General features: G+C 40.3%; 1 protein-coding gene and 1 long non-coding RNA gene across 4 annotated transcripts; both read right to left on the reverse strand.

The window, feature by feature from the left end:
• Positions 1–7,367: 7,367 nt before the first annotated feature.
• LOC104102506 (uncharacterized) lies at positions 7,368–18,768 on the reverse strand. The gene is made up of 4 exons (XR_687719.2): positions 18,672–18,768; positions 18,359–18,422; positions 18,147–18,272; positions 7,368–7,681 (listed from the first exon to the last, which is right to left on the reverse strand). It is a non-coding gene; the product is annotated as an uncharacterized lncRNA (long non-coding RNA).
• An 845-nt stretch (positions 18,769–19,613) lies between these two features.
• LOC104102507 (uncharacterized) lies at positions 19,614–49,292 on the reverse strand. Of its 3 annotated transcripts, XM_070175016.1 has the most exons (9): positions 49,081–49,292; positions 45,513–45,722; positions 45,128–45,195; positions 44,618–44,671; positions 22,501–22,748; positions 22,355–22,417; positions 21,718–21,786; positions 21,589–21,634; positions 19,614–19,914 (listed from the first exon to the last, which is right to left on the reverse strand). In XM_070175016.1, the coding sequence occupies exons 1-5, from the start codon at positions 49,112–49,114 to the stop codon at positions 22,581–22,583; spliced, it is 534 nt and encodes a 177-aa protein (XP_070031117.1). In that variant the 5' UTR covers positions 49,115–49,292; the 3' UTR covers positions 19,614–19,914; positions 21,589–21,634; positions 21,718–21,786; positions 22,355–22,417; positions 22,501–22,580. The 3 variants fall into 3 exon arrangements, with proteins under 3 accessions (XP_070031117.1, XP_070031118.1, XP_009617957.1); XM_070175017.1 differs by lacking the exon at positions 19,614–19,914 and having other exon boundaries at positions 45,513–45,727; XM_009619662.3 differs by lacking the exons at positions 19,614–19,914; positions 21,589–21,634; positions 21,718–21,786; positions 22,355–22,417; positions 22,501–22,748 and adding an exon at positions 42,774–42,888.
• Between the last annotated feature and the right edge of the window lie 22,797 nt (positions 49,293–72,089).

The raw sequence follows: 72,089 nt of genomic DNA on the forward strand, positions 1-72,089 counted from the left end.
AAAAAAACTAACTATACCCGATTCAAGTAAAAAACCCTTGGAAAAGAATTGCGGCACAGGAAAAAATCAAGGGGGAATCATTACACTATCTAAGAAAATACAATAAAATAAAATAAAATAAAAGACATATTTTTGGATTTTTCATTTGTTTTTTGTATTTTTGTTCGACTTTAACACTCAAGAAGACGGTCGAGGAAATCCATCGTCACGAAAAGTCCAATTTATTTTTAAAATAAAGATAAAAACACACAAGAAAATAAAATAAAAATACACACATATTTACATCCTCCACCCCACATTTAAATTGTGGCATGTCCCCATGACACACAAGTAAAAAACAAGAGGTAAAAAAAACTCCCCTGAATGTTTTTCTTTTCTGAGAACTGATGAACTCCACCCCTAATTCTGAATTCATTCCTCGTTTCTTCTTCTTTATAGATCTCATTAGGCCAAAGTACTTTGACAATATCTGCAAGACCCACTCTTTTCTTTCTTGCTTGGCCTCACTTTGAGCGGTGAATTGCTCTTTTAGGTTCCTGCATTCTTTTACAAGATCAATACATGTATCTTCCTGTAAATCCCCAAAACTAAAATCCACATAATCAATGTTAGAAATAGAAAATAAAGAAGAAAGCTCATGTGAATATTCCTCTGGTATGTCCAAGACCAATTGTTTCTCGTTCTCTTCTACTAAAGGTTGCAAGTATGGAAAGGTGGATGGAGGTTTGAACTCTTCTTTCATTGCTTCACAATCAACCAAAGCCTCATCTTCAATCATCTCAGTTGAATCAGAGTCCTCTTGTAAAGTGGAAAGCTCTCTATGTAGATGTTCATTCTCTTGGGTAGTCTCATTCTCACAGCGTATTTCCTCCATATATTGACTATCATAATGCAATGAGCTTTCTAAAAGTATACTTACTATTTGGCTCACTTGCGTTGTTAGGTTCTTAATGGCTTCAGCATTTGTACAATTCCTTCTTGATTTTGTATAAATCTTTCTTTGACACTATTCATTAACTTATACATAAGTTCTTCTAAACTACCATTCTCCTCTTGATGTAGTTGTCTCACTTCGCTTTCATTCCAGTCATAATAAGGGTATTCATCCAAACCAGAGTTAAGATTATGCTCATGTAAAACCCCATACCTGTACGGGCTAGAAATAAAGTGAGACTGCTCAAAAGATGAATCATAGGAAGAATACTTACCTGCTTGACAGTCAACCCATAGATGATTTCCACTATATTTAAAATAAATAGCACACTTGTGATAGTGTTCAGCTGTTAACTCTGTAACCGATTTCTTAGGGTGGTTGTGTTTCAATATTTTCTTCAAGCTTTCTCCTGAACACTTGTCAGGTGCTACAAAAAAAATCTTGAAGACAAGTTAACTAATAAAAAATAAAAAGAAAAGAAAAAAAATAAATTCCCGAATTAGCACAAAATATTATTTTGAACACTATTAATTGCCAATCCCCGACAACGGTGCCAAAATTTGACGAGCGCAAAACACAACACGAAAATTAATGCTGGCTAGTCAAAGATAGTATAGTAAAATTATCGTCTCCATAGGGAATGGATTTAAACAATGTTAAAATAACTTATGGTTCTGCTATTCAGGATGATCAACACTTGATTTGAGGTAATTACTAACTAAGATTAACTACTAAATTAAGATTAGAACTAATTGATATTGATCACAGAGAGTGAGAGTTGAACTAAATCGGATTGTAAGCAATATGAGAAATAAGGGTCACGATACGATAGGTGTAAGATAGCAATTCAGGATCTAACTCTGGTTTAATTCACTAATAATATTTTAATGATTCTCACGAATTCACTAGATGATTAGCTTAAATGTAAGATCAAGATTCCTATCTCGATTGAATCTGAACTCTACAAAATAAACTAATAAGAATCACTGTGAAGATGTGCAAGAACATGTTAATGGACTAGTCTTTAGGAAAATATCTCTCGAATATTCTCCTAACCTGGTTTAATTAATAATTCAAGAAGATCTTTCGATTACTTAGAAGAATCACTAAGTTAAATCAAATAAAATAATGCAAAGATAATCATCAAAATATTCCTCTTTTTATTAAATAAACTGGTGAACAAATTTGCAATCAATTCAAAACTCCACAACGTATTCACATAATTAAACCGGAGTTAAATCCACAAATAGCAATCAAAATACCATATCCATCAAACCATGTAGTAAACTACTCCATAACAATGGAGAAAGTCATATCAAATAAGTTTAAGAACGTAGAAAACATCAAAGAAAACTTTACGGTACAAACTCTTGTATTGCACCGATTGTTGGCAAGAGAATTGATGAAATCTTGTGTCTTCAAGCCGTAGTAGCTCTCCAAAATACTCCTAGGTCGAATCCCCCTCAAAAACGTATTTTTAGTATAATTATACCAAGTCGGAACGTGCTCGGACCAACTACCCTCTTTGAGCATAAGTAAGAAAACATGGAATCTTTTTACACTTCATGCGTTGCATAGTGCTACGTGCCCCTGCGTCGTATTAGTATAATTTACTCAGTTGCAAACTCTCTGAACTCAGTTGTCTGACAAACATTTGTACTAATGCGCCGCACCCTGCGTCACATTAGTACATTTTCTTGTCAGACCAAAAAAACTCTAAGTCTCTGAATTTTCACATTTCTGACGAACATTTGTACTAATGCGTCACACACTAGTATGCTTACTGTGTCGCATTAGTACATTTGTTCTAGCCCTTACGCTTTCTTCTAACATTCTTATGCAATGCCGGTCCACAAGCCCTGAATGTGATCCCGATTTAATTCTTTGGGCTTTTACTCAGACTTCAAAGCTCCAAATTATTCGATTTAGCTCCAATTTATCTTTTTAACTCGGAATCATTTCCCCAAAGGCATAAAACACGTAATAAGTGCAAATCACCATTATTTAAACTCAAACACATATAAAATACAGTAATTAGAGTGTAAACTACAGCTAAATTACGGGTTTTCTAGCCTACCATCAGAATGCTTTGAGTTGGAGGAGTTCTGCAATACGGGTTTCTAGCCTACTGTCCGTATCGATCATGTCCTATATATTCATTTCTTATCACTCATGCAGACATCATTCAATCATCAATAGATAAACTCGTATTTATAAACATACAAATTCGTGAGCTACTTGTTACAAGAACCAATCCTTATTCCTTATCCACTTTCTACATCATCCTTCGTATTCTATATTATTTAGCCATAAAGAACGTTGTAACTATTTTGAAATTTCACTTCTATCCTTATTTCACATCACGACTCGTTTCTGGGGATTTCATGATTCTTTCAAATTATAGCTATGTAATAATCTTAGCTTGTGAGGCTACTTGTTATACATATATATATAAATTCATCAATACGTAACAAAAGTTGAATTTACGCTCAATCAACTCATATTCTTATCGCTAAACTTATCATATTCTATAATTTATGACTCCATAGGTAACGTATATCGTCTCTTAACATCACCCTCATATATAATCAACCCTATTTAACTTGAGAGCAATGTAAGTGTCTTCGGGGAAGTTTTATGAACACAAACATATAAGTATTGGAAGTTGTGCCATTCTTTATGTATAAACATTCTTATTATTCTACAAACTATACATTATGTTACCTTGTTGAACTATTCGTATATGACTGACTATCCCTCATTATACAGACACTATATTGTTTATGATTCGTCAGACCATTCGTGCAGAATGTTTAATTAACATCTAGGCGTCTTGTTACATATAAAAGACAAGGACCTTTTAGAAGCCTCTATTTACTCCTTAAGAATACATGAAAGACTAACCAATATGGTCCATTTCAACATTCGTATGACTATACTCGTGGACGGACCTTAATCGTCAGTATAGTACGTATACAAAGCCTCGTACCCTTGAATTCCTTATAACGGCAACATAACTTACGGAATCATGCCGAATAAAAGAAAGGAAGACCTTACATAGCTCAAAATATCCCTTCCAATCCTCAATCTAACTTAACTTGCAGCTCCTGAGTCAACAAGCAATGAACAATACTTTCATCACAATACCAATGCCATAACGTATCGCATTTAAATGACACACTTTATTCTACGATAAGACGGACAACACCTTCCTTGTTTATATGGCTTCCCACAGATTACAAAAGCCCAACCAATATCAATAATACTCATATTAAGCCTCCCAAATAGTCCACCAATCAACAACATTACTAACAAGCCTTTCGATAGATATCTCACAAGTTCTAGATTCCACGACTTAGCCGCAACTTGGATAAGCTTAAATACATATAGAGTAAGTGGTTTATTACCTTAAAACGGATATAACAACTCCAATTTTTGCTTACTTCACCACGAAGTATCCTTCCAAGGCAGCCACAAGAACAAGGAAGCGAAACTAGCATGCACTTCGGGTTTCTCGGCACTAGAATCACTTTGGAAGACTTGAAATCACCTAGAGTTAATATGAAAACCTTGGGGGAGTATTTTATGAACATAAACCACTTAAATCAACCCCTTCCCCCCCCCCTCCCCCCACGAGCTGGAACCATAACAAAATCAGCAACCACAAGAAGAACAAGGAACTCACTAGCGCCACGGGATTCCCGACACTTGATTTGTGTTGTTTGTCCTTTGTTTGGGTCTTGGATCATGAGAGAACTTTGAGAGAAGGTTTTTAGGTGTTTAAGCTCTAAAGAGAGTGAAAAATAATGAGTAAAAATGGGCTGTAGGAATCATATATATATATATATATATATATATATATATATATATATATATATAAAGATATCTCAACCACCTAAGTGTGTTCCATTGGGAGAGGCTTGCGCAATCTCGCAAAAATACGAATATCTCTGTAGTACAACATCGTATCGATGAACGGTCCAATGAGTTAGAAATTAGACTCGTGGATATTCAATTTTGTATGTGTATCATCCTATAATTTCATGTATATCGGGAGAAAAGCTCTGCTATATTTGACCTAATTTTCAACGCATTTATGAACGTAACTTGTGATGACTTTCGTCGACTTTTGTTTCACAACTCACTTGACTTAAAAAATTAACACACGGCTATAATACAACTAAAATACCTCATAACATCATATTATTATCATGTTAAGCACCCTAGTCTCATCCCAAAAGTACGGGTTATAACGTTCCCAACTTGTCGACTTTCAACGAAACTTATTTTCTTCAATTCGTTTAACTTCTAAACCTTCTAAACCTTCCAAACCTCTTGGTACTTGCTGTTCATGATCTTAAATATTTGTAATGCCAAGGTAACATGAATAACTTACTTTATGTACTTCCAAAGATTATCTCATTTTTGAGCTTACATCAATTGACTTATGACATACTTTTACGTACGAAAACTTGGAGTGTAATATCATTCTCCCATTTGGAACATTCGCCCTTGAATGTTGACTGATGCGCTTATCAGTCTCATAACCTATAGCTCTTAAGAATACTTTAGTATTATCCTTTCCATCTAGGCAACTGTTTTGTGAACAAATCCAAAGGCCAGGGCATTCCCCCCTTTAGGCCACTTTCTCACACCATGACGTGTGGTCAAAATTCTTCCAATCTCGTAAATGTTGCTACCTTCTATCATGCAGCCTTTACGACTCTATCCTTATATGTGCGCCTATGCGACTCTTCTATATTTTGTTTTCTATCTTTTAGGCAATATCTAGGCCTCACTTTGTGAACATATACATAACTATGACAAACTGTCCCACTGGGCATCTATAGGTGTACTGAAGTTCTTCGGTTGGTACTTTGTCGAGCTTACGATTATTGTTATATCTGGTTTCATAGGCTCGGTTATCAGCGCTTATGACTTTACTACATCTAGGAAGGTCATACTATTCAATAACTCTTACTTCGATTTAGTATTACCGAGGTCTGCTACCCAACTCTAGGTTACACTCTCGTTGCTTATCCTATATGTATAAATCTTAGTCCTTTAATGCTTCTTCATTACTGTTCATCCAAAGAATGACATCCTAATCTCCTCTCATACATTTGAACCTTTATCCATCTATTGTTGATTCACCTTAATGTTTATCTATAATCTACCACTAATAACTTGAAACCTCTTACGTAATATATAACCACTAGGGCTCACGTTTCATCGGAAAATATCTGAAGTGATTTGTCTGATCCACCCAGGGATGATACTATACTTCAATAACCGTATTTCAAAGCATTCCAATGTGATTCATATTATGGGGGTATTCTAATCCCATGTAATTCATAAAATCCCTTTTCTTTAAATCATTACTCAATCAAAGGCCTAATATCCTCTTATCTATCATAATTACACCCTTATTCTACTATCAGGGCAGCATTTCATCTCTTCTAAATGCTCCTAGTCTTATACTTCTCCAAGTTCATTCAGGCTATACTGAGCTTCTATAACTTGCAGAAACCATCAGCTCTCTTGTTTTGATAGGCTTAATCCCAAGGCCTTACCTATTCTTGTCACCTTCTCACCCACCTTTTCTTATCCTTACTTCTGTCTACCTAAAACCTTGTTGCTCTACCATACTTTAGCTTGGGACCTACACATATCTATTTATACTACTTGCAACCTCCCTTTAACTTGCTATCACCATAAATTTCCTTATGTTTTTCTAGAACCATAAGCGAGACATCATGGTATCTCTAACTCTTCTTTACTCTCTTAACTAGACCTCTCGGTACCTAGAATTCATAGACTGGAAGATTTGCTACTGACAACACAACTATCATTTATGGATACTGAACCACGGTGCTTCTACCCCTCTATCTGGAGTGTGGACTATTCACAACCTTCTGAACTTGAGTATCTCGTACTTTCTTCACCTTTACCTTAGTTACCTTTTAATTTTACATCGCATCTTCTGTCGCTTTCATAAATTCCCTTCCATATAGGTGGAATTTATATCCACACCTTGAAGCTCTACTATAATATTTGCACCTCTAGTGCATACACAATCCGGCGGAAGCTTCATACTGACTTTTTATGACTCAGCTCTATGACACGATCTGGAAACGAAAGAAGAGTAACATTTCCTAAATGCCCTGTAGCCTCTCAATTATAAGTGTAGCGTGCAACACACCCATAAGTGAGACTCTACTAGAAATGGCTTTGTAGAATCCCTAGAACACGACCTACTCGGATACCACTTTGTCATGCCCCAACCTAGGGAGGTGTGGCTGGAACTCGGTATCGTACTGTCCCGAGAGAACCACTATGTAACTCATGGTCGTTCGACGGAAACAAAAACATACATAGGCCAACTTGGCTGAACTCATTATTTCTGTAACTATCATAGGCCAACATGGACACAACTCATAATGTATAACTGTAAGTGGGAAAATGGTGTATCAGCGATCCATCATACTCAAAACATAAATACACATGGGCAGTCCAGGCCTCTGACATACTGTACATAATGAACCTATGTCTACAAAGCCAATAAGAGTATTTGACATCAAAAGATGGTCAGGACAGGGCTCCAACCTACCCAAAAGTATACATACATAGGACAGTTTGATAACCTCTAGACTCAGCTGTACTCCAGATGAAATGGAGCTTTCGCCAATCCTCAGCTGGATATCAACTCCGTCTATGATAAGAGCCTGCCAAACTGGATACCTGAACCTGCATACATGAATTCGGTGCCCCAATGATGGGACATTAGTACAGAGAAAGTTACTAAGTATGTAAGGCAGATAACATATGAATAACTGAATTGAAACTGAACTGACATGTATATATGATATACTGAAAGTAATCTGAAGGGTCAATGAAATCCGGGAATCATACTTACCTCATTCTGACTCGTAACATATCTAAGTATTGAATGATCCAACTTACCTTCCAAAAGATGTAGACTGAAAAGGGAAGGCTCTGTTGGCCGAGAACATCTAATGTTACGACTATTGTATATACATCTAATTCGTGTCATGATATACCTGAACTTGTTCCCATATTCTACCTATACTAGAACCACCATATTATGGAACTTCATCTATAATATTCTTCTAGCCATCATACCTTATATATGTATACTTATCTCCGACATATCAAATATCTCTATGGCTACACTGAAACATAAAAGTGGTACTTACGCATTTCATAAGAGACCGTCTTTAAGGCTCACTCACAAACATATAATTAGTTTCTCGTACGCATAATATAGTAGAGTGTCTGTACGGCTCATAATACGGAGGTCTAACTATGCGTGCAACTGAGACCGTCCATAACCAACCTTCATTATGCACCTATGCGTTTATAGACCATCCATAGGGCTTCACTGTATACCTACGCGTTCATAGACCGTCCGTAGGGATCATGTCCTATACAGATTCATTTCATATGACTCATACAGACATCATTCAATCATCAATAGATAAACTCGTATTCATAAACATATAAGTTCATGAGTAACTCGTTACAATAACCAATCCTTATTCCTAATCCACTTTCTACGTCATCCTTCGTATTCTATATTATTTAGCCATAAAGAACGTTGTAACTATTTTGAAATTGTAGTTCTATCCTTATTTCACATCACGACTCGTTTCTGAGGATTACATGATTTTTTCTACTTATAGGTATGTAATATTCTTAGCTTGTGAGGCTACTCGTCATACATATATATATCTATTCATCAATACGTAACAAGAGTTACGGGATTTACGCTCTATCAACTTATATTCTTATTGCTAAAATTAGCATATTATATAATTTATGACTCCATAGGTAATGTATATCATCTCTTAACATCACCCTCATATATAATCAGCCTTATTTAACTTGAGGGCAACGTAACTATCTTTGTGGGTTTTTATCCGTTTCGTTAACACAAAAGTTTAAGTATTGGAAGTAGTTCCATTATTTGGGTCGAAACATTTTTATTATTCTGCAAACTTTATATTATGCTGCCTTGTTGAACTATTCGTATATAACTATCCCTCATTATACAGACATTATATTGTTTTTGATTCGTCAGACCATTCATACGTAATTTTTAATTAACATCTAGACGTCTTGTTACATATAAAAGACAAAGACCTTTTAGAAGCCTCTATTTACTCCTTAAGAATACATGAAACACCAACCAATACGGTCCATTTCAACATTCGTATGACTATACTCGTGGACGGACCTTAATCGTCAGTATAGTACGTATATAAAGCCTCGTACCCTTGAATTCCTTATAACGGCAACATATCTTACGGAATCATGCCAAATAAAAGAAAGGAAGACCTTACATACATCAAAATATCCCTTCCAATCCTCAAACTAACTTAACTTGCAGCTCATGTGTCTACAAGCAATGAACAATACTTTCATCACAATATGAATGCCATAACTTAGCGCATTTGAATGACACACTTTATTGTACGATAAAATAGAAAGCACCTCCCCTATTTATATGATTTCCCACAAGTTACAACAACTAAAAACAACCCAAACAACATCAACAATACCCATATTATACCTCCCAAATAGTCCACCAATCAACAACATTACTAACAAGCCTTTCGATAAATATCTCACAACTTCTAGCTTTCACGACTTAGCTGCAACTTGGATAAGATTAAATACATGTAGAGTAAGAGGTTCCTTACATTTAAACCAATAAAACAACTCCAGCTTTTGCTTACTTCACCACGAAGTATCCTTTCAATGCAGCCACAAGAACAAGGAAGCGAAACTATCAGGCACTTCGGGTTTCTCGGCACTAGAATCACTTTGGAAGAATTGAAATCATCTAGGGTTGATATTAAAACATTTGGGGAGTATTTTAGATAACTTACACCACTTAAAACAACTCCCGCACGATCTAGAACCACAACAAAATCAGCAACCACAAGAAGAACAAGAAATTCACTAGCACCACGGGATTCCCGATGCTTGATTGGTGTTGTTTGTCCTTTATTTGTATCTTGGATCATGAGAGATCTTTGAGAGAAGGTTTTTAGGTGTCTAGGCATTGAAGAGAGTGAAAGAGAATGAGTAAAAATGGGCTGTAGGTGTTACATATATATCAAGATATCTAAACCGCCTAGTGGGTCCCATTGGGAGCTGCTTGCGTAATCTCTCAAAAATATGAATATCTCTCTACTACGACATCGTATCGACGAACGGTTTAATGTATTATAAACTAGATTCATAGATCTTCAATTTTGTAGGTCGATTATCCCGTATTTCCATGTATATCGCGAGAAAAGCTCTGCTACATTTGACCTAATATTTAGCGTATTTATGAACGTAACTTGTGACGACTTTCGTCGACTTTTGTTTCACAACTCGCTTGACTTCAAAACTTAACACACAACTATCATAAAACTAAAATACCTCATAACATCATATCCTTATCATGTTAAGAACCCTATTCTCATCCCAAAAGTAAGGGTTATAACATTCTCAACTTGTCGATTTTCAACGAAACTTATTTTCTTCGATTCGCTTAACTTCTAAACCTTCCAACCCTTTTGGTACTTGTTATTCATGATATTAAATATTTGTAGGTAACATGACTAACTTACTTAATGTACTTCTAAAGATGATGTCATTTTTGAGCTTACATCAATTGATTTACGACGTACTTTTACGTAGGAAAACATGAGGTGTAACACAAACACAATAGCAAGGAGCTCCTTCTCGTAACGGTATAATTGACTTGGGCACTATTGATGGTCTTACCAGCATAGTAGACTGGATGAAAAACTTTGTTGATACGTTGCCCCAAAACAGCCCCAACTGCTATATCACTTGCATCACACATGAGCTCGAACGAGAAACTCCACTTTGGAGATGTAATGATAGGAGTAGCTGTCAACTTGAGCTTCAATTGTTCAAAAGATCTCATACAATCATCATTGAAATAGAACTTGGCATCCTTCTCGGGGAGTTTGCCCAAAGGATTCACCGCTTTAGAAAAGTCTTTGATAATCGCTGGTAGAATCCCGCATGGCCCAAGAAACTCTTCACACTCTTCACCGAGGTGGGGGTGGAAGCTTAGAAATAACTTCAATCCTTGCCTTATCCACTTCAATACCATTCTTTTAAATATTATGTCCAAGGACAATGCCTTCCTCAACCATGAAATGGCATTTCTCCTAATTGAGTACCAAATTTGTTTCCTCATATCTAGCCAACACCTTGTCTAAATTAGCAAGACAATCATCAAATGAACCCCCAACCACCAAAGGTCATCCATGAAGACCTCAAGGTAGTCTTCTACCACGTCCGTGAATATAGCCATCCAAAAGGTATCCGTTTGAAAGCAAAAATGTCATATGGACATGTAAAGGTGATTTTCTCTTGATCTTCTGGTGCAATAAGAATTTGGTTGTATCCTGAGTAACCGTCAAGAAAGAAATAGAAAGAACGAGTGGCCAACCTATCAAGCATTTGATCCATGAACAGAGAGGGAAATGATCTTTCCTTGTGACTTTGTTGAGCTTATGATAATCCATACAAACTCTCTAACCAGTGACCGTTCTTGTCGGAATTAACTCATTCTTATCATTGGTAACAACCATCATAAGCTGTATAGTGACTTGCAGGGTATTATTGGATCGATATGGGCAAAGATGCGAAGGAAGTTATTTGAAAATTTGACAAATGTCAAAGGTTTGCGCCAATGATCCATCAACCCGGAGAGCAACTTCACGCGGTCCTATCCCCATGGCCATTCATGAAATGGGGAATGGATATCGTCGGCCCTCTGCCATCGACCCCAGGTAAAGCCAAATTCATCTTATTTATGACTGACTATTTCTCTAAATGGGTTGAAGCACATGCGTTCGAAAAAGTAAGAGAGAAAGAAGTTATAGACTTTGTTTGGGATCATATCATATGCCGATTCGGGATACCCGACAAAATAGTATGTGACAATGGGAAACAATTTGTGGGCAGCAAAGTGACAAAATTCTTCGAAGACCACAGAATAAGAAGGATATTATCAACACCGTATCACCCCAGTGGGAACGGACATGCCGAATCAACGAACAAAACCATCATTCAGAACCTAAAAAAGAGGTTGAACGACGCTAACGGAAAGTGGAGAGAAATCCTACCCGAAGTCCTTTGGGCATATCGAACGACGTCGAAATCCTGTATGGGTCTGAATTATTGATACCAGTCGAAGTTGGCGAACCCAGTACCAGATTTTGATACATGACGGAAGAATCAAATAACGAGGCTATGAACACTAGCCTCGAATTATCAGACGAAAGACGAGAAGCTTCTCTCATCTAATTGGCCGCCCAAAAGCAGCGAATCAAAAGATATTATAATCGAAGAACCAAGCTCCGCCATTTCAAGCCCGGGGACTTAGTACTAAGGAAAGTCACCATCCATACCCGAAATCCGAACGAAGGAAAACTAGGACCAAATTGGGAAGGACCATATTAGGTTCTCGAGAACGTCGGAAAGTGATCACACAGGCTCGGCATTATAAATGGCAAACAACTATCAAGCAATTGGAATGTGTCACATCTAAAACGATACTACTGCTAAGGTACGACCCTTCTATATTCATTTACATTTCAAAACTGACCCCTGTAGAAGTCCGAGCTACGATGGATCCTTTGTCATAGATCTGAAAGCACGCGTTGCACTCTTTTTTCCTTAGACCGGTTTTATCCCAAATGGATTTTTCGGTAAGGTTTTTAACGAGGAAACCAAATATTATGCTGCACTTACAACAGTACCCGAGGCCTCTTTACAATCGATCTCGAATACTGGGGGGGCATTAGCCTTCAAATATATAAAGTTCTAATGCAAGAAAATTATTTCGCAACAACGGGGTTCCAATAGGAAAAGTTATAAGAGCCAAATGGTCAAAACGAACCATGCTCATATAGTTAGCCTGAACCCAGGCGCGAAACATGAACACATGTATAGTGACTTGCAAAGAAAGTTCTCCTCTTTACCGACATCTTATGTCCAAGAAACATTCCTCTATTTTGGAGATTTATTACACAAACAGAGTTAAGATTAATTCGACCACTAAGCCTACATGCTACTTTCATTTCGAGTTCGAGCAAGCACTCACTCGACCATTATGCCTACGGGCCACTTTATCCCGAGTTCGAATCATTCACTCTACTACTAAGCCCACGGGCAACTTTATTTCGAGTTCGAGCAAGCACTCACTCGACCATTATGCCTACGGGCTACATTACTTCGAGTTCGAATCATTCATTCAACTACTAAGCCTACGGGCTACTTTCATTTCGAGTTCGAGCAAGCACCCACTCGACCATTACGCCTACGGGCTACATCACTTCGCGTTCGAATCATTCACTCGACTACTAAGCCCACGAGCTAATTATTTCGAGTTCGAGCAAGCACTCACTCGACCATTACGCCTACGGGCTACATTACTTCGATTTCGAATCATTCACTCGACTACTAAGCCTACGGGTGATTTTCATTTTGAGTTCTAGCAAGCACTCACTCGACCATTACGCCTACGGGCTACATCACTTCGAGTTCGAATCAGTCACTCGACTACTAAGCCCACAAGCTATTTTATTTCGAGTTTGAGCAAGCACTAACTCGACCAATATGCCTACGGGCTACATTACTTCGAGTTCGAATCATTGACTCGACTTATAAGCCTAAGGGCTACATCACTTAAAATTCGAGCAAGCACTCACTCGACCATTACACCTACGGGCCACTTTATCCCGAGTTCGAATCATTCACTCGACTACTAAGCCCACCGGCTACTTTATTTCGAGTTCGAGAAAGCACTCACTCGACCATTACACCTACGGGCTACATTACTTCGAGTTCGAATCATTCACTCGACTACTAAGCCTACGGGCTACTTTCATTTCGAGTTCGAGCAAGCACTCACTCGATCATTATGCCTACGGGCTACATCACTTCGAGTTCGAATCAGTCACCCGACTACTAAGCCCACGGGCTACTTTATTTCGAGTTCGAGCAAGAACTCACTCGACCATTACACCTATGGGCTACATCACTTCGAGTTTGAATCATTCACTCGACTACTAAGCCCACGGGCTATTTTATTTCGAGTTCGAGCAAGCACTCACTCCACCATTACGCCTACGGGCTACATTACTTAGAGTTCGAATCATTGACTCGACTTATAAGCCTAAGGGCTACATCACTTCAAATTCGAATAAGCACTCGCTCGATTATAGAGGCTACGAAATCCAGAATCTGATTAAGTCGATTAAATCTTTGTGAAAACATTTATAAGGCATGTATAAAGTCTTCACAAAACAGAAGCAAGTCGACAAGGCTGTCTATATACAAAATTGTCTACATGATTGATTACAAACGTAAAAACTAAGGACTAAGCTTCCTGGTCATCCTCAGGAGTGGTTTCTTCTCTATCGGGCTCCCCCCCATTCTCGGACCTGCTCTTGCTACCATCATCATCATCATCATCACCATCAGAAGCCAAGGCTTCAGCTTCATCTTAGAGATCTCTAGCCTTTTTTAACTGTTCAGCAAGGTCGAAATCTCGAGCGTGTATCTCCTCGAGGGTCTCCCTTCGAGACCGACACTTAGCAAGTTAAGCAACCCAATGTGCTCTAGTGTCGGCAGTATCCGCCGCCTCTCGTCCCTCTATCTGAGCAGCCTCGACAGCAGCCCGATACACAGTAATGGACTTGTCCACCATGACTTTCGACGACTCAACCTCCGCCTTGGCTTCAGCAAGCCGTGTTTCAAGCTCCTCTATCCTCTTAGTCTAAGCCGAACCATTTTGCTTGACGCTTCGAAGCTGAACATCGGTCAATAATAATTTGGCCAAGATGGCTTCTTTTTCCACAGCCAGGCGGTCGATAGTCTCCTTCCACCGATTACATTCAGCCTTGATTTGATTGACTTCTTCCCGAAGTAACCCGATCTTTTCAACCTTTTGCTGCAGCTGAAATAACGAAGGGTTAACTTCCACAATTGAGTCAAACCCATACTTTAACAGAACGAGGCTCACCTACTTCTCTAGTTCGGCCTCTTCTTCACAAGCCTTAGCCAAATCTGCTTGGAGGTTCTTTATAGCCTCGTCCTTTTGGCTGAAAAGAAGCCGCAGGGCATCTCTCTCCCCCGAGACCTTCTGAAGCTCGACCTCACACTGGGTGAGGTCGACTTAAAACCTACTAATGGCCTGCATAGTAGGGAAAGAACACAAGTCAAGTTTGGAAAAGAACGAAGAAACCAAGTACAGTAAAATCATTACCCGAGAAATGAAACGTTGGTCCTCTTCTAGGAGAAGAGAAACGTCACCAATGTCGGAGGCATCATCGACTCCAGTAAAGGAATCCCGAAAAGGGCCCCCTATACTAGAGCCTCCGCCCATATCGGGGGTCTTCAATTCTCGAGCTTTCTTTAACGCCTCCTCAGAAAAGGTTGGAAGGGTAGGCAAATGACCCACTATCAGAGTCCCAAGCGAATCGCTCGGGACGCTCTGATCAAGACTAGGGGTACCGGAACAGACCCCGACCGGTACAGCCGCTATCGGCTCAGAAGCTCTGGCGACCTCGATAGCTTTCGCAGATCGGATCACCAAAGCCGAGGCATCATCTTTTTCTTCTTCTTCTTCTCACAGTCGTTGGACCGAGTCCATCAAAAGATCGATTGATTTCCTCCTCACCCTTCGAGTTTTGGGCTTGGGGTCCTCTGACCGAGAGACATCTTTTCACTTCTTATCTTTCCCCGGTTCCGGGACCGGGGACTTGGTTCCTTCGCCACCATTCGAAGGCCTCAAAATGTCATCCTTGGTTATACCTGCATGAAAGGAAATCGGTAACGAATGGAGCATAAGAAATATTTTGAAGAAAACGAGAAGTAACCCTTACCATGATTCTTGGTCTCCCATCTACCTTTTGCCAAAGCACGCCAAGCGCATTCGGCATAAGAAGAAGTCGAAGCTAACTTCCGAACCCAATTCTCGAGGTCGGGTACCGCTTGTGGCATCCAAGGGCCAGCTGTATATCGGAGAAAGACATCAGATAAAATCGGAAAAAGGTACGAAAAGCAACATCTTATGAAAACCACTTATGGTCGAAATTCTATTTCTCGGGGAACAACATCTTCTCTTCCGGAATGAGGTCACGGGTCCTCACCCGTATATAATGGCTCATCCAACCCCGATCCTTGTCTCGTCGATACTCGACATCAAAGCTTTCGATGCCCGATGATGAAGCCTGATTAGTCCTCGAAAGATTTGAGGTCGATACAATCATATGAGGCGATTCCGGGAAAAATCCTGCCCCCGGCCTTGTTGGAGAAGAAGCGAAGTAAGGTTACTATACGCCATAGAGAGGGATGAATTTGACCAAGGGTGACCTGATATCTTTTGCAAAAATCAATGATTATCGGGTCGACGGGACCCAACGTGAAGGGGTAAGTGTAAACACTTAAAAACCCCTCCACATGGGTGATGACGCTCTCTTTAGGGGAGGGAATTTGCAACACAACCTCGGAACTCCAGTTGCAGTCTTTCCTCACAGCCTCAAGAAGACCCTCAATTATCGAGCACATGTATATCGACACATGCTCACATCGACACGGAACAGATTAAGGATTCTTAACCTTAAAATCGATCTTCAGAGTACACGGGCCGGGAACATATTCATGGGTAGGCAGCTCCATCGGCGCCTTGTCGCCGGACGGTCATGAAGAAGAAGCTTTCTCCTTCTGAGGTACAGTTTTCGAAGTTTTGGCCATTGATATGAGAAGAAGAAAGGCAAAGGAAGATGAAAAGTTGATGACACCAAACACTGGTGTAGATGGCTCTGCAAGCGGCGAAATAGAGAGAAATGGTAAGAAAATTTGGAAGAGAGAAGGCGTAAAAGTGGTAAATGTTAGATGGAGGGGTTATTTATAGGCTTGCATCGTGGCGGTTCAATATCAGAGGTGGCCGACCACCATCTGACATGCATTAAATACCTTGAAAGACTAAATTGATGGGACAGTTATCACGTACGTCATGATCGAGCCCTGTGAAAACGTCAGCTTATAACCCGATCGAACCGTCGAAAATCATATCGATTCTCACCACATCCTTCCTGAGAAACGAGGGGATTATCTGTATACGGTCGAAAAAGATTTCGGCCTTCCTACGTTCGATCTATTTCGAATGGTAAGCAACCTGAGTGGGATTGTGGGATAAGTTCCGAAGGCAGTACAAACGAGCCTCGGGTCCGAAGGCTGATCGAGGAGTCGGCTCGATACTTTTATTGAGCCCGTGACCAAATCGATCCGCAAGGCATTGCTTCGAGGTCGGAAATGCACTACGCCCACCCCAAAGGTCGAACTCAAGTCAAAACCGAGGGCTCGACCCAATAACGAGTTCGAGCCAGTATAGAGCTCACAGACAAGAGCCGTTACAACCGCACTAAGGGAGAGAATCTTGGCGGGAATCGAGGAACAGACAATTCATCATGGGTCCTCCACTATATGCTTTATTTTATTATAAATAAAGTAGGATCCCTCTATTATAAAGAGGGGGAATCCTTGTTAGCAGAAAAACACTGAATACACTGTAACAGAATATCACTTCTCATATTGAAGGATATCTCCTTGTACTTGTTTTACTTTATCTTATTCATTCTTTTTGTTCACTATTCCCGATCTCACAGTCAAGAATACACATATTTCTATCTCTCTATACGATTTGTATCAAATTGCATCACATATCCTTAGAACCTTTCACAAATTTAACGTTATCTGATTTTTCGGGTAAACAACAACATTTCTTAATCTTAAGATATTAGCTTTTGGAATTGGATTAATGCTTTTGTTGATATTCTCAAAAATTCTTCCTTCAAGTGATATAGGAAGAAAATGTCTGCTTATGTTACTGTGAACTTGTTTTGTTGGCCAATAAATCAATTTTCTTTTTTAATAAATCAAAAGAATATGTTCTAAAGAAAGAAGTCCCTTGTTGGCCAATAAATCAATTTTCTTTTTTCATAAATCAAAAGAATATGTTCTAAAGAAAGAAGTCCATGTTTGTTTGGGTATAAAATCCATTTATACCAGTTACAATTTTGACAATGCTTGATAATTTAATTGAAAGAGAAAAAAGAGTACAATATTAATAGAGAGAAAAAATTAGTACCCATGTCAGTTCGATCAGAATTTGAAGTGATGTTTTCTTCTTGGACTAACCGCATTCTTATTTTCGAGACGTCATTTGTTTTTATTTGTTATCCCCTTGTTATTTAAAAATCATCACCGAAGGTTCCTGCACAGTTAGATCATTTCAAAAACAAAATCTTACAAATATTGATCCTCAATAAAGTAACGGTAAGAATGTAAAACATTTCTTACCCCAGAAAAGGCATCTCAATCAAGCGTCAGGCTTCAGAAACAAAGAGAAGCAACGTCTATTTTTCTGTAAAGAACATCAACAAATAAACCACACTATAATAATTAATAGATTTAACGAAAATAGAAATATAAAGGCAACAATGTCAACTCTACATAATTTGTTATCTTCAAACAGAAGTAGCATTAAAATAAGGAAAGTCTCATTTTTTGGAGATATAAATAGATGAAACTAGCAAAGGGTTAACGATTAAAAAACCAAGAAATTTGAAAAGTAAATTGTAGAAAACTGATAAGAAACGGCAATAACGGCAACCTCTTTTATTGTCTTGAATATGACCAAAAGCAGTTTTGAGAGAATTTGAGAGAATGATTGTTTTCTTCATCTTTAAGGACGTTATCTGCGTTTGGAATTTTAACCATAACTGTTCTTTTAATAGTCACTTGAGAGGTGACGTTTGGTTTTTTTGGTAAAAAAGTCGCTTTCAATTTATAATTTATAATAAAAAGCAGATAAATAAAAGTCAAAAAATAGACAAAAAAGATAATTGAGTTTCTTGGTCAAATAAAGCTGCCACATCTTGCCTAGTCCCTCTTTTATATATATATATATATATATATATATATATATATATATATATATATATATATATATATATATATATATAGATTCTTAAGCGAGATTTGCTATTAAGCTTTACTGGTTCTCTAACATTGATTGAGGACATCTCTAACATTGACATTTTCTAGTCTCCTTCTTAATCTCCTTAAGGACATATTTTCTTGTTCATATGTCAAGGGCGGGTAAAGTTTTGCATTATAGAGTAGCATTCTTCTCCTTCACATTGTCGGTCAAGTTTGGGGACAGTGAATAGAGCTGGTCCCTATTTGACTGAAGAGGGTAGGGTCCAAATACGATTATTTTGTGTTTAACAAATGGATTGATAAAGATATTCGAGTATCTAAGTGTAAAGCTTTGTGCACATCCATTTTGGTATTCTGTTTCTTCTTTCTTTTTCACGTCTTCCATTTTTAGGATGTGTATGTGAGTAATTTTATTTATACTATATAAAAACTTTATAAATGTGTAAGGAAGAGCTAGACCATGCCTTACTAGTCCCTATAGAGAAGAAGACAAGCCTTCTTCTGTACAGAATATATCTAGTTTCTCCAATAAATTATTCCTAAATTTCACCAAAATAATACAAACCAGTTTTATCCTCCAGAACACCTTCTATGCTACTTCTTGATAGCATCATCTCCAGCAAGAGAATTATAAATATACAAAATCACACGATCAAATCAAAATAAGTTTTTAACAACCATTTATTGTTATTGCAGTGAATATCAAGTGCAATAAGTTTATAAGTTCAAATTACTACTATAACCTATGCCTCCCAAGTATGAGAGTGTAACATGAATTGAGCAAAATACTAGAAAGGTACAGCAACCTTCAATTTACTTTCTAGAGGACCTTCAAAAACTACTGCTAAAACTTCAGTTGATACCACGAAATTATGGCAAGACAGCAATAAGAGGATCGCCATAACCAACAGCGTCTGTGATGCACCCACAGATGGAAAGAGTAAGTTCAGACACCCCAAGAGAACATGAATGAAAGAATGTTAGATATCTACAAGCCACGCATTCACTGCTGTTAAGTACATCTCAAATATTCACATTAATTCTTGAAACCAAAAAAAGCTTCTCCTTAGTGTTTTGGTACCAAGGAAGCAACATTGAAAGAGCTACATCTCAAAGATTCAGATTAATTCTTGAAACCGAAAATAGCATCTCTTTAGTGTTTTGATGCCAAGGAAGCAACATTGAAAGAGCTTCCGTACCCAAAAAAGAAAGGGATCTTTACACAAATAGCCTGCCATATTTACTATTTACTTTTTCTAGCCATATACATAGATTATACATTGATTATACATAATTATACACATGTAATACATATATTCATAGGCTATTTATAGTTTAAGCGGTTGGGTGGTCGGCTATTTGGGTTAATTCTTCATAAAAAAAGAAAGTGCTCGGTTAATAACCATGTATAAATGGGTCATGAAATATATCTCTAACCAGTCCACCAGAACCATCGTTATGCACAAAACAGCCAAAGTTCATGTATCAATTAGATTTTAGCAACAAAGAGTGGCAGTACCTGAAAGCTTAGGATATCAAAGCCATAATGACAAATTGTCCTTGACTCATCACCTTGTGATCAACCAATTTAATCCATAGGCCAATTCTAGTATTTTTGTTAAGGTAATTTGTAATACTAGTATTTATTATAATAATTTTGTAATTACAATTTTATCAGTCTCTGTAATTCTTGTAAGGTCTTGCTTTTTAATCATTTGGCATCTCACCTGAACTTTTTCTATTTAACAGTTGTTGATGTATTACATTATGACTTTATGTACAACATGATATGCCTAGTGTCATTCTATGCTTACACTTTTAATCCAGCTAAACCTGCTCGTCCCCATCTCACATCTGCAGATAACCCCAAACCCTGAATTGCTTTTTAGTTATTATTTCATATCAATGTATGACTACAACTATTATTGCTTTATTTCAACTAAAGTTACTTTTCACATATTGAAATCTTGAATCCTCGGATCATAATGCTTCTTTGCATAGCTCCAATTTAGAATTAATTGCCTCCCTTGTTGCATCTTACAGTAAAATTATCACATTGTGGAGAACGCTGCCTTCTACATGGTTAAACAACTTCACTAGCTGACAAACGCGAAGTGTTACGTGCTGGGTTAAAGAAAGTAAATTTAAATAATATGCTCAAGCCTATGATGTCAAACAGTCGTTGAGTAGATTTTCACAATTCAGCAACAATGGTCTGTAAAATGTGAACTCAAAGAATCATGCATATATACACACTGATGCAAAATCATTAGCCCAGTTCAAACTATCAGAAATCAGGCTAGTAGGAGAAATTAACAATTCTTGAATTCAAGAACAGATACCACTAACTCAACAGCCACAATTTCTTTTTATATCAGGTCCACTCCTTAAGAAACTTCTATTTTGAAAATGACTACATCACAAAACAAATTCGAGCCAAAAGAGGCGGAGACCTCAAATCCTGGATTCTGGTTTTGAAAATTTGATATGCACTACAGTAGGTCATTTAGCAGAAAAAAACTGCAACTACGACAGTTTGAGGCATAAAACAACAATCTAAAAAAGAAAGAAAAATTAAAGAAGCATACCGCCATCATTACTGAGAAGTTTCAAGACCTCTCCAGCTGCATCTGACTGCTCAACATGAAAAAGAGAGGTTAGCAGATATACCACAATGAAAATCAATATGTTAGCAGAAAAAGTTTTCAAGGATGTACTTTAACCGCGAGTTCCGTCCCAAACTGATCCAGAAAGCCAATTGTCAGCCTCACATTAATAACATCACCCTGCACTCAAGTTCAAGGCATGTATAGGGTCAATCATCAAGTTATAATCCCATGAAGTGCAGGTCAAGTTCAATCCTTTTTTCTTTGATAAAGTAAGGTAATTTTATTAATGTTTAGTACCAAGAACATACTGTAAAAGTACAGAAGATTAACTAGGTAAAGTTCAATCCCACCATAAGCTATGGTTAAAACAGTATACATGAGATAAGACAATGGCCTACTGAGTTCTAAGATCTAACAAAATTGTTGGTGCTATCAGTGCTTAGACCTTTATACAACCAAATTTGTTGATGCAGAGTGCAAAAGACATACATAAGCTAGAATTCTCAGCTCCTCCAGTTCTATCTTCCAAATATTTTAGTAATTCAGTATAAGAGAATCTTTATGTTTGCAACACTTGGCAATTACTACCATCCAGTGGCCATTGGCCAAGAGATGAAAATTTAAGCTACTCAAATTTAAGAAAAAAGAAGTTAGTTGTTATCATTACCTGTTTCAAAAAAACCATCAAAAGAAAAAAAGAATAAACAACTCAAGAATATCTGGATGATGGATTTGTTATGGGTACCTCTTTACAAGCAGGTGGTTGCTTCTTTCCTTTTAATGTCCTTGCCCTTCGGAATGAACCAATCTATTGGGAAGAGGTTAAGAAAGTTATTGCTCACTTTATAAAAGATACATCACAAAAGGGTTCAGTAGGTAACCAATACTTACTGTTGGGGATGATACAATAACATAACCATTAGCTCGATCCAGTGGCTTGTAAAGCTGCTAATTTTTCTGATTTCTCAACGTCAACATTTGTAAATGGACTTTAACTTTTCTGAGGAAGATTTCATAGAGGATGCTGAAACTGCTGGTTTACTTGCACTAGGAGGTGGTGATGGTGGTGAAGATACAACCGGCACATGCACTATTGGAGATTCAATATTCCGCTTCAAGTGCATTTCAAAACCTCCAACCTGTGACAAGAACCACATTGATCAATCATACATGAAAGTGAAAATACATTAAGAAATTTAAAAATAGATAGTTAAATAAACATAATCCTTACTAGTCAAACCAACAAAATAATTCAGTAAACTTGTTGTATACGGTTAAAACCGGTCCTCGATCATGAAGATCGATCGACAATGGCATCTCAGTCGAGGGGTATCTACATGGAGAGCTCGAACGAATTCCGAGATGGGGGCGTCGGGCGTCGGGGCGTCCGAATCGACCGAGGCAACATCGACCGACACAGGTCCCGAACATCGATGCCCGAAAGTGATCATCAAGCTCGAAACCAAGGCCGAGGTTCCGATCCGACACGGAGCTCGAGTCAGTATCGAGCTCGCAGACAAAAAGCTGTTACAACCGCACCAAAGGAGAGAATCATGGCGGGAATTAAGGAGCAGACACACCATCATGGGTCCTCCACTAGTAATATTATTCTATTATGTTGTTATAGAAAAAGTAGTGATCCTTGGCTATAAAAAGCAAGATAGATTGTAATAGAAGGGATCTTTCCTGGAATATCAAGAATTCATTGTGTTTATCTTTCTAAGCTCACTAAGTATCTTTGTTCATCATTTCTATTTCACATAACAAACACGTGTATTGTTATTTTCAAGGTCAAAGGAATCTACCTATCCTTAGAACCATACAAAAATTCAACGTTATCCGATTTTTCGGGTAAACAGTTTGGCGCCCACCGTGGAGCTAAGGATAACAAGTGATTATTTGATACAAATATACAGTACACTCCAGCTTACAACTTCACACCAGCAATGGCTCTGCCAATCGACCTCGAAGCCGGCCTTCAGGATGAAACCAACAACTTGGTGCCTGGGGCCGAAAGGCTACCCAACAACGGCAACGAGGCTCGAATCGAGGAACCCGAAATTCAAGCCGAAGTACCAGTAGATATCAATTCACGAATAGCTCTAGAAGCAAATCAGCGTTCTGAGCAGGAAAGAAGCGTTCAGGGTGGCGCTCGACCCCTAGCCCGAGACACCCACAGCACGGGGGAAATCGGGTCAGCTTGCGTATGATTTTCGAAATGCTACAAGCCCAACAAGTAGCGATAGCTCAGTTGCAGAGCCAAACTCATATGCAAAATAAGCCAAACTCCAATCCACTTCTTCGAGAAGTAACCCCCAGAACGGAGCCCGACACAGTGAAATCGAACGAGCGAGAATCAGGAACCGCTCCTGAAATTGCTAAACTGCTCGAGGAACTCACAAAACGAGTCGAAGCCAACGACAAAAAATTCGAAGCATATGATGCTAGGATCGATCAGATCCCGGGGGCTCCGCCAATGATGAAAGGGCTGGATTCGAAGAAATTCATACAAAAGCCTTTTCCATCGAGCGTGGCCCCGAAACCAATCCCAAAAATGTTCCGTATGCCCGTAATTCCCAAATATAACGGTACGACCTATCCTAACGAACATCTCACCTCATATACATGTGCCATCAAAGCCAACGATTTGGAAGACGATGAGATCGAGTCTGTATTATTGAAAAAGTTCGGAGAGACCCTCGCAAAAGGAGCAATGATCTGGTATCACAACTTGCCACCAAATTCTATCGATTCTTTTGCCATGTTAGCAGATTCGTTCGTAAAAGCACATGCTGGTGCCATAAAGGTCGCAACAAGGAAATCGGATCTATTCAAAGTAAAACAAAGGGGTGACGAAATACTGAGGGAATTCGTATCCCGGTTTCAAATGGAACGCATGGATTTGCCACCAGTCACAGACGACTGGGCCGTACAAGCTTTCACCCAAGGGTTGAACGGACTGAGTTCGACAGCATCACGTCGGCTGAAACAAAGCTTGATCGAATACCCTGCAATAACTTGGGCGGATATACACAATCGATATCAATCGAAAATCAGGGTCGAAGATGATCAATTGGGATCTCCGTATAAACCCACGCGTCAGAACCGCACAACCACTAAAATTCAGAAGGAAACCAACAGAGAACAAAGGTCAAACAGAGACCGATACCAGCCATACGTCACAGATCGGATGAACCACGGTTCGGCACATGAGACAGTTCAGAATAACCGAAGGTATGATCAGGGGCAAAATTCTTGGGGACTTATGAGCAAGAGAGGCTTTGATAAATATGCCGATCATATAGAAGTTCCTCGATTATCGGAATATAACTTCAACATCGATGCATCCGCCATCGTGTCGGCCATCGGACGCATCAAAGATACCAGATGGCCTCGACCCATGCAGACCGATCCGGCCCAAAGGAATCCTAATCAAATATGCGAATATCATGGCACCCATGGTCACAAAACGGAAGAAAGCAGACAATTAAGAGAGGAAGTAGCCCGCTTGTTTAACAAAGGGCACCTTAGGGAATTTTTGAGTGATAGGGCAAAAAACCATTTTAAAAACAAGGACTTCGGCAAGCAAAACGAAGTAGAAGAACCACAGCACATCATTCACATGATCATCGGCGGCGTCGATGCCCCTCAGGGACCTATGCTTAAATGCACTAAAACGTCGATTGTGAGGGAAAAACGATCTCGAATTCAAGATTACACTCCCTCAGGGACTTTATCGTTCAATGATGAAGATGCAGAGGGAATCATCCAACCCCATAACGATGTACTGGTAATATCCGTACTCATGAATAAAATTAAAATTAAGCGTGTGTTAATTGATCCAGGTAGCTCGGCCAACATCATCAGATCGAAGGTCGTAAAACAGCTCAACTTACAAAACCGGATCGTACCCGCAACTCTGGTTTTAAACTGATTCAATATGGCATGCGAAACCACCAAAGGCGAGATAACCCTACCGATAAATGTTGCCGGAATAATTCAGGAAACAAAGTTTCACGTGATCGAAGGCGATATGAGATATAACGCCCTTTTCGGAAGGCCGTGGATCCACAACATAAGAGCTGTACCTTCGACCCTACACCAGGTCCTCAAATTCCCAATACCGACAAGTGTCAAAATAGTATACGGAGAACAACCAGCCGTAAAGGAAATGTTCTCTATCGAGGAAGCAAAACCAACATCTTCATCTTCGCCGGTGAATGGATCAGGCTCAAAAGGAGGCACAGTCGAAGACCGGAACGCCAAATAGCAATCAAAGACATCGGCCTCGATCCAGCCAGGTCAGCAGAACATCGAAGAAGATGATGATCAGTGGATCCCTCGATCCTTCGTGACCCCCGATGACTCTGATGTCACCAAATCAACAATTGAGGAATTGGAGCAAATCATTTTGATCGAACACTGGCCCGAACGAAAGGTATACCTGGGAAGGGGTTTGAGCCCCGAACTCAGGAAGAAACTCATTCAATTTCTTATCGGTAACATCGACTGCTTTGCCTGGTCCCATTTAGATATAACAGGAATCCCGCCGGACATAACAACACATCGACTAAGTGTGTCCCCTAGATTCGGACCGGTGAAGCAAAAAAGAAGACCCCAATCGGAGGTGAAGCACGCATTCATAAAGGATAAGGTAACTAAACTGCTCAAAATAGGATCCATTCGAGAGGTGAAATACCCCGAATGGTTGTCCAATGTGGTCGTAGTGCCTAAAAAGGGAAACAAACTTAGAATGTGTATAGACTACAAAAACTTGAACAAAGCATGCCCCAAAGATTCTTATCCACTGCCCAACATCGATCACTTGATCGATGCCACGACCGGCCACGAGATCCTTACTTTTCTCGATACCTATTCCGGGTATAATCAAATCCAGATGAACCCGGAAGACTGGGAAAAGACTTCATTTGTGATCAGATATGGAACATATTGTTATAATGTAATGCCCTTCGGGCTAAAAAATGCAGGAGCTACTTATCAACGCCTAGTGAATGGAATGTTCGAAGAACAAATAAGTAAATCAATGGAAGTCTATATTGATGACATGCTAGTTAAGTCCCTGCGCGCAGAGGACCATTTGACCCATTTGCAGGAAACATTCGATATTCTGAGGAAATACAACATGAGGCTCAACCCCGAAAAATGTGCTTTCGGAGTCAGCTCGGGTAAGTTCCTCGGCTTCATGGTATCAAATCGGGGAATCGAGATTAACCCCGACAAAATCAAGGCCATTGAAGACATCACCATCGTGGACAGCGTGAAAGCTGTACAAAGGTTAACAGGAGGAATTGCAGCCTTAGGCCGATTCGTTTCAAGATCATCAGATCGAAGCCACAAATTTTTCTCTCTACTCAAAAAGAAGAACGACTTCGCTTGGACACCGGAATGCCAACTAGCGTTACAAGAACTGAAACGATATCTATCGAGCCTACCACTGCTGCACACTCCAAAAACCAACGAAAACTTTACCTGTACTTGTCAGTATCAGAAGTCGCCATAAGCTGTGTCCTGGTTCGAGAAGAGAAAGGTACGCAATTTCCTGTTTAATACGTAAGTCAGACCTTAGGGGAAGCGGAAACTAGATATCCGCACTTGGAAAAATTGGCACTTGCGCTGATTAGCGCCTCTAGAAAGTTACGACCGTACTTTCAATGCCACCCCATAAGCGTATTGACCACCTGCCCACTTCGTAATATTTTACATAGGACCGAACTATCAGGCCGATTGGCCAAATGGGCCATCGAACTCAGTGGGTATGATATCGAATATCGACCTCGAACGGCCATCAAGTCTCAAATTTTAGCAGACTTCGTGGACGATTTCACGCCTACCCTCGTACCCGAAGTCGAAAAAGAACTACTGTTAATATCAAATATATCGACGAGGGCATGGATCCTCTTTACGGACGGAGCTTCGAACGTAAAGGGGTCCGGGCTAGGCATAGTTTTGAAATCTCCCACGGGTAACATTATTAGGCAAGCTATTAAAACTATCAGGTTAACTAACAACAAGGCCGAGTATGAAGCCATAATTGCAGGTCTCGAGCTAGCTAAAAATTTGGGAGCAGAGGTCGTTGAGGCCAATTGCGACTCTTTGCTGGTGGTGAGTCAAGTAAACAAAACCTTCAAAGTCTGAGAAGGCAGAATGCAAAGGTATTTGGACAAACTGCTTATCACTTTGCACCATTTCAAACAATGGAGTCTACGAGAACAGAATAATGAGGCCGATGCGCTTGCTAATTTGGGATCATCGATCGAGGTGAATGATTTGAATTCGGAGACTGTCGTTCAACTTTCAAGATCTGTAATCGAAGAAGGGCACGCCGAAATAAATTCTACTAGCTTAACCTGGGATTGGAGAAACAAGTATATTGAATACTTAAAAAGCGGAAAGCTCCCTTCAGACCACAAGGCTTCCAGGACCCTTCGGACTAAAGCTGCTCGATTTATTTTGGCTGCGGATGGAACATTATATCGAAGAACATTCGATGGACCGATGGCGGTATGCATAGGTACGGGAGATACCAATTACATCCTCTGGGAAGTACACGAGGGCACTTGTGGCAACCACTCCGGTGCCGACATGTTAGTTCGAAAAGTGATCAGAGCAGGGTATTATTGGATCGATATAGGCAAAGACGCAAAAGAATTTGTTCGTAAATGTGATAAATGTCAAAGGTTTGCGCCAATGATCCATTAACCCGGAGAGCAACTACACTCGGTCCTATCCCCATGGCCATTCATGAAATGGGGAATGGACATCGTCGGCCCCCTACCATCGACCCCAAGTAAAGCCAGATTTATTTTGTTTATGACTGACTATTTTTCTAAATGGGTTGAAGCGCAGGCGTTCGAGAAAGTAAGAGAAAAAGAGGTTATTGACTTTGTGTGGGATCATATCATATGCCGATTCGGGATACCATCCGAAATAGTATGTGATAATGGGAAGCAATTCATTGGCAACAAAATCACAAAATTCTTCGAAGACCACAAAATAAGAAGGATACTATCAACTCCGTACCACCCCAGCGGAAACGGACAAGCCGAATCAACAAACAAAACTATTCTTCAAAACCTGAAGATGGAGAGAAATCCTGCCCAAAGTCATTTGGGCATACCGAACAACATCAAAATCCAGTACAGGGGCGACCCCATTCTCCTTAGTATATGGCTTCGAGGCATTGATACCAGTCGAAGTCGGAGAGCCTAGTCCCAGATTTCGATTCATGACGGAAAAATCAAATAACGAGGCTATGAACTCCAGCCTTGAATTATCGAACGAAGGACGAGAAACTGCCCTCATCCGGTTGGCCGCACAAAAGCAACGAATCGAAAGGTATTATAATCGAAGAACTAAACTTCGCCACTTCAAGCTATGGGACTTGGTGTTAAGAAAAGTCACCATCAATACTCGGAATCCAAACGAAGGAAAACTAGGACCAAATTGGGAAGGACCGTACCAGGTGCTCGAGAACTTTGGGAAAGGATCGTACAGGCTCGGCATCATAAACGGCAAACAGTTATCAAGCAGTTGGAATGTATCACATCTAAAACGGTACTACTACTAAGGTCCGACCTTCCCATATTTATTCAACTGTCCCGTACAGAAGTTCGAACAAAGAACAGAAGCAGATCTTTTACTCAAAAGCACGTGTTGCACTCTTTTTTCCTTAGACCGATTTTTTCCAAATGGGTTTTTGCGGCAAGATTTTTAATGAGGCAACCATCGATCGTGCTGCGCTTTTAAACAATATCCGAGGCTTTTGACCCTTAGCCCAATCGGACTCAAATACCGGGGGGGGAGGGGGGGCACCAGGCCCTCAAATACATTGAGTTCAGATGCAAGAAAGTCTTTTCACAACAATAGAGGAAAAATTATAAGAGCCAAAATGGTCAAAATGAACCGTGCTCATATAGATTGGCCCAAAACACATGTACAATGACTTGAGATTTATTATGCAACCAGAATTAACATTCACTCGACCATTGAGCCTACGTGCCACATTATTTCGAGTTTGAAATAATCACTCGAATATTAAGCCTACGGGCTACCACAATCTCGAGTTCGAAACACTCACTCGGCCAGTGAACCTACGAGCCACATTATCTCGAGTTCGAAACATTCGCTCGACCAATGATAAGCCTACGGGCTACCTTTATCGCGAGTTCGAAATAATCACTCGAATATTAAGCCTACGGGCTACCTCTATATCGATTTCGAAACACTCACTCGACCATTGAGTTTACGGGCCACATTATTTCGAGTTCGAAATAATCACTCGAATATTAAGCCTACGGGCTACCACAATCTCGAGTTCGAAACACTCACTCGGCCACTGAACTTACGGGTCACATTATCTCGAGTTCAAAACATTCGCTCGACCAATAATAAGCCTACGGGCTACCTTTATCGCGAGTTCAAAATAATCACTCGAATATTAAGCCTACGGGCTACCTCTATATCGAGTTCGAAACACTCACTCGACCATTGAGCCTACGGGCCACATTATCTCGAGTTCGAAATAATCACTCGAATATTAAGCCTACGGGCTACCTCCATATCGAGTTCGAAACATTCACTCGACCATTGAGCCTACGGGCCACATTATCTCGAGTTCGAAATAAACACTCGAATATTAAGCCTACGGGCTGCCGAGTTCGAACAAGGACCCAATCGAGTTTGAAACCTTGGAAAAGCTACGTTTACTCAGAGTTTACGTTAACCATCACATTATCATCAACTCAACAAGCAAAACGTCACTCCAAATCTGATCGATCAAAATTGACCTTGTTATATATATACAAAATTGCCTACGTAATTAATTTAAAGATATGGAGAATTAGATTCTAAGCTTCTGGGTCGGGGTCTTCCCCATCCTCGGACCCGCTTTTGCTACCATCATCGTTATCATCATCATCATCATCAGAAGCCAAGGCTTCAACTTCCGCTTCAAGCTCTTTTGCCTTTCTTACCTCTTCGGTAAGGTCGAAACCTCGGGCGTGTATCTCCTCGAGGGTCTCCCTCCGAGATCTACACTTAGCAAGTTCGGAAACCCAATGAGTTCGAGCATCGGCAGTCATCGCCGCTTCCCGGGCCTCCACCTGAGCGGCCTCAGCATCAGCTCGATATACAACAATAGACTTATCCGCCAAAACTTTCGACGACTCAACCTCCGCCTTAGCCTCAGCAAGTCGTGTCTCAAGCTCATCGATTTTCTTAGCCTGAACCGACACCTTTTGCTTGACGTTTCGAAGTTAAACGTCGGCTGATAATAACTTTGTTAAGATGGTTTCTTTCTCCGCTGCCAGGCGGTCAATGGTCTCCTTCCACTGGTTGCATTCGGCTCGGATTTGATCGACCTCCTCTCGAAGTAACCCGATCTTCTCGATATTTTGCTGCAACTGAGACAACGAAGGGTTAACTTCCACAGTCGAGTCAAATCCATACTTTATCAGAACGAGGCTCACCTGCTTATCGAGCTCGACCCCTTCTTCACGGACCTTAGCCAAATCTGCTTGAAGATCCTTTATAGCCTGGTCCTTTTTGCTGTAAAGAAGCCGAAGGGCATCTCTTTCACCTAGGACCTTCTAGAGTTCGGCCTCACACTGGCTAAGATCAACTCGAAACCTACCGATGGCCTGCACAGTTAGAAACATGAGTCAAGTATGGAAAAGAACAAAGAAACCAAGTATGGAAGAATCATTACCCGAGTAATAAAACGCTGAGCCTCCTCTAACAAAAGAGAAGCATCACCGATATCGAAACTGTCATCAACACTAGTAAAACAATCATTAAAAGGATCCGCTGCACCTGAGCCAGCACCAATATCGGGAGTCTTCAGGTCTCGAGCTTCCTTCAACGCCTCCTCAGAAAAAGACGGAAGAGAAGGCGAATGACCCATTGCCATTGCCCCGAGCAAATCATTCGGAGTACTCCGATCGAGACTTAGGTCTTAGGAACCAACCCCGATGGGCACGACCGCCATCGGCTCAGCAGCTCTAGCAACCTCGACTACTTCCGTAGGTCGGACTACCAAAGCCGAGGAGCTATCTTCTTCTTCTTCCTCCCTCAGTCGTTGGACCGAGTCGATCGAAAGGGCAATGATTTTTATCCTCACCTTTCGAGTTTTGGGCTTGGGGTCCTCCGGCCGAGAGGAAGCCCTTCGCTTCTTTTCTTTTCCCTGTTCTAGGACTAGGGACTTGTTTCTTTCATCACCGCTCGAAGGCCTCAAAACGGCATCCCTAGTTACACCTATATACAAAGGAAAAATCGATAACGAAAAGAACGCAGAATATACCTCGAGGGAAACAGGAACCAAACCTCACCATGATTCTTGGCCTCCCATCTACCTTTTGCCAAATCACGCCAAGCGCGCTCGGCATAGGATGAAGTTGAGGCTAACTTTTGAACCCAATCCTCGAGGTCAGGCACCGCTTGTGGCATCCAAGGGGCAGCTGGACATCAGAAAATAATATCAGAAAAAGGAGGAAAAGGACACAAAAGGCGGAAAGGGACACGAAAAGCAAACATGAATCACTTACGGTCGAAATTCCATTTTTCAGGGAACGACATCTTCTTCTCCGGGATAAGATCACGAGTCCTCACTCGAATATATCGACTCATTCAACCTCGATCCTTATCTTCATCGATGCTCGACATCAAAGCCTTCGATGCTCGACGATGTAGTCTAAATTAGTCCACGAAAAATCTGAGGCCGATACAGTCGTATAAGGTAATTCAGAGAAAAATCCAACCCTCCGGCTTTGATAGAGAAGAAGCGCAACAAGAGGACTATACGCCATAAGGAAGGATGAATTTGGCCGAGGGTGACCTGATATCTTTTGCAGAAATCAATAATCACGGGATCGACAGCTCCCAATGTGAAGGGATAGGTGTAAACACTTAAAAATCCGTCCACGTAGGTAGTGACGCTCTCATCGGAGGATGGGATTTGTAACACAACCTCAGAACCCCAGCTGCAGTCTTTTCTGACGGCCTCGAGGTGACCCTCCGTTATAGATCACGTATACATCGATACGTGCTCACACCGACCCGGAACGGACGAAGGGTTCTCCACCCTAAAATCAGTTTTTAAAATACACGGGCCGGGAACATAATCATGAACGGACGGCTCCATCGGCGCCTTATCGTCTAACGGCCGTGAGGAGGAAGCTTTCTCCTTTTGAGGTACGATTTTTGAAGTTTTCGCCATCGATATAAGAAGAAAAAGTCGCAAAGGAAGGTGAAAGAGGGGACAACACCAAAACTCTGGTATAAGTGGCACTAAAGCAACGAAATAGAGAGGATAATCAAAGAGAATTTGGGAAAAGAGGAAGCGCAAAAGTGGAAAACATTATATGGGAAAACTATTTATAAGACATGGCGATTCGTTTTTAGCGGTGGCCGACCACCGACTGACACACATTAAATGCCTCGATAAAACCAAACTGATGGGACAGCTATCACATGCGTCATAGTCGAAGTCGATAGAAACGTCAGCATTGATTCGGTCGAGCCTTAGGGAAATCATATCGTTTCTCGTCATCTCTTTACCAAGAAATGAGGGGGCTATCTGTATACGGTTAAAACCGGTCCTCGATCATGAAGATCGATCGATGATGGCATCTCAGTCGAGGGGTATCTACATGGAGAGCTCGAACAAATTCCGAGATGGGGGCGTCGAGCATCGGGGCATCCGAATCGACCGAGGCAACATCGACCGACACAGGTCCCGAACATCGATGCCCGAAAGTGATCATCAAGCTCGAAACCAAGGCCGAGGTTCCGATCCGACACCGAGCTCGAGTCAGTATCGAGCTCGCAGACAAAAAGCTGTTACAACCGCACCAAATGAAAGAATCTTGGCGGTAATTAAGGAGGAGACACACCATCATGGGTCCTCCACTAGTAATATTATTCTATTATGTTGTTATAAAAAAAGTAGTGATCCTTGGCTATAAAAGCAAGATAGATTGTAATAGAAGGGATCTTCCCTGGAATATCAAGAATTTATTGTGTTTATCTTTCTAAGCTCACTAAGTATCTTTGTTCAACATTTCTATTTCACATAACAAACACGTGTATTGTTATTTTCAAGGTCAAAGGAATCTACCTATCCTTAGAACCATACAAAAATTCAACGTTATCCGATTTTTCGGGTAAACACTTGCAATTATTGCCATATTACAACCGCAAGCATAGTTGATCAAGTGATGTAATTAACAAATACGTACCTTAATATGCTAATCAGTTCACAGTGATCCAGAAACCAAAAACAAAAAAGACCGTCCTATTCATTACACGATTTTCTATGATCACTCTTAAAGAAACTTGGATATCACTGACTGCCTTTCAAATAAGGCGGAAAGATCTTAAATTTTAGACACTTCTTTGATGTCACGTTGATAGGCTATATGTATATCCCTGTTATGTTTTGATGATCTAACAAACTTACTGTCAAGAACCAGATAAAGACCTGTTACATATTCTCAAGACCTTAACATCAAAAGGTTCCAGCTTGGGATATGGTTCAACTCTTTAGAGTCAAAGGAACAACAGAGGGAACAAATAGCTACTAGTTCCCGTAGTGACTGTACAAGTCAACTCTCCACAGCTATAAAGTTGTTGCCTGCACACGCAACAGTGCAAAAATAGTGCAGCAGTCAACTTTATGGGGAATGCCCTTTACCTAACTTGCTTACATCATTCAAGTGATTTCACAAATGAGTTATTTACATCAAGCAAAGGTAAAACAAAACACTTGCACATTCAAGAATCGATCAAGCATTTTCTCTTAAATATGTGCCAATCTTGCAAGTGATTCTCAAGGGCATCAAGAATAAAGAACAACATAACGAAGGACCAGTTTCATGTATTGAGTCATTACATGTCCCTAGTTGTGTTGCACCTTTGTTAAAGTTCTTTACTTGTAATTCCTACTTAGCTTAATTAGAAGCATTGTGTAGGAAACATTTGTAAATCATGAACCCTTGTGTTTGTATCTTGGCTAGAGTTATTCGAGTTGTAAGTCTTTGTAATAGAGTTATTACAAAGTGGCTTGTAATAGAGTTATTACAAGTTAGTGAGGGATTAAAAGGTTAATTCCTAGATTACAATATGTTATAATCTAAAGTTTGCTCAGTAGTAAAGTTGAAATCCTACAAGGGTAGGTCATGGTTTTTAATCCCGTGAGCTGAGAGTTTTCCACGTAAAACTTCCTTGTGTCATTTATTTACTACAGTGTGCGTGTGTTCTGTGGGAACTGATAGAGAACCTGGTTCTCTATATAGTTTGGTGGACCCTTAAATTCTACCAATTGGTATTAGGGCAGGTTCTTTCTATCAGGCTAACACCTACAAAGGATCCTCATGGCTGCTCCACCAAACTTTGAAGAAGGTCAGTCCACCTACAGGCCACCAAGGTTCAATGGTCAGTATTATGGATGGTGGAAGACAAGGATACACGATTTTATCATGGCTAAAGATTCCGAGCTCTAGGAAGTCATCTGTGATGGACCCTTCGTTGCCACAAAAACCAATGGTGACCCTGCTGTAACTATTACCTAAACTAGAAAAGAGTACAATGATGCTGACAACAAGGCTATTGAGAAGAATTTCAAGGCAAAAAAGATTCTTGTGTGTGGCATCGGACCAGATGAATACAACTGCATCTCTGCTTGTCAGAGTGCTAAGGAGATCCGGGAAGCTCTTCAAATAGCACACGAGGGACAACTCAAGTCAAACAGTCGAAGATCGACATGTTAACAACTGAGTATGAGCTCTTCTGAAGGACGATGAGTCCATTCAGGACATGCACACTCGCTTCACCTCTATCATCAATAAGCTTCACTCACTGGGAGAAATCATTCCTAGGAACAAACTTGTCAGGAAAATACTTAGTGTATTACCTGGTTCCTGGGAAAGCAAGGTAAACGTCATCACAGAGGCAAATGACCTGCAAAAGCTAACCATCGATGAACTTGCTGGCAATCTGAAAACCTATGAAATGAAGAAGAAGAAGAAGGAGGAGGAGGATAATGAGATAAGAGAGCCCAAAAGGAAGAAGAATTTGGTCCTCAAGACAGACAACAATGTTTTAGGTGGTGATATGGCTTATTTGACAAGAAGATTTCAGAAAATGGTTTGCAGAAATTGAGGCATTCCAAAAAGGGGCAGTTTTAGCAAGACAAAAAATTATGACCTATGTCATAAATATGGAAAGCTAGGACACTTCATCAAGGACTGTCCCCTACTAAAGCAAGATTAATTCAAGCACAACATAGATAAAGCAGCCAAGAGGAACCCGGTTCCTGATAAACACTTCAAGAGAAAGAATGTCACTGACAATGCTGTGAAGTAAGCTCTTGGTGCATGGGGAGACCCCTCCAGCGAATCTGAAGAAAATAATGATGATGGTGACAGTTCAATGATGGCAGTAGAATGTGAAGCAACTGAATATGACTCCATTTTTTCCTTGATGGCTCAGTCTGATGATGATGAAGATGACGACGATGATGATGAGGTAAATTTTCTGGATGTTCAGAGAAATCTGAAATCTTATTCACCTAAAAAACTCATGTCTTTGGCAAATGTTTTAATAGATGCATACCACAGTCTTATAAATGATAAAAATGCTCTAATTGTGGAATGAGGAGAAGCAGAACAATATAGAGATGACCTAGTAGTTGTTGTGATAGATTTGAAAGAAACTATTGAGAGTTTGAAAGAAGAAAAAGATGTCTTGACCAAAAGAGTTGCTAACACTGAGCTTGAGAGAGATGACCTACTAGTAGTAGTAGTTGATCTGAATGACACCATTAAGGAACTGAAAGGAGAGGGTACACATGAGACTCTTCATAAAAGTAAGGAAGTTGCTAATAAAACACATCTTAGGCTTGAAGATGAGATGAAGACAGTGAAGTCTAGACTGTGTATTGAACTTGAAAAGAACAAACAACTTCAAGAAGAACTAGGAAGAGTAAAGAGTGATCTTGAAAAATCACTCAAGTGGACCTGGTCCTCTGATGCTATCACTGCCATGTACACCAATAATGGGGGAAACAGGCAGGGGATTGGGTTCCAAAGGGAAAATATTCCTTACAATCCTCATAGCAAGTACGTTACTGTACCTAATAATTGGCTTTGCATTCACTGTGGTAACACTGGGCACTTTAAAGAAAACTGTAAGGCCAGGTTTCAGTCACAACAAAAAAATAAAGTTTTCGCTGAAAAAGTAACTACTGGTAGAGAACCTGGTCCCTCATATAAAAAACGCATGATGCCTACTTGGACCAGAAGATCCCTCATTCACCCCTTTCCTCATTACAAGGGACCCAAATTCGTTTGGGTTCCTAAGTCTAACTCTTGATTTTCTTATGCAGGGAACAGTGAAAGGAAGCAGCCTACAATGGTACATGGATAGCGGCTACTCAAAGCATATGACTGGAAGTAAAAATGATTTCTTTTCACTTAAGGCCCTTCAAGTAGGGAGTGTTCCTTTGGAAATGGCAAGAAGGGATACATTCTGGGAGTTGGAAGGATTGGGAAGTCTCTCACACACTCAATCAAAAATATTTACTACGTAAACGGGTTGAAGTACAACTTGTTAAGTGTTTCCCAGATCTGTGACAAGCGAAACAAGGTGGAATTTGTGTAAAAAATATGTACAGTCACAAACCTAGTGACTGGTGAGGTGGTGCTAGTAGCAAAAAGATACAAAAATATCTATGTTGCTGATTTTGAGTCTCTGCAGAATGGTGATCTCACTTGTCTAAGTGTTGTTGATGATGATGATGAACTATGGCACAAAAGGCTGGGTCATGCAAGTTTCACGTTGCTGAACAAGTTGGTCAAGAAGGACCTGGTTCGTGGCCTGCCCAACTCAAGCTTCAAGGATCACAAGGTGTACGATGCAATGTGTTGAGGAAAGTATACATGTGATCTTTGATGAATTTCACCATTCATGTGGGAAGGATTCACATGATAAGATTGATCAAGAGGGAAAATAATCAGTTGTCCCTAATGAAGTCATTGACATGGCAAATAGAAAAACTGACATGATGATTCAGGTCAAGGATTCAAATGACAATGGCACAGCTGAATCTCCATCTGACATAGAGGAACTCGATTCCTCAATCACAACAACTGAAGCTAAAAACAGAGTTGCTGATGCAGATCAAGGGACCCCACATGTAGAGAGAGAATCACATTCAGAAATACCTGGACCATCCCACAACAAGGTTCGGGTGTCTAACTGGAAACACAAAAGTTCACATCCTCTGGAAAATGTGATCACTCCTCTTGATTCAGGAATTCAAACCAGATCAAAGGCAAGAAACGCGCTTGCCTTCTCAGCCTTTCTCTCTCTAATAGAGTCCAAGAATATCAAGGAAGCATTAAAAGATGCTGATTGGATTACAGCTATGCAAGAAGAACTCCATCAATTTGAAAGAAACAGTGTATGGAACCTGGTTCCACGACCTGCTGACAGAACTGTTATAGGAACCAGGTGGGTATTCAGATACAAACTTGATGAATTTAGAAACACAACGAGAAACAAGGCAAGGCTGGTAGTCAAGGGTACAATAAGGAAGAAGGGATTGACTATGATGAATCATTTGCTCCAGTTGCTCGAATGGAGGCAATCAGAATCCTCATTGCCTTTGCGTCTCATATAGAATTCAAATTGTTCCAATTGAATGTCAAAAGTGCATTTCTGAATGGCTTTCTAAAAGAAGAAGTCTTTGTCAAGCAACCTCCTGGATTTGAGAATCATGAACATCCTGAGCATGTTTTCAAACTTGACAAGGCACTATATGGGCTAAACCAGGCTCCTCGTGCTTGGTATGAAAGGTTGTCCAAATTTCTTCTAGAAAATGGCTTTACAGGAGGAAAAATTGACAACACCTTATTTCAGAAGAAACGAGGGAGGAACCTGCTCATTGTGCAAGTTTATGTTGATGACATTATTTTCGGAGCAACAGTTGACTCTTTGTGTGAGGAATTTGCAAAACTCATGGGAAGTGAGTTTGAAATGAGCATGATGGGGGAATTGAATTTTTTCTTGGGTTTACAAGTGAAGCAATCTCAAAAGGGGACTATGATAAGTCAGCAGAAGTACGTCAAGGAGCTGCTGACGAGATTTGACATGGAAGCATCAAATATCATTGACACTCCCATTGCCACAGCCACTCATCTAGACATGGATGAACCTGGTTTCCCTGTGGATCAGACCATGTATAGAGGTATCATAGTGTCACTCCTATATCTCACATCAAGCAGACCAGATATTATGTTCAACGTGGGTCTCTGTGCAAGGTTTCAATATAATCCAAAGGAATCTCATCTGAAGGCTCCCAAAAAAATATTGAGATATCTCAAAGGAGCGCAGGACCTGGCTCTCTACTATCCCTCAGGAGACAACTTTGATCTTGTTGGGTATGCTGATGATGATTATGCAAGGTATCTGGTGGATGGAAAACGCACGTCTGGAATGGCACATTTTCTGGGTTCATGTCAAATTTCGTAGGGTACAAGAAAACAAAACTCAGTGGCATTCTCCACTGCAGAAGCAAAATATGTGGCAGCTGCATCTTGCTGTGCTCAACTACTATGGATTAAGCAGCAGCTGGAAGACTTTGGAGTGTTCTCTGATTGTGTGCCCTTGCTGTGTGACAATACCAGTGCACTCAACATGGCCAAGAATGCAGTCCAACATAAGAGAACAAAGCACATTGATGTGCGTCACCACTTTCTCAAAGACAATGTTGAAAAAGGGCTCATATGTATGAAATTTTGCAGCATAAAAGATCAAATTGCAGACATTTTCACCAAAGCACTAAACAGAGAGCACTTTGAAAGAAATCTCTTGGCACTAGGGCTGATAAAACCAAACTGAGAACCTGGTCCCTCGATATTTGGCTATGAAAGAAATATACAGGTAGTTTAGCTAAAAAGTGTTTTCTGGCAAAGTCTAACTCATTTCTATACCGTTACAGGTAAACACACATGATAATTACAGAGCAAACAAGCAGCTAATGCATTGCACGTTGGTCAAAGGATGAAGCTTACATTTGCAAAATCCGTCAGGGAACCTGGTTCCTTTGACACATGTTAGTAGTTTCTCTGTACAATCATGCACAATTTTTTAAACGGCTAAAACGATACCACATCATTATATTGTTAGTTTCTTTTTGCTTCTTGAATTAAAGCGTCTCACTTTTTATGAAGCGACCCGACTACCCAAAATTGATACCCAACCGGTCTCTAACTCCTCTCAAATAAATCCATTCATAGTCACTTTCAGAACTGTTCATATCACGAATCCAAAATTTCCCTTTTTCCTTCTTCAAACTCTCTTCTTCAACTAACTACACTCAACCATGTCTGACAATCAAGAAACACAAAATGTTCCAAGCATCGTCTCCACTGTGTCCTCATGCATTGAAACACCAGTGATAGAGCCCACACTCCATGTTCCGACTAGTCCAAACCCTAAGCTAGAGTCACAACCACCCTCTGCTTCCTCTCCAACCCAGTCGAGTTCTGGTTCTCATCGGAGTCGCAAAATATCGGCTCCCAGAAAATTTATGGTTGTAACCTCTACTTCTGCCTAGCCGAAAAAGATGGTTGACAAAGACACAGTGGATAGAGATGAAAATCAAGAAATTTCTAGTCTACCAGTGGAAGAAAGTTCTGCTAAAGAACAAGGTGTGGGTCATACCAATGATGAATCGACAATGGCAGCCCCGGGCTTTGATCCTACAGGTAATGATCCTCTTATGCCTTCTAAAGTTACTTTGGAGTCATAATAACAGGAAGCTATAGAAAATACGCTTTCAATTGTTGCTGAGGGAAGTCTGATTAGAGGTTATGAGGCTGTGTCTGAATTTCAGGGGAAGATAATGGTACAGAGGTAGAGGATAGGGAAATAGTGCATGTCAAAACCTTGGTACCTAACAGTACTACTGGGGAACCAACTGAGGGACCTGATCCCTTCGCCCCAGAAGAGCCCTCTGGCTCTAACAGGGATAAAACCCCTAGTTCTTCATAATAACCCAGGTCAGTACTGATCCCGCCTCCTCTCCTTATTTCTACGCTGAGCCATTTTCAATTGTGGTTCCTACGATGCGATCTCTGTTTGAGGAGGAGAATGAGAATAGTGAAGGAGAAGATTATAATAATGTGGCACTGGTGAGCTTCATTAATGCTAGGAGTAGAAAGGCACCTCCCCAGGGGTCTACTTCTAAGAGACCTATCACGAGGTTGCACAAGAAGGAAGACTTTGAGTCAGTTTTTAGGAAAAACAAAGAGGGAAAGAAGAAAAGGAGATTGGTGAAGGATGGGAAGATTGTAAATGAGAGGTTAGTAGCTCCAACACCAGTTATCGATATTGATGATGAGGTGGATGAGGAACCTGGCTCCTTAGTTTGTAAGTCCTCAAAGAAACTTACAATTCCAATGTCCAAGACAGAGTCATCTGTAAGTGGTATGGGTTTGAAGAATGATGAAGGTGAAACATCTGGTGGAAAGGTGGTTGAGAAACTTGAAGAGAAGGAGACTGCAGAACTGGTTGAAAAAGTGTCTAAAAAAAAGGGTGTCTGAAACATCTGAGGAGAAAAGAAAGAGTGCTAGAAAGTCAGTGAAAAGGAAGGCCGATGCCAGTGAGGAACCTTGTTCCTCCAAGAAGACCAAGGTTGGTGATGCCTAGGATGCTCGCAAGGAAAAATTGAAAAATCAACAGGTGTTGTGGGGCCGTTTATTTGCCCCTGATATTCTGGACATGGCTGGCATGCGCCAATTAGTGGAGATCTATGAATTCCAACAGTGGACACACCTGTTCACAAGTGATAGTCCTAGAGTTTATGAGGAAGAAGTGCGTAGTCTTCTGTTCAAGGAACCTGCTCTTTGAACTTTAGAAATACTATCTTAAAGGATAAGGCAGTTCAACAAAGGGAACGTGTACACAAGAAGGCCCTCCTTCCAGTGTACCAACTGCTGTTCGAATTGGTGAACAAGGTTTTGCTCCCTCGTGCAGAAAGAAAGTCCATTACATCTCGAGCAGACCTGGTTCTGATGGAAGCACTGAATGGCTACATAACTATCAAACTGCCTGACATCATGATAGACCACATGCAGAAGGTGGTAGAGTTCAAGGATGGTAATCATGGGCTGCCTTACGGGTTCCTCCTCACTAAGGTTTTTGAATTCTTCAAAGTCCCTTTGGGAAAAGCTAAAGTGGGTACTCATAAGCAAACATTCTCCAAGACCACCCTCAAGGAATGTGTGTGCATTGACAAGGTTGGAGGGGTTGGGAGCACTTCTACTATCTCCCAGTTGATCAACGCCCAAAACAGTGCCACTAATGAGATAAGAAAACTGAAGGCAAGGAATTCCATTCTTGAGGGTCAGCTAAGTCAGCTTCAGGAGGCACCTGGTTCCAGCAGCTCTCACAGCACAAAGGCCGCCCATCTGACCAAAGAAAATGCCGACCTCAGGAAACAGGTTGAGGACCTGAAGGAGAAACTGCTCAATGAGCAGATGTCAGTTAATGATCGAATGGACATCCTTCTTAAAACCCTTGCCTATTCATCTAAGCCTTTCCCTTCCGGTGCTCCCTAGAAAGTGTTCCGTTTCCAGTGTCAAATCTTAGTGTCTGTCCTTTATTTTAGTTCTGATGATGTTTATGACTGGTACTTCTGCTTTTGCTGTTTTTATTTTGTGGATGTGTTGGTAACAATAGGACTGCTCCTTGCTTAATATCCAAATGTTAATGAAAGCTCCCTCCTTTTGTTGTGTATGCCTTGCTCATTTTCTCTATTTTTAGTCATGTTGTGTGCACACAAGTGGCATAAGTTAACTCAAGCTAGACTTCTTTCTGCTATAAGCCTATTACTAATCTTTTTATGATGGCAAAAAGGGGGAAAATAATTCAGGGGGAACATAAGGGAAACAGATTCAGGGGGAATTCAGGAAATGCTGGTTCTTAGGGAGAACTTGAATTATAAGTTTATCATCATCAAAAAAGGGAAAATTGATAGGCTATATGTATATCCTTGTTATATTTTGATGATCTAACAAACTTACTCTCAAGAACTAGATAAGGAACCTGTTACACATTCTCAAGACCTTAAGATAAAAAGGTTCCAGCTTAGGATATGGTTCAACTCTTCAGAGACAAAGGAACAACAGAGGGAATAGATAGCTACCAGTTCCCGTGGTGAATGTACAAGTCAACTCCCCACAGATGTAAAGTTGCTGCCTGCACACGCAATAGTGCAAAAACAGTGCAACAATCAACTTTATGGGGAATGCCCTTTACCTAACTTGCTTACATCATTCAAGTGATGTCACAAATAAGTTATTTACATCAAGCAAAGGTAAAACAAAACACTTGCACATTCAAGAATCGATCAAACATTTTCTCTCAAGTCTGTGCCAATCTTTCAAGTGATTTTCAAGGGCATCAAGAACAAAGAACGACATAACGAAGGAGCAGTTTCATGTATTGAGTCATTACATGTCCCTAGTTGTGTTGCACCTTTGTTAAAGTTCATTACTTGTAATTCCTTCTTATCTTAATTAGAAGTATTGTGTAAGAAACCTTTGAAAATCATAAAGCTTTGTGTTTGTATCTTGGCTAGAGTTAGTCGAGTTGTAAGTCTTTGTTATAGAGTTATTACAAAGCTGCTTGTAATAGAGTTGTTACAAGTTAGTGAGGGATTAAGAGGTTAATTCCTAGGTTACAATAGGCTGTAATCTAAAGTTTGCTCAGTAGTGAAGTTGAAATCTTACAAGGGTAGATCATGGATTTTAATCCCATAAGCTGGGAGTTTTCCACGTAAACCTTCCTTGTGTCATTTACTTACTGCAGTGTGCGTGTGTTCTGTGGGAGCTGATAGAGAACCTAGTTCTCTATATAGTTTGGTGGACCCTTAAATTCTATCACACATTGTTGTATTATTGGTCTACAGATGCATATTCAATATAGGGTTGTCACATTCTACAGGGCTCTATGCATTAGATGCCCCTTTGTTTACTGTGCACCAATTATGTATGAAACTGGCCCCAATCCCACCCGTGCAAAATGCTAAATTGCTCGGGCTCTTCACTTTTGGTGCCGCACCCGTGTCAACACGATGTGGGTGTGAGTGTGGGATTCGTACCGGATGTGGTCAATCGATTTGGGTACTTTGACCAAAATCAATGGAGAAATTCAAGACAGATCAATGATTTCTAAAATCAAAACAAAAGCTAGAGTGAAATTGAAGAAAATAGAATACTTTGTATACAAAGATTTTTTATGTCGGTCCTTTTCCTTTTATCTCCTCGGATTTCTCATGATCAATATTTTCTCTTTCTCGGAATACCTTATAAATTTTTCGCATAATGTCTCATAATTTAGACATTATTATAACTCTATTTTTAGATTTTGAAGTTATCTTCAGCCGAATCTCAGCACCCGTATCCGTACCTGGATCCATACCTCCCAATCTTAAAATTTAGATCATGAAGGATCTGACCTCTATATCTGCACCCATATCAGACACCTGCACCTGAGTCGGAGCAACTTAGACAAAATGACCACCAGACTTTTGGATCAGAACTGCTGATAAAAACGAGTACGAATTCAAGACATGATAAGTAATCCATTCTAACAAATCGAAGTATGTTTTTACTGGTCGGATTGGTATACAATCGTAGACTGCCACAAGATGAAAGTCTAGTTGGTAAATGATAGACCATGGAATTTCATTCACAGTCTACCATGTGATTTCATTCAGTCATACTGAATCTCATTCTGTTTTGAAGTATGTCAAGCTTCAAAATTTGCTTTGGTTAATTCCTACATGATGTGTTTTTTACGATCTTAAGACTCTAGCAGTATCATATATTTGCATTTCTGGAACTTTGCAAGCTTCTTAAAAAATAAAAGGCATAACACTTATTCCAGAGTACACATGAAAAGGCAGAGTAGCAGGCAAGGTTACCTTAAGTTTCAGCTCAGCCACCTCTATATCATCACAGATTTCTGTAATCAAAGCCTGATGTATAGCAGACAAGAATAATCATAATGCTGCAAGTCACAGCTAGTAAAGCTAGCCCATAAGCTTATGTCTGGTATAAGGAAGCAGTTCAAAAGAAAAATGATGCACCAATTTCTGCGAGAGATATGATCTTGAATTTGTCCTTAGAATTAGCAAAAATAACATTGTGATTACGGGCTAGCCAAAAAAATGAACATAGATTTTATAAATGATGCCACACGGGAAAAACTGTCAATGGATAAAGAAAATGCAAACTGACTTAACTTGGCTCAGGTTGCTGATTTCTTGGTTCCTAAACAGCTCAATAGGTGCTTGCATGAATATGAAACAAAATCTATGCGACTTATTTTTTTGTTTAGGAGGACCAATTATTTCAAAATTTACACATTCCTGATCTTATTCTGGATAACGCTCATAAAGCACAAAAGTAAAATGACACAAGTATAGACTAACCTCAAAACCTTTAGGAAATGCATATGTTGGCACTGGACTCCTTTGAACTTGCACTTCTTCCTGGTTATCTAATAGAATTCAATCTAAAAGTTATAAATGAGAAGGGAAGTTGTAGCAGAAATAAAAAAAGCATGAGAGCTATTTTCCACTCTTTTAAGAGCAATACAGAAAGGGCAAAGTTCAGACTACAATATAAGTTCCAACTTAGAATAGACCGAGACTATGGTTGCAAGCAACATGAGAGGGGAGATATCAAAAACTAACTGATGCATCTAATAAGCCAAAAAGAAACTAAATTTGTCATGCAATGCAATAACCAAGTAGAAAATAAAAATTAAAAAAGGATTAGCCCCAAGATACTGATGGAAACCTAGACATAACTCACCTTCAGATTTAGCTGTCACAATTGTTTCATAGGTCTTTGCACATGACAATATCAATCTGCCATTATTGTTTGAAGAAGACACAAGCTTTGCATCATTTAGATAATCCTTGATCGGAAACTTTGTTTGGTTGGAGAAGACAAAATTATTCTTTGGAAATACTCCAGGCATTTCTGATACCGACTTCAAATGGGAACTGGTGCGTACAAAATCTGTACTAAGAAATAGTTAGATGTCATATCAGCATGAAACTGAAGGTTAGTTTCAATTGATTGACAAGTATCTATGCAAGGAAACAGGGGAGTTTGGCACAACTAACATAATCAGAGACTGGATGAAAGTGAATCCAAGACAGTAACGGGGAGGCAGAGGCGGATCAAGGATTTAATGGCTGCAGGTGCCACTGTCTTTAATGCAAAGCTACAACTAGTCAGGGAAATTGAACTTGGGGGTACATTTGGTTGGTTCGCTCTGTTTTGAATGAATTTGGTTCGATTCGATTCGATGTATTTTGAATTAGTTCGGTGTAGTTTCCAAAATTTTTTATGGACAAATAAATACGCAATCACAAAAATGAAATATGTGGTCCAATTTGAAATCAAGGAAAAATAGTATTACATGGATATAAAAGGAAAAATGATTAAAATCATATTTAAGTAAAAATTTGGAAAACTAGAGAGAAGAATGGAAGCAAATGTATAACTAAATAAATAATAAAACTGGGTTGTAACAAAGAGAGAGGAAATACAAAGATAGAAAAAAAATATTTAAAAGAAGAAGAAAAGAAAAGGGCAAAAAGGATTTAGGACCACCAGGAAATCAGTGAGACATGATCTTTGGTCTTGTCCTTGGAAAGAGTGTGCCTTTAACCATGGAGCCTACGGTCCCTGTTGGACTTTGGGTGCCACCCATTAGTTATGTACGTATTTTTGTGTGAAATATCAGTACATATATGAAATTTTAGCCGAGCGATCGGGTGGTGTGGCATCCCTTCTCATCTACATAAATCCGCCACTGTGTGGAGGGTATATTTAGAAACATGTAAAAGAGACAAATACAACATGTTAGATACTCATGCTCACAAAACATTACCCCTGCTTTTCCTAAGTAGAAGGATATCATGTTGCATTACATCACTGCCTATGCATCAACTAGGATTTCGCTATTAGTTTAAGCTTTAATTGTGTAGCAGCTCCTACACTAAATAGAAAGAAGACGAATATGTTCTGCTTGTGAGTAAATGACTATTAGAAGAGCCAGATTAGTCAAGGGAAAAAAATACACTTGAGAGGATGCTCGTATCAATTAACAAAAACTAGCTCGAAATGCTACTGAAAATCCAAACACTGTCAACTGCCAGAGATACTAAGACTCAAGTCATCCAAAACAGCGATAAAAGACAATATACATATACTAATTTGCCACTATACATTCCAATTCATACCTTTCTAATTATGTATGCCAGACAGAACTAACCACGCAAAAAATAACACATAGACCTATAGGTAACTACCGAGGGCGGATGTACAAGGTATGGTTTGAGCAGAACTCAGTAGTTTTTGGCCAGACTCTGTATATGTATTAAAAATCTACTAAACAGGTACAAGTAATAAGTTTTTAACACAGTTCTGAAATGGACAGTGGGTTCAGCGGCATCCCAAACCTATGAAGTTCAAATCCTGCATCCACCTTCGGTTGTTATACTTTCAAATTTAAGAAACAACTGTCATAACTATGAGTTACTAGCCAAACATCGACATCCCCAAATGTTTGTTACTTTTTGCTTCCCAAGAAGGGGACTAAGTGAATTTTTGGCTTATATCTATAATGTATAATATCACCATTTTAATACAATAGAAAATTGTACTTTATATGTATTTGTATACGGTCAAAACCAACTTTGCCCTTCATGTGATTAATCGAGATTGGAGCATGATGGATCGGGGTCCGTCGTTATAATATCGAGCTGTGATGTGAAGTTGGGTTGTCGAGTTTGAGACCCAGAGACCGATCAATATCGAGCTCGAGTCAATATCAAGCTCAAGACCCAGAGACCGACCAAGATCGAGACCGAGCCAAGGAACAAAAAGCTGTTATGGCCGCATTTGGGGAGAATCTCGGCAGAAATCACGGCTTAAATAAAGGAAAAGCTTATTAATCAATCAATCATGGGATCCTCACTATGTATTTTTAATTATATCCAAAGTAGGATTTTCTCACTATATTAAGAGAGGTTATCATTTGTAAAAAGGGCATCATGAATGGACACATTGAGATTTGCTGAAATTTACATAACATCAAGGAGATTATCCTTTTTTTGGGCTTTGATATTGATTCATCTTGTTCCCCTATCAATCACTCCCTATTCGAATTGGGTTTGTATTAATTCTTTTTACAGTTAAAATTATATATATCTTTACCTATTTTTCAAATCTGCACCAAGTTATATCACGTATCCTTAAAACTACGTATAAATTCAACTCTATCCATTTTTTGGGTAAACAGTTTGGCGCCCACCATGGGGCTAAGGATAATAGTGGTTATTTGGTACGAATCTCTGCAAAACACACTATTTTACACTTTCTCTTGGAAGTTTCTTTGATTTCAGGTTAAAAATAACGAACTCTCAATTAATGGCCCTACCTATCGACAACGAAGCTGGCCTTCAAGATGAGAATAACAACCTGATGCCCGGGAATGAAAGACCATCCATTGATCCCGTGGGAACTCGGGTCGTACATCCAATTGACGTTAATTAGCACGTGGCCATTGAGGCGAACCAACGTTCCGACCCCGAAAACATCATTCATGGTGGAACTCGTTCTGCAGTTCGAAACACCCAAAATGTTGGAGAAGACGGGATCAGCCTGCGTATGATTTTTGAAATATTGCAAGCTCAACAGATAGTGATAGCTCAATTGTAGAGTCAAACCCAGGCACCGAGTAGGCCCGAGCTTTGATATTGATTCATCTTGAATGGACACATTGAGATTTACTGAAATTTACATAACATCTAGGAGATTATCCTTTTTTGGGCTTTGATATTGATTCATCTTGTTCCCTTATCAATCACTCCCTATTCGAATTGGGTTTGTATTCATTCTTTTTACAGTTAAAATTCTATATATCTTTACTTATTTTTCTAATCTGTACCAAGTTATACCACGTATCCTTAGAACTACGTATAAATTCAACTCTATCCGTTTTCGGATAAACAATATTACTAGTACTTTTCATGTAGTTTCAGAATATTTTCATTTTAAAAAGAAAATAATAGTCCGATCTTCGGTAATTAGTTAATCTCAATAAGAAAAAAAGCGCCAAACAGATTAGTAATAGTAATTACAATGATATATACATTCAAATCTTGGTCGTATCCGAGATGAAATATAAGACGTAAAACAGAAATGCCAGCTATAACTCATATATGTGAAAATGAAATATTAGAAAAAGAATATTAAGAGCTTAGATTCCTCTAAAAGTGAAATACATTACTAAACAAAACAATTCATGTACATGCAGACACAATAGTGAATATATACAAATGAGAGAAGGGTGAGAGAGAGTTACGGTGAAAGGAACCGAGAACAGCGGCGGACTCCATTGGGAGAGGAACAATGTTGGTCAGAGAATAAAGGAAAATAAGGAGGAATGTGAAGAGAAACAGAGAGATCGGACGATAAAAAAGAATTTAAAGCTGAGAGACCTATAAATGAAGATTGACGATAGCTATTAGCACCCACTACTCAATTGAAATGCCTCTCCTCAGTTTCTTCACCCACTACTAGGGGTATCAAGTGGTTCTTTAAAAACGACTACAAAAACCCAACTACTTATTAGATTTCTTTTAATAAAATAATATATTTTTATATAAACCAATAATTTGGGTAGATTATCACGGTCCAAACTGGAGGGCCATGACCGGCACCCGGGTCATACCTGCCGAGCACCGACATACATTTTATCTAACCTTTCTTATTATCCGTAAAGACCGACGAGGTCAACATAAATGGTAGACATGAATCATAAACATCCAACAATGACAGATAACAACATGAACATATATAACATGGGCTGACAAGAGTGTCATAAAGCTATATAAGAGGTACAAGCCGACAAGGCCTCCATGATAGACTATACAACAAAACTCAGCCGACAAGGATATCCAAAAACTATACATGAGACGACACTTGTCTATGAGCCTCTAGAAAAACATAAGTGATGTAATATTGCCGGAGCAGGACCCCGACATACCCACAATGTCTATAACAAAAATACATACCAAGACCACGGCAAGTCCGAAGAAGAGATCTCGCCAATAACCGCTTAACTGAGTAGCCTACTGTGGTGGGGGAGCTTCGTCTACCGGTCTATCAGGACCTGCAGCATGACATGCAGCGCCCAAAAAATAAAAGAGACGTCAGTACGAATAAAGTACCGAGTACGTAAGGCAGAAAAGCATAAACAAGAACAGTAATGTAAAGAGGGATAGAGAATATACAACCTGTAACATCTGAGTGCCTCTGATGGCGACTGACATGAAATGCATGATACATACATACATACATACATATATATATACATACATACATACATATATATATATATATATATATATATATATATATATATATACATATATATATATATAAGAACATACGCCTCTCCGGGTATATATATATATATATATATATATATATATATATATATATATATATATATATATATATATATATATATATACATACATATATATATACATATGCATATAGTTTTAAGAACATACGCCTCTCCGGGCATCATCATCATCATATCATACCCTGCCGTAATAGGCTCGTTAAAAACATACCCGGCCATCATAAGGCTCAGTAGAATCATACCTGGCACGTGAAGCTCGGTAAAACCCAACTCATCAGTGATTGCACAGTAGGTGTTGTACCTGGCCGACTATACCGCAGCTCGGTAGAGTAAAATAGGTACATATATATAATGCATGTTGGACACATGGGAATCGTATTCCGAACCTTTCAGAGTGATGTAAGGTCAGTAACATCCGTATACGTTATTAGAGCTAACTCGTCATCATGAATCTTATAAGAATCAGTAAGTACCAACAACATTGATAACATAAGAATAAGAGAAGCAACACCAATATCAATCATTCCATAATAAGGGAAACAATGTAAGTACTGCTAGCTTCTAAGAGTGGAGTATCTTTAAAAGCTCGTTCGTTTACATTACGTACAATTGGAGTCATGCAAAAGAAAGAAAGGAATAGCCTCACATACCTTGTATATACTGCCCAACCTCAAGCTATGCAAATGTCATGGCTCCTTATTCTATAATAAGAGAAATGATACTATCGTCATCGTTTAAGCGTCATAACTATTATATATCGACCGCAACCTTTTTTACGATAAACCGGGAAGCACCTCCCCTATTTATATTACTTACCACAAGTTACAACAATCACCAAACATCCAAAACAACATCAATAACAATCATATTAAGCCTCCTAAACAGTCCACCAATCAACAACACTATTAACAAGCATTTCGATAGATAACTCACAAGTTCTAGCTTCAATGACTTAGCCGTAACTTGGATAAGCTTAAATATATGTAGAGTAAGAGGTTACTTACCTTTAAACATATAGAACAACTCCAATTTGAGCTTATTTCACCACGAAGTATCCTTCCAACGCAGCCACAAGAACAAGGAAGCGAAACTAGCAAACACTTCGGGTTTCTCGGCACTAGAGTCACTTTAGAAGACTTGAAATCACCTAGGGTTGATATGAAAACCTTGAGAGAGTATTTAAAAGAACTTAAACCACTTAATAAAAAACCCCAATACGAGCTGGAACCATACCAAAATCAGCAACTACAAGGAGAACAAGAAACTCACTAGCGCTATGAGATTCCCGACACTTGATTTGTGTTGTTTATCCTTTATTTGGGTCTTGGATCATGAGAGATGTCACGACCCAACTGGAGGGTCATGACTAGCACCCGGGCCATACTTGCCGAGCACCAACGTACATTTTCTAACCTTCCTTATTATCTTTAAGGGCCGACAAGACCAATATAAATGAAAGACATGGATCATGAACATCCAACAATGAAAGATAATGTCATGAACATACGTAACATGGGACGACAAGACTGTCAAGAAACTATATATAAGGTACGAGCTACCATGGTGCCATGAAAGACTATACAACAAAAATCAGCCGACAAGGCATTCCAAACCATACATGAGTCGACACCTGTCTATGAGCCTCTAAAAGAACATAAGTGCTACAACATTGCCGGAACAGGGCCCCGACATACCCATAATGTCTATAACAAAAATGCATACCAAGACCACGGCAAGTCCGGAGAAAGGATCTTGCCAATAACGCTGAACCGGATAGCCTACTGTGATGGGGGAGCTGCGTCTACCCGTCTATCAGGACCTGCAGCACGACATGCAGCGTCCACAAATAAAAAGGACGTCAGTACGAATAAAGTACTGAGTATGTAAGGCAGAATAGCATAAGTAAGAACAATAATGTAAACAGTGATAGGGAATATACAACCTGTGACATCTGGGTACCTCTGAGGGCTACTGACATGAAATACATGATACATACATATATATATACGTAAACGTTTAAAACATATGCCTTTGTGGGCATCATCATCATCATATCGTACCCGGCCATAATAGGCTCGGTAAAACGTACCCGGCCATCATAGGGCTCGGTAGAATCGTACCCGGCCACGTGGAGCTCGGTAAAACCCAACTGATCAGTGGTTGCACAATAGGTGCCATACCCGGCCGACTATAGCGCGGCTCGGTAGAGTAAAATAGATACATATATATGATGCATGCTGGACTCGTTGGAATCATAATTTGAACCTTTCGGAGTGACGTAAGGTCGGTATCCTTCGTACACGTTATTAGGATTAACTCTTCATCAAGAATCTTATAAGAATCAGGAACTACCAACAACATTGATAATATAAGAATAAGAGAAGTAACATCAATATCAATCGTTTCATAAGAAGGGCAGCAATGTAAGTACTGCTAGCTTCTAAGAGTAGAGTATCTTTGGGAGCTCGTTCATTACATTATGTACAATTGGAGTCGTGCAAAAGAATGAAGGGGATAGCCTCACATACCTTGTATATACTGCCCAACCTCAAGCTATGCAAATGTCACGACTCCTTAGTCTACAATAAGAGAAATGACACTATCATTATCGTTTAAGCGTCGTAACTATTATGTATCGACCGCAACCTATTTTACGATGAAACGGACAGCACCTCCCCTATTTATATGACTTCCCACAAGTCAATACAATCACCAAACAGCCCAAACAACATCATTAATAATCATATTGAGTCTCCAAAACAGTCCACCAACTAACAACATTACTACCAAGCCTTTCGATATATATTTCACAAGTTCTAGCATCAACGACTTAGCCACAACTTGGATAATCTTAAATATATATAGAGTAAGAGGTTCATTACCTTTAAACAGAAAGAACAACTCCAATTTGACCTTAATTTTCCTCGAAATATCCCTTCAATTCTGCCACAAGAACAAGGAAGCGAAACTAGCAATTAATTCGGGTTTTTCGGCACTAGAATTACTTTAGAAGACTTGAAATCACCTAGGGTTGATATTAAAAACTTGAAGGTGTATTTACAGAACATAAAGCACTTAAAACAACCTCCCACACGAGCTGGAACAACACAAAAATCAGCAACAACAAGAAAAACAAGAAACTTACTAGCACCACGGGATTCCCGACATTTGATTTGTGTTGTTTGCCCTTTGTTTGGGTCTTGGATCATGAGAGAACCTTGAGAGAATGTTTTTAGGGTTATAAGGTCTGAATATACTGAAAAATAATGACTTAAAACGGGGTTGAGTTATCTTATATATGTCCAAATGTCTTAAACCGCCTTTGTGGGCCCCATAGAGAGCAGCTTGGCGCACTCTCGCGAAAACGCGAATATCTCTCTATTCCGAGATCGTATCGACGAACGGTTTAATGCGTTGGAAACTAGACTCATAGATCTTCAATTTGATAGGTAGATCACCCCATAATTCCAAGCATATTGGGAGTAAAATGCAGTAACATTTGACCTAAAGTTTAAGTAAAATTATAAACCTAAGTTGCGACAACTTTTATCGACTTTTATTTCATAACTCGCTTGACTTCAAGACTTATGATGCGGATATTATATGATTCAAATACATTAAAACAAGACCTCTTGGGACAGTTAATCACCTCTAGTGTTATCCGAAAATACGGGTTACAACATCCTTGATTAGCTTAACTTCAAATACTTGTTAACCACTCTTATACACCCTTGTATCGTTTAAGACCAATAGGATTAACTTATTATCATCTCAAAGATAATCTCTTCTTGGATTTACGTCGACTACCTTACGGCGTGATCTATGATATGCGAATTTGGGTTGTAACATCCTCTCCCCCTTAGGAACATTCGTCCTCGAATGTAAGGGTTTATGGGGTGTCTAACTCATCGTGGATTCCGACGGAGATTTCCGGCTGAGTTTCCCTTATAAAATGGACACTAGCCAAACTTGCAAGCAGTTAAACCCAACCTATGGCCATACAAGACTATACAAAGCATTATGGATATGTACATTATCTGCATATCACCATTTTGTATTAAAAAAAGAGTATTCACAAGCTATTGCTTACCTCATAGAGCCGTTTCACCTTATAATGCGTCCTTCTTTCCCCCGGTATCCTCGTTATTTTCACTCTGGAATAGGTAAGGGTATTTAGACTTCATCTCCTCTTCTGCTTCCCATGTCATTTCTTCTATATTCTTGTTCCTCCATAATACTTTCATGGAAGCTACATCCTTTGTTCTCAGCTTGCGGACTTGTCGATCTAATATAGCCACTGGCAGTTCATCATATGATAGATCCTTTGTAACTTGTACATCTTTGATAGGGACGACCCGAGAAGGGTCTCCAATACATTTCCTCAACATAGATACATGGAATACCGGGTGGACAAATTCCAATTCAGATGGCAATTCTAACTCGTAAGCAACCTGTCCAATTCGTCGAAGAATTTTGTACGGCCCAATATACCGTGGACTCAACTTACCCTTCTTCCCAAAACGCATAACACCCTTCATCGGCGAGATCTTCAGGAAAACCCAATCACCAACCTCAAATTCCAGATCACGACGTCGGACATCGGAATAAGATTTTTGCCTGCTTTGTGCCGTCCTCAGCCGCTCTTGTATCAGTTTCACCTTCTCAATGGCTTGGTAAATCAAATCTGGCCCATATAATTCTGTCTCACCGACTTCGAACCATCCAACTGGTGATCTACATCTCCTCCCGTACAGTGCCTCATACGGGGCCATTTTAATACTGGAATGGTAGCTATTATTGTAGGCAAATTCTATAAGTGCCAGATGGTCATCCCAATTCCCCTTAAAATCTAGAACACATGCTCGTAGCATATCTTCCAGCGTCTGGATGGTACGTTCAGCCTGTCCGTCAGTCTGCGGATGGAATGCAGTGCTGAGATTTACTTGTGTGCCTAAACCCTTCTGAAAAGACCTCCAAAAGTTAGCCGTAAATTGAGCTCCTCGGTCTGATATAATAGATACCGGCACACCATGAAGCCTAACAATCTCCTTGATATACAACTTCGCATAATCTTCAGCCGTGTAAGTTGTCTTAACTGGTAGAAAATGGGCAGATTTTGTAAGTCGATCAACTATCACCCAAATGGAGTCAAACTTATGATAAGAGCGAGGTAATCCAATAATGAAGTCCATATTAATCACCTCCCATTTCCAGGTCGGAATCTCTATATTCTGAATCAATCCACTGGGTTTCTGATGCTCGATCTTTACTTGTTGACAATTAGGACACTGGGCTACAAATTCTGCAATAGACTTCTTCATGTTGTCCCACCAATACTGCTCCTTAACGTCATGATACATCTTTGTCGAGCCAGGATGGATAGAATATCGGGACTGATGAATCTCAATCATAATCTTCTCTCGCAACCCTGCCACACTAGGCACACATAATCGGCCCTGGTATCTCAGTGTCCCATCTCCTCCGATCTTGAAAGCTGTAATCTTACACTGCTGAATTCCCTCTCTCAATCTTACTAAGGTAGGATCTTCATATTGCCGTGCTTTTACCTCGGCTACCAAAGATGATTCTGCTGTATTCTGTACAGTAACACCTCCGTCATCAGAGTCCAACAATCTGATTCTCATATTGGCCAGCTGGTGAAGCTCTTTGGTCAACCCTTGTCTACCTGCCTCAATATGTATTAAGCTTCCCATTGACTTACGGCTGAGAGCGTCTGCCACAACATTGGCTTTACCAGGATGGTACAATATCTCGACGTCATAGTCTTTCAGTAATTCAAGCCACCTACGCTGCCTCAAATTCAACTCCTTCTGCTTGAAGATGTATTGTAAACTTTTGTGATCTGTGTAGATGTCAATATGGACGCCGTATAAGTAGTGCCGCCATATCTTCAAAGCATATATTACTGCAGCCAATTCCAAATCATGAGTCGGGTAATTCTTTTCATGCTTCTTCAATTGTCGTGATGCATAAGCAATCACCTTCCCACGTTGCATCAATACGCACCCCAAACCTATACCTGAGGCATCACAATATACCACATAACCTTCTGTTCCTTCTGGGAGAGTGAGCACTGGCGCAGATGTCAATCGATTCTTTAGCTCCTGAAAACTATGTTCACAAGAATCAGACCACTGGAACTTGGTAGCTTTCTGTGTTAACTTAGTCAATGGTGCTGATATAGAGGAAAACCCTTCTACAAACCGCCTATAATATCCTGCTAGCCCCAGGAAGCTGCGGACTTCTGACGGTGTTGTAGGTCTCGGCCAATTCTTCACTGCATCGATCTTCTGAGTGTCGACACTAATACCCTCATCAGATATCACATGGCCAAGGAATGCTACTTAGTTCAGCAAGAATTCACATTTAGAGAACTTAGCATATAACTTATGATCCTGAAGGGTCTGGGCATAAGCCTGAATACGGGAAATATCCATGCCCTCTACCAAGGAGGCTGTTGTGCACTCATTTATCAGATGTGGTCCCAACCCGTTCACGAACAGGTGCACCCTATCACTCATCTCGGCCACGATATGGGGAGTATACCTTGCTAAAGAATCAAACTGTATACTATACTCTCGTATACTCATATTACCCTGTCGAAGGTTCAAGAACTTATCAGCTCTAGCTCGTCGTATCTCAGCTGGCAAGTAGTGACGAAGAAAGGCCTCAGAAAATTCCTTCCACACGGCTGGAGGAGCGTTCGGACCCCTAGATCTCTCCCAACTATCATACCATAAAATCGCTAAATCCCGTAACCGATAAGAAGCCAACTCTACTGCCTCTGTATCACTAGCATGCATAACCCGCAATGTACAATGAACCTGATCAATAAATGTTTGCGGGTCCTCCTTGGGGTTTGATCCGGTAAACACTGGAGGGTCTAGATTAATAAAATCATGAACTCTCGCACTAACCGGTTTATCAGCAGCACCAGTATTCTACCTCTGAGCCTGAGCAGCTACTAATCTACTCAACAACTGCACCGCACTGCGCATATCGTGGTCTGTAGTGCCAGACGGAGGAACTGGATGTACTGGGTGCCTCCTAATATCCTCTGGAGGAGACAGAGAGGTATGAGACGGCATCTCACTCTGAGGCTCACTTTGGCCTGCTCTGGCTGGAGGCACCTGAATGTTACCCTCTCCCACAGTTGTATCAAGCCGTTTACTAATCTCTTTCTTCCTAGTCGAAGGCATCGCTAAAAGAAAACAAGGTGAATATTAGATATGAACACTTATGACTCAACTCTACGCACGATCTAGATTCAGGAAGAAAGTAACAACCCTAGATGTCACGTAGCCTCCTGATTATAAATGTGGCGCGCTACACATCCATAATCAAAACTCTACTAGACACGGCTCATAGACAACCCCTAGGACAGACTTGCTCTGATACCAAGTTTGTCACGACCCAACTGGAGGGTCATGACTAGCACCCGGGCCATACTTGCCGAGCACCAACGTACATTTTCTAACCTTCCTTATTATCTTTAAGGGCCGACAAGACCAATATAAATGAAAGACATGGATCATGAACATCCAACAATGAAAGATAATGTCATGAACATACGTAACATGGGACGACAAGACTGTCAAGAAACTATATATAAGGTACGAGCTACCATGGTGCCATGAAAGACTATACAACAAATATCAGCCGACAAGGCATTCCAAACCATACATGAGTCGACACCTGTCTATGAGCCTCTAAAAGAACATAAGTGCTACAACATTGCCGGAACAGGGCCCCGACATACCCATAATGTCTATAACAAAAATGCATACCAAGACCACGGCAAGTCCGGAGAAAGGATCTTGCCAATAACGCTGAACCGGATAGCCTACTGTGATGGGGGAGCTGCGTCTACCCGTCTATCAGGACCTGCAGCACGACATGCAGCGTCCACAAATAAAAAGGACGTCAGTACGAATAAAGTACTGAGTATGTAAGGCAGAATAGCATAAGTAAGAACAATAATGTAAACAGTGATAGGGAATATACAACCTGTGACATCTGGGTACCTCTGAGGGCTACTGACATGAAATACATGATACATACATATATATATACGTAAACGTTTAAAACATATGCCTTTGTGGGCATCATCATCATCATATCGTACCCGGCCATAATAGGCTCGGTAAAACTGTCACGCCCCGAACCTAGGAGCGAGACAAGCACCCCGTGCCTCACCTAACCTGGCGTACCAAATTGCGACTAAGGGACTCTGAACACATAATGTCATACTTTGGCCATGGGGCCACCTTGCAAGACAATTTGCGAAGCAAAATATAAAACTGAATGGAAACTAGCACTAACTAAATATCAATATAAAGCTAGGCCGACAAGGCCGTCATAGCTACTACAGCTGACAAACCACCAATTTATACAAACCCAACATACTGCACTAACCAACAGGATATGCCTACAAGCCTCTACTGATAGATGTACTGTGATCGGAACAGGGCCCCGACCTACCCATAACATATATACAGATATACATAAGATATACACAAAACTCTAGTCCTGGCAACTCCGAAAGACGTGGAGCTTACCGATCAGGCGGAACTCGGAAAACACCTACTGAGGAGGTCTACCCGTCTGTCTGTCTGAACCTGCACGCATGAAATGCAGCGCCCCCAAAAAGGGACGTCAGTACGAAATAATGTACCGAGTATGTAAGGCAATAAAATAACTGAAATCTGAAACTGAACTGATAATATGATAACTGAAATTAACTGGGAGTCAAAGATGATCTGGAGATATACTTACCTGCTGATACTGACTCAACTCCTTCAATATAGTAAGTAAAATAATTGTACGGCCTTATAAGGCTCGGTATATATAACTGCTCTGCCATAGTAGGCTCGCTTATAGGCGCTCGGCCATACTAGGCTATGTATCTCGACCATGCTGGGCTCGCTCATAGGCGCTCGGCCACAGTAGGCTCGGTATATAACTTTCCATCTGATCAGAGGTTGCCCAATAGGGGCCTGCCCATCGATTATAGCTCGATGGTAATGAAAATACTGTAATACTGTATATATAGGCTTGCTGCTCTCTTGACTGAAAGAAGACAATACTAAAATTGAATATAGAGTCTCGATAAGGAATAATATTGTAACTTATGAGACTAGAATAGTGTGAATAAATTCATGAATATGAACTTCTCTTTTTGTCTCATTACTAACACATGTAGCTACGAGATCATGCCAAAATGAAGGAAGGCTTAGCCTTAACATACCTTATTACAATCTTTTCAATCACCAAGTTGAACTCACCTCTTCGCACCTTAATCTACAAGAATGATAATAATACTATCGTTAAGTTACGAAAGGTACAACTATCGCACAACGAACGACAAACCTATTTTGTATTAAAACGGGCAGCATCTCCCCTATAATATGCCCTTCCTCCAACTTCAAGATAACACCAACAATACAAGGACAGAACAATAACAACATATATACATCATTTTCCAGCCCTATATACACCATCAAATACTACAAAACAGCCCAACACACCCCAATCTCTTCGTACACAAAACGACCACCGTAGTAGTGTCAAACGACCCGAAAATGTTATGACGAACGACCAGCCAACCACCCTACATTTATATGGTGTTTATAAACCCCCTTCCTCCTCCAAAACTCCACAAAATAGTAATAAAACACGCAGCCCAACAGCAACACAAAACAGTCCACAAAACAGTCCGCTACAAGTGAATAACTCGAACTCACGGCTTCCGATCACCATCCCGTGAGTTCTTACAAGTATAGAATGACTTACCATGAATTTACAGCAGAAAAAATGGATGAAAGAGAGCAGTAAACTCACCTTATTTGTTGGATAACTCAGCTCCTATCTTGGTTCTTCAAACTCTAAGTTATACCTCCAATTGGAACTTGAAAGGGAGAGAAAATCAATTAGGGTTTGTGGGAAATTTTTGGGAGGATTCTTTGCAGAGCTTATGTCTGGTTATTATGCTCTATTTTAAGTCTAATATATGAAGAAAATAGGCCCTTAAAAGGCCTCTTTGGACGACCCGAAATGGCCCATTTTTGGGCTTTCATTTAAGCAAGTAGGTGACACACCTACTTGTCACCTAGCAGCTTGCGCAGTATCGCAAAAATGCACATACCTCTCTACTCCGATGTCGTATTGACAAATGATTTAATGCGTTGGAAAATAGACTCATAGATCTTTAATTTGATGGGTGGAACACACCATAAATCTAAGTATATTGGGAGAAAATTGCAGTTACATTTGACCCAAAGTTTCAGTAAAACTTATGAATGTAACTTGTGATGACTTTCATCGACTTTTGTTCCACAACTCGCTTGACTTAAAAACATAACACACGGATGTAATACGACTAATATAAATCATAACATAATCTCTTTATCATGTTAATCACCCTAGTCTCACCCCAAAGGTACATGTTATAACATTCCCAACTTGTCGACTTTCGATGAAACATTGTTTTATTTAATTGCTTTAGCTTCTGAACTGTCCAACCCTCTTTGTACTTGTTTTTCATGATCTTCAATATTTGTAACCTCAGAGGTAACATGATTAACTTACTTTATATACTTTTAAATATTATCTCATTTTTTTTGTCCTACATTAGTTTGCTTACGACGCATTTTTACATACGAAAATATAGGGTGTAACATCAATCCCCCCTTGGGAACATTCGTCCTCAAATGTTTACTCTTGGAGACTTTGGAAACTTTTTCCAGAGTATCCTTCGTACACTAGGTTAAAACCAACCTGCACGTAGCCAGAAACATACTATGCATGCCACACATGGCCAATCTTTATAAATAGCAGCAATTTGCCTCACCGACCGTAAATCATAAATATTGAAAGTGAAAAATAAAAGCTTACCTGATGACCTGCTAGCCTACATAGAGCTATGTTGTAGCGTCCCATCTCGAACCATATCTTCATTTTGAAATAGGTGGGGGTATTTAGACTTCATTTCTTCCTCCGATTCCCACGTCATCTCTTCTACATTCTTGCTCCTCCATAAAACCTTTACGGAAGCTACCTCCTTATTTCGTAGATTGCGGATTTGTCGGTCTAGGATGGCAACTGGAATTTCCTCGTATGACAAGTCCTCTGTAATCTGTACATCATCCGTGGGCACTACTCGGGTAGGATCGCCAATGCACTTCCGTAGCATAGATACGTGAAAAACCGGATGGACAGACTCCAATTCTGAGGGCAACTCTAACTCATAAGCTAGTTGGCCCACTCTCCGAATGATCCTATAAGGCCCAATATACCGTGGGCTAAGCTTTCCTTTCTTGCCAAACCTCATCACGCCCTTCATAGGTGATACCTTTAAGAATACCCAGTCATTAATCCTGAACTCTAAGTCTCGTCGCCGCACGTCAAAATATGACTTCTGACGACTCTGAGCTGTCAACAGTCGCTCCCGGATAACCTTTACTTTCTCTACGGCCTGCTGAACCAGGTCTGGCCCATGTAACCCAGATTCTCCAACATCAAACCACCCTATAGGAGATCTGCACTTACGCCCATACAAAGCCTCGTACGGAGCCATCTGGATACTGGAGTGGTAACTGTTATTATATGCAAACTCGATAAGAGGTAGATGTTCATCCCAACTTCTTTTAAAATCCAACACACATACTCGTAACATATCCTCGAGCGTCTGAATTGTGCGCTCGGCTTGTCCATCAGTCTGTGGATGAAAAGCTGTGCTGAGATTCACCTGAGTCCCTAGACCTCTCTGAAATGACCTCCAAAAATGTGCTGTAAACTGAGCCCCACGGTCAGATATAATAGAAACTGGTACTCCGTGTAGCCGCACTATCTCCTTAATATATAACTTTGCATAATCTTCTGTTGTATATGTAGATCTGACTGGTAGGAAGTGAGCTGATTTCGTGAGCCTATCGACTATCACCCATATGGAATCGAACTTACGATTAGAATGAGGTAAACCCATGATAAAGTCCATGTTTATCGCCTCCCATTTCCATGTCGGGATCTCTATAGTCTGCATTAGCCCTCCGGGCTTCTGGTGTTCTACCTTCACTTGCTGGCAACTAGTACATTGGGCGACAAACTCAGCAATGTTCTTCTTCATATCATTCCACCAGTACATATCCTTAATGTCATGATACATCTTCGTCGATCCAGGGTGGATGGAATACCATAAATAATGTGCCTCTGACATAATCCTGTCTCGTAGCCCTGCTACATCTGGAACACACAAACGACCCTTGTATCTGAGAACCCCATCTCCCTTGAGCTCTAACAATGGCTTCTTCTGCTGCGGAACTCGCTCTCTCAACTCGACCAACTCTGGGTCCTCGTACTGCCTTTCCTTGACTTCAGCTATGAGGGATGATTTTGCAGTGTTTTGGATTACAACTCCACCATCCTCAGAATCTACTAACCGAACCCCCAACGAAGCCAATTGATGAATATCTCTAGCTAATTGTCTTTTCTCGGGCTCTACATGTGCTAAGCTACCCATAGATCGGCGACTTAAGGCATCTGCTACAACATTAGCTTTCCCTGGATGGTAGAGAATGTTAACATTGTAATCTTTCAATAACTCAAGCCATCGCCTCTGTCGCAAATTCAACTCTTTCTGCTTGAAAATATATTGTAGGCTTTTATGATCAGTAAATATATCAACATGAACACCATATAAATAATGCCGCCATATCTTAAGTGCATGGACAACCGCAGCTAACTCGAGGTCGTGGGTCGGATAATTCCTCTCGTGCTTCCTCAACTGCCTTGAAGCATATGCAATTACCTTCCCATGTTGCATCAGGACACATCCTAACCCGACACCTGATGCATCACAATACACGGCATAACCCTCTAGACCCTCTGGAAGTGTTAGAACTGGAGCTGAGGTCAACTTGTTCTTAAGCTCTTGGAAACTCCGCTCACAAGCCTCTGTCCATTGAAACTTAGTTTCTTTCTGTGTCAACTTCGTCAATGGTGCCGAAAGGGAAGAAAAACCCTCTACGAACCTCCGATAGTATCCTGCTAAGCCTAGAAAGCTACGAACCTCTGTCGGAGTGGTAGGTCTAGGCCAAGATTTCACGGCCTCAATCTTCTGAGTGTCCACCTTTATCCCTTCATCTGATACAATATGCCCCAAGAATGCTACAGACTTCAACCAGAACTCACATTTAGAAAACTTAGCATACAACTTACGATCACGGAGGGTTTGGAGTACCGCTCGCAGGTGGTCCGCATGCTCATCCTCTGAACGGGAATAAACCAGAATATCATCAATAAATACTATCACGAACAGATCTAAAAATGGCCGGAATAGGCTATTCATCAAGTCCATAAATACAGCGGGTGCATTAGTCAACCCGAAGGACATGACAAGGAACTCGAAGTGGCCATATCGGGTCCTGAAGGCTGTCTTCGGAATATCTTTTTCCCGAACTCTGACCTGGTGGTACCCCGACCTCAAATCAATCTTGGAAAAGCATCTAGCTCCCTGCAACTGATCAAACAAGTCATCGATCCTTGGAAGTGGATACTTATTCTTAATAGTTACCTTGTTCAACTGCCTATAATCGATACACATCCTCAGCGAGCCGTCTTTCTTCCGCACAAATAGTACCGGTGCACCCCAAGGTGAGGTACTGGGCCTAATGTAACCTTTCTCCAGCAAATCTTTTAACTGCTCCTTCAACTCCTTCAATTCGGCAGGTGCCATTCTATACGGAGGGACGGATATTGGTTGAGTTCCTGGAAGCAAATCGATGCTAAAATCAATCTCTCGCTCTGGAGGAATACCTGGAAGCTCATCTGGAAACACATCTGCATACTCTTTGACTATGGGAATAGACTGAAGTGTAGGTATCTCAGCATCTGCATCTCTAACTCGCACAATATGATAAATGCACCCTTTTGCGATCATTTTCCTCGCCTTCAGATAGGAAATAAACCTACCTCTGGGTGTTGGTGTATTACCTACCCATTCAAGGACTGGCTCACCCGGAAAATGAAATTTGGCTACCTTTGCTCGGCAATCAACTGTGGCATAGCAAGCTGCCAACCAGTCCATGCCCATGATAGCATCAAAGTCCATCATCTCTAGCTCAACTAGGTCAGCTGAGGTCTGACGACTACAAATTGTCACCGTACAACCTCGGTAAACCCGTCTAGCAATAATCGATTCTCCGACCGGTGTAGATACCGCAAAAGGATCACTTAGTATTTCAGGCACTATACCAAACTTCCTCGCGACAAATGGGGTAATATACGATAAAGTAGATCCTGGGTCTATCAAAGCATAAGCATCGTGAGAGAAAATGGTTAATATACCTGTCACAACGTCTGGTGAAGACTCCTGGTCCTGTCGACCCGCTAAAGCATAGATACGGTTCTGATTACCACTTGAACTGGAACCTCTACCTCTGCCTCGACCTCTACCAGCCAAAGACTGAGACTCACGCCTTGAAGGATGCACGGACATAGACGATCCTGTTGCTGAACTCGCTGGTTGTGCCATTCCCCCAGAATCTCTATTTGGGCAATCTCGCATCATATGCCCCGGACGCCCACATGTATAACAAGCATCAGAACCTGCTCGGCATTGACCCAAGTGTCCTCTACCACAGATGTCACACCGCGGAGGAAATGACCATGTCTGCGCAGAACCTCGTTGTCGCTGCAAACCCGACGCCCGTGAGCTCTCACCTGGTCCTGACTGAGTATAGCGGTCATACCCGTAACCCTGTAACTGAGGTGGCGGAGGCCTAGGTGGCCGTCCGAAGTACTGGGTCCTATAACTACCCTGAGATTGCTCCTGAGACCTGGGAAATCTCATCCTCTTACGTTGCCCTTGCTCAGCCCTCTCTGTACCCTGCTGCCGACGCCTACCCCTTTCTATATTCTGGGCGAATGCCTGAATCCGAGAGATATCCAGACTATCCTGCAATGCAGCGGTGGCACATGCCTCGGTTAACTCTGGGGCTAACCCTGCTATAAACCTGTGAATCCTGTCCCGCATAGTAGAAACTATGGATGGTGCATATCTGGCCAATGAGTCAAAACGGAGACTATACTCTCGAACACTCATATTACCCTGCTTGAGGGCTAGAAACTGATCGACTCGAGCCTGTCGGATCTCCCGCGGTAAGTACTGGTCAAGGAAAGCATCTGAAAAAAATTCTCCCAAATAGCTGGAGGTGTATCACGTCCCCTGGACCTCTCCCATCCCTCATACCAAAGGATGGCTATATCTCGGAGTCGAAAAGCTGCTAGCTCAACTGCCTCTTTCTCCGTGGCATGCATAACACGAAAGATCCTGTGAAGCTGATCTATGAAATCCTGCGGGTCCTCCCTCTGATCTGTCCCCGTGAACTCTGGGGGACTCAAAGCAATAAACTCTCGGACCCTTGAACTCCCAGACCCCTCAGAAGTTCCTGCACTAGCTGATGCCCTAGCATGTTGCTGGGTAGCTACCAACTGTGTCAACAAATGCACCGCACTCCTTAAGTCCTGATCTGATGGAAGTGGAGGGGGAACTGGATGTGCGGTTTCCCTAGGAATCTCCGTAGTTGGTGGAGGAGCCGGTAATGGCTGAGTAGGGGTCTCCCCTTGAGCCTCAGACTGGGCCCCATCTACTGGGGGTACCCTGTTGGTCCCCTCACCTACTACTGTATCTCTCCTCTGGCTAGCCGTAGTCTTCCTAGTCACCGTCATCTGTGCATGCAAACACCAACACATAAGTTTAATTCAAATTTCCTATAACTCAGTTCTATAGCACGATTTAGATTTCAAAGAAGTGTAACCAACTCCTAAATGCCCTGTAGTTCCTTGCTTATATAATGTGGTGCACAACACATCTATAAACAAGACCCTACTAGACACGGCTTGTAGACTCCCTAGGACAGAACTGCTCTGATACCAAGTTTGTCACGCCCCGAACCTAGGAGCGAGACAAGCACCCCGTGCCTCACCTAACCTGGCGTACCAAATTGCGACTAAGGGACTCTGAACACATAATGTCATACTTTGGCCATGGGGCCACCTTGCAAGACAATTTGCGAAGCAAAATATAAAACTGAATGGAAACTAGCACTAACTAAATATCAATATAAAGCTAGGCCAACAAGGCCGTCATAGCTACTACAGCTGACAAACCACCAATTTATACAAACCCAACATACTGCACTAACCAACAGGATATGCCTACAAGCCTCTACTGATAGATGTACTGTGATCGGAACAGGGCCCCGACCTACCCATAACATATATACAGATATACATAAGATGTACACAAAACTCTAGTCCTGGCAACTCCGAAAGACGTGGAGCTTACCGATCAGGCGGAACTCGGAAAACACCTACTGAGGAGGTCTACCCGTCTGTCTGTCTGAACCTGCACGCATGAAATGCAGCGCCCCCAAAAAAGGGACGTCAGTACGAAATAATGTACCGAGTATGTAAGGCAATAAAATAACTGAAATCTGAAACTGAACTGATAATATGATAACTGAAATTAACTGGGAGTCAAAGATGATCTGGAGATATACTTACCTGCTGATACTGACTCAACTCCTTCAATATAGTAAGTAAAATAATTGTACGGCCTTATAAGGCTCGGTATATATAACTGCTCTGCCATAGTAGGCTCGCTTATAGGCGCTCGGCCATACTAGGCTATGTATCTCGACCATGCTGGGCTCGCTCATAGGCGCTCGGCCACAGTAGGCTCGGTATATAACTTTCCATCTGATCAGAGGTTGCCCAATAGGGGCCTGCCCATCGATTATAGCTCGATGGTAATGAAAATACTGTAATACTGTATATATAGGCTTGCTGCTCTCTTGACTGAAAGAAGACAATACTAAAATTGAATATAGAGTCTCGATAAGGAATAATATTGTAACTTATGAGACTAGAATAGTGTGAATAAATTCATGAATATGAACTTCTCTTTTTGTCTCATTACTAACACATGTAGCTACGAGATCATGCCAAAATGAAGGAAGGCTTAGCCTTAACATACCTTATTACAATCTTTTCAATCACCAAGTTGAACTCACCTCTTCGCACCTTAATCTACAAGAATGATAATAATACTATCGTTAAGTTACGAAAGGTACAACTATCGCACAACGAACGACAAACCTATTTTGTATTAAAACGGGCAGCATCTCCCCTATAATATGCCCTTCCTCCAACTTCAAGATAACACCAACAATACAAGGACAGAACAATAACAACATATATACATCATTTTCCAGCCCTATATACACCATCAAATACTACAAAACAGCCCAACACACCCCAATCTCTTCGTACACAAAACGACCACCGTAGTAGTGTCAAACGACCCGAAAATGTTATGACGAACGACCAGCCAACCACCCTACATTTATATGGTGTTTATAAACCCCCTTCCTCCTCCAAAACTCCACAAAATAGTAATAAAACACGCAGCCCAACAGCAACACAAAACAGTCCATAAAACAGTCCGCTACAAGTGAATAACTCGAACTCACGGCTTCCGATCACCATCCCGTGAGTTCTTACAAGTATAGAATGACTTACCATGAATTTACAGCAGAAAAAATGGATGAAAGAGAGCAGTAAACTCACCTTATTTGTTGGATAACTCAGCTCCTATCTTGGTTCTTCAAACTCTAAGTTATACCTCCAATTGGAACTTGAAAGGGAGAGAAAATCAATTAGGGTTTGTGGGAAATTTTTGGGAGGATTCTTTGCAGAGCTTATGTCTGGTTATTATGCTCTATTTTAAGTCTAATATATGAAGAAAATAGGCCCTTAAAAGGCCTCTTTGGACGACCCGAAATGGCCCATTTTTGGGCTTTCATTTAAGCAAGTAGGTGACACACCTACTTGTCACCTAGCAGCTTGCGCAGTATCGCAAAAATGCACATACCTCTCTACTCCGATGTCGTATTGACAAATGATTTAATGCGTTGGAAAATAGACTCATAGATCTTTAATTTGATGGGTGGAACACACCATAAATCTAAGTATATTGGGAGAAAATTGCAGTTACATTTGACCCAAAGTTTCAGTAAAACTTATGAATGTAACTTGTGATGACTTTCATCGACTTTTGTTCCACAACTCGCTTGACTTAAAAACATAACACACGGATGTAATACGACTAATATAAATCATAACATAATCTCTTTATCATGTTAATCACCCTAGTCTCACCCCAAAGGTACATGTTATAACATTCCCAACTTGTCGACTTTCGATGAAACATTGTTTTATTTAATTGCTTTAGCTTCTGAACTGTCCAACCCTCTTTGTACTTGTTGTTCATGATCTTCAATATTTGTAACCTCAGAGGTAACATGATTAACTTACTTTATATACTTTTAAATATTATCTCATTTTTTTTGTCCTACATTAGTTTGCTTACGTCGCATTTTTACATACGAAAATATAGAGTGTAACAAAAACGTACCTGGCCATCATAGGGCTCGGTAGAATCGTACCCGGCCACGTGGAGCTCGGTAAAACCCAACTGATCAGTGGTTGCACAATAGGTGCCATACCCGGCCGACTATAGCGCGGCTCGGTAGAGTAAAATAGATACATATATATGATGCATGCTGGACTCGTTGGAATCATAATTTGAACCTTTCGGAGTGACGTAAGGTCGGTATCCTTCGTACACGTTATTAGGATTAACTCTTCATCAAGAATCTTATAAGAATCAGGAACTACCAACAACATTGATAATATAAGAATAAGAGAAGTAACATCAATATCAATCGTTTCATAAGAAGGGCAGCAATGTAAGTACTGCTAGCTTCTAAGAGTAGAGTATCTTTGGGAGCTCGTTCATTAAATTATGTACAATCGGAGTCATGCAAAAGAATGAAGGGGATAGACTCACATACCTTGTATATACTGCCCAACCTCAAGCTATGCAAATGTCACGACTCCTTAGTCTACAATAAGAGAAATGACACTATCATTATCGTTTAAGCGTCGTAACTATTATGTATCGACCGCAACCTATTTTACGATGAAACGGACAGCACCTCCCCTATTTATATGACTTCCCACAAGTCAATACAATCACCAAACAGCCCAAACAACATCATTAATAATCATATTGAGTCTCCAAAACAGTCCACCAACTAACAACATTACTACCAAGCCTTTCGATATATATTTCACAAGTTCTAGCATCAACGACTTAGCCACAACTTGGATAATCTTAAATATATATAGAGTAAGAGGTTCATTACCTTTAAACAGAAAGAACAACTCCAATTTGACCTTAATTTTCCTCGAAATATCCCTTCAATTCTGCCACAAGAACAAGGAAGCGAAACTAGCAATTAATTCGGGTTTTTCGGCACTAGAATTACTTTAGAAGACTTGAAATCACCTAGGGTTGATATTAAAAACTTGAAGGTGTATTTACAGCACATAAAGCACTTAAAACAACCTCCCACACGAGCTGGAACAACACAAAAATCAGCAACAACAAGAAAAACAAGAAACTTACTAGCACCACGGGATTCCCGACATTTGATTTGTGTTGTTTGCCCTTTGTTTGGGTCTTGGATCATGAGAGAACCTTGAGAGAATGTTTTTAGGGTTATAAGGTCTGAATATACTGAAAAATAATGACTTAAAACGGGGTTGAGTTATCTTATATATGTCCAAATGTCTTAAACCGCCTTTGTGGGCCCCATAGAGAGCAGCTTGGCGCACTCTCGCAAAAATGCGAATATCTCTCTATTCCGAGATCGTATCGACGAACGGTTTAATGCGTTGGAAACTAGACTCATAGATCTTCAATTTGATAGGTAGATCACCCCATAATTCCAAGCATATTGGGAGTAAAATGCAGTAACATTTGACCTAAAGTTTAAGTAAAATTATAAACCTAAGTTGCGACAACTTTTATCGACTTTTATTTCATAACTCGCTTGACTTCAAGACTTATGATGCGGATATTATATGATTCAAATACATTAAAACAAGACCTCTTGGGACAGTTAATCACCTCTAGTGTTATCCGAAAATACGGGTTACAACATCCTTGATTAGCTTAACTTCAAATACTTGTTAACCACTCTTATACACCCTTGTATCGTTTAAGACCAATAGGATTAACTTATTATCATCTCAAAGATAATCTCTTCTTGGATTTACGTCGACTACCTTACGGCGTGATCTATGATATGCGAATTTGGGTTGTAACAAGAGAACATTGAGAGAAGGTTTTTAGGTTTTATAGGGTCTGATGAGAGTGAAAAATAATGAGTGAAAACGGGCTGTAGGCATCACATATATATCAAGATATCTCAACCGCCTAAGTGGATCCCATAGGGAGCTGCTTGCGCAATCTCGTAAAAATGTAAATATCTCTCTACTCTGATGTTGTGTCGACCAACAGTTTAATGCGTTAAAAACTAGACTCATAGATATTCAATTTTGTGAGTGGTTCACCCCGTAAATCCAAGTATATTGATAGAAAATCTCTGTAACATTACACCTAAATTTTCAGTAAAACTATGAACGTAACTTGCGACAACTTTTGTTGACTTTTATTTCATAACTCGCTTGACTTAAAAAATTATGATATGGATATTATATGATTCAAATACCTTAAATTACGAACTCCTTAGCATATTAAGCACCCCTAGTTTTACCCTGAAAGTACGGGTTACACCATCCTTGATTCGTTTAATTTCTAATACTTGTTAACCACTCTTATACACCCTTGTATTATTTAAGACCAATAGGATTAACTTCTTATCATCTCAAAGATAATCTCTTCTCAGATTTACATTGACTAACTTACGCCGTGATTTAACGTACGCAAATATGGGTTGTAACAACCTTTCCCCCTCCCCCGGGAACATTCGTCCTCGAATATAAGGGTTTATGGTGAGTCTAACTCATCATGGATTTAGACGAAAACTTTCCAGTAGAGTTTCCCCTATAAAATGGGCACTAGCCAAAGTTGAAAGCAGTTAAACCAAACCTACGGCCTCACAAGGCTATACAAAGTATTATAGATATGTACATTAACTGCATATCACCATTTTGTATTAAGGAAGAGTATTCTAAAGCTATTGTTTACCTCATAGAGCCGTTTAAGCTTCTGTTGCATCTTGCGTTCCCCCGACATCCTTGTTATCTTCAATATGAAATAAGTGAGTTTATTTAGACTTCATCTCCTCTTCCGCTTCCCATGTCATTTCCTCCATAATATTTTGACGGAAGCTACATCCTTTGTTCTCAGCTTGCGGACTTGTCAATCTAATATAGCCACTGGCATGTCTTCATATGATAGATCCTCTGTAACTTCTACATCTTTGATAGGGACGACCCGAGAAGGGTCCTCAATATATTTCCTCAACATAGATACATGAAATAGCGGGTGGGCAAATTCCAATTCGGATGGCAATTCTAACTCATAAGCAACCTGTCCAATTCGTCAAAAAATCTTGTGCGACCCGATATACCGCGAACTCAGCTTACCCTTATTCCTAAAATTCATAGCACCCTTCATCGGTGAGATCCCCAGGAAAACCCAATCACCAACCTCAAACTCCAGATCACGACGTTGGACATCGGAATAAGTCTTTTGCCTACTTTGCGCTGTCCTCAATCGTTCTTGTATCACTTTAACCTTCTCAATGGCTTCGTGAATCAAATTTGGCCCATATAATTCAGTTTCACCGACTTCAAACCATCCAAATGTTGATCTACATCTCCTCCCGTACAACGCCTCGTACGAGGCCATTTTAATACTGGAATGGTAGCTATTATTATAGGCAAATGCTATAAGTGGAAGATGGTCATCCCAATTACCTTTGAAATCTAGAACATGGGCTTGTAGCATATCTGTAAGTGTCGGAATGATATGTTCAGCCTGTCTG

Source organism: Nicotiana tomentosiformis, chromosome 5 (assembly GCF_000390325.3).
Source record: "Nicotiana tomentosiformis chromosome 5, ASM39032v3, whole genome shotgun sequence".
NCBI classification, from domain to species: domain Eukaryota; kingdom Viridiplantae; phylum Streptophyta; class Magnoliopsida; order Solanales; family Solanaceae; genus Nicotiana; species Nicotiana tomentosiformis.

Bases quoted from the DNA above. Each gene is read 5' to 3' on its own strand.
- LOC104102507 (XM_070175016.1), bottom strand. From the start codon at position 49,114: ATGGAGTCCGCCGCTGTTCTCGGTTCCTTTCACC. The intron at 45,723-49,080 runs GTAACTCTCTCT...TTCTTAGTACAG, and splicing joins TGTTCTCGGTTCCTTTCACC to ATTTTGTACGCACCAGTTCC. The intron at 22,749-44,617 runs GTAACCTTGCCT...TTCTTGTCACAG, and splicing joins TGGCTGAGCTGAAACTTAAG to GTTGGAGGTTTTGAAATGCA.